The 72089-nt window shown below is 47.9% G+C and overlaps 1 pseudogene; it reads left to right on the top strand.

Moving 5' to 3' along the window:
• Positions 1-26793: 26793 nt before the first annotated feature.
• Positions 26794-53914, top strand: LOC136505426 (beta-galactosidase 15-like; annotated as a pseudogene).
• The last annotated feature ends 18175 nt before the right edge of the window (positions 53915-72089 follow it).

Here is a 72089-nt window from a genome sequence, read left to right as displayed (position 1 = left end):
GGATAGATGACCATAGTATTAAGAGGACCAAACTTGTTTACATATCAGTCATCTAGTGCCACTTGAGTGGTCTAACTTTGCATACGTCTTAGGATCGAGTGGCGTTGTGAAAAGAATGCTAATCCTTTGGGAAAAAGTTTGTGAAAAGCTAACACACATGCATAAAGGTGGTGTTCAGTTGGTGGTTGTAACAGAACCGACCAATTATACGAGATTAAGTAAGAAAATCTTCCACCGAAGCAGATAATTTAACGAACTTAAGCCCGTATAACCCGGTAGTTCGTGAAACCACGAAGGATTTCAAACCAATCGACATACAAACCAAGATCGTACAAGTTTAGCAAATACCATCACACGTTACATAAAGTTCACAACGACAGTGGATACATCAGAGTTTAGAACATAAAGTTATTACAAACCAAGTTCAACTGAAATAGCGGAAGTAAATAGTTTTAAAGCCACACACACACTTTTAGTTCAGATACAGTGCCAGTAGGTAGTCATCTCCAACAAAAGCATCAGATGAGAGATACGGAGTGACCACTTGCCCTTGGTCCTAGTTATCACCCATCGCCGGGTACAGGTAGTTAATGCAATAGCCGTAGTACATTTGACCATCTGCAACAACAATGGGAACAACGCCCTGAGTACGAGAAGGTACTCAACTAGACTTACCCGCCTTAAACCAAAATAAAACGACACCAAGGATTATGCAAGGCTTTCTTTAGTGGACTAGCTGACTTGTTTGCGAAAAGCATAATCTATCCTGAAAACATCATTTTAAATACTTTGCATCCTCTTTTATTATAACCTATTCTTCTAGGTAAGCACCTGTACTATAGCACTCACATGATTAACCATTAACATCCAGTACCAATTTAGCTTTAGCATGTCTATGCCATCCAGATAACCATCATTGTTCCAGAATAATTACTACGATGCCGTAGCTCGAGTCAAGTGCTCACTATCCAGGAGCGATGGCGATTCGAATCAATTCCTAACCAGCTGGTGATTTATTCCTCACACAAACCACACTCATCGATCAAGTGAGCTACAGATCACCAATGACACTTTCCAGGTAGCCGCGGGACAATCTGGAGCCGCAGTACCCAGGGACCGCCCGACTGCCAGGAATTAGGTCGCACCTGCCCTTGGGCTCACTCTTCGTGCCCCTGTCATACCCCCATCAGCACCAATACGCGCACTCGTGTAGATCCTGGCCCGAAATGTGCCACTAGCTTCACGGTTGAAAGGTACTTTATTCGGCCAGCTAAATGTGAGGCATGCGTTCAAAATGACAAGAGGGATGAGCAACGATCGGTCCTTAATCGACACAGACGGAACTAATAGCACCCCAGAACCCTGTCTGGTTGCCTCCAACTTTTCCGTCTAGTCTCCAGTTTTCCATCACATATGGTTAATTCCAGGATATCATTCTTTCCATAGCCAATTTCCTCCAGTAACCACCTATAATGTAGGTGATCGGGTATCACCGATCGCTACCGGTCTAAGCAAGGCTAAGCAGTTATTCGATCCTGACCTAACAGGGAAAGGGTAATAAGGTGGGCAAGGATAGTAAGGAATGCATCAACGGTTTCAATCAACTCCTACAACTTAATGCAACAATATATAAACTCATATATATATATATATATAGAAAGAATTGCTTTCGTAAAGTAGGAGACTTAGTGTCGGTGTTTTGGAACCGGGGGTCCCTCAACCAACGAGTGAATTTGTGCTGCGTGCCCCTAATCCCGGATGGTGATGCAAAGAGACACAAGGTTTATACTGGTTCAGGCAATCGAGGCCCTACGTCCAGTCTGAGAGATCGATCTTGTATTCCTTGCACCGGAGTGCTCGTAGTAGGGGGTTACAAGCTAGGTGAGAGAGGGAGCTAGCCCCAGGTCTCGGCGAGGGTGGCGCGGGCTGCTTGAGGCGTTGTTCCCAAGCAGCGTAGAAGTGTGTAGTTCTATCGGTGTGTTCGTCTTTCTGCTTGTTCTTTTTTCCCCCCCAGAAATGGCCCCGGTCCCTCCCTTTTATACTCTAAGGGAGAATCGGGAACGTACATATGTTGCTACATAGCGCTTCTATAAATGGGGGTGGCGTGTCCGAGTCCTGTAGCCAGCACTGTTGTGGTATGGTCGGTGGAGTGGCCCTGTCCTTGTCGTGCAGAAGTGACGCGCCGGTCATACTTGATCTTATGCGTCGTGGGGCTCCAGTATAGCTTGATGCAGGACACGGCGGGCGACGTGCTGGTCACCGTGCGATGACGTCGTAGGGAGCTGTGGCTCTGCAGATGCCGAGGCCGAGCCATTGCGGGGGGCTTGGCGGACATGGATCCTCAGGCTGCCGAGCCCCTAAAGCCAACTGCCGAGGCCTTGGAGGGAATTATTGGTCCTGGGTACTGATTCCGAGGCCACAGTAGCCCAGACGTGGCTCCCCACGCTGCGTTGTCCTCGGAGCAGGAGTTGGCAGCACAGTGAGGCATGGGCATCAACCATGTGCATGGTGGTTAGTACAGTGGCGGGTAACCCCTGCCCAGTCCGGGCGACATGCAGGTCATCGTGTGATGATGTCGTAGGGAGCTGCGGCTCTGCAGGTGCCGAGGCCGAGCCATCGCGGGGGTGTTGACACCATTTTTTGCACGTGTCAAAATAATCGGAGTGGACTAATCGGCAAGGGGAAAGTTATTGAATACTTTGATAGCCGATGAAAGCCAGCTTGTAAAGATGGTTGCCGATAGCTGGTGATGGTCGATGGAAAGGTTGATTTGGACTCGGGCGTTGCCGATGAGGTTGGAGGTGTTGTTGTCGATGCCGATGAAGGGAGGCTTGAAGACTACTGCCGATAAAACAGGGAGTATGCCGATGAAGGAAGACTTGAAGACTACTGCCGATAAAACAGGGAGTATGCCGATGAAGGAAGACTTGAAGACTACTGCCGATGAAATAGGGAGTATGCCGATGGGAAGGAGGACGGTGAGATTTCCATCGTAATTGAGGCGGACAGGGAAATAGATAGAAGTTGATTTCCTTTTCTATATTAGTTAGAGTATGATTCATGTAAGAGTCACGTGTTTCCTTAGATATGGGATTGGTGTCCTAGTTGTGTTTGGTTGTGTCTCTTTAGATCAGGGTATAAATATGGAGTAAGGGGCAATGTAATAGAGATATATCAATCAATATCAAAACCAATTTTTACTCCTATTTGCATCTACTTACTTTTTGGCGACTTCGTCAATTTGCATATTTTTTTCCCTTTTTACGAGTTCTCATTGATTCGGCGAGCTGCATCGTTTCAGTACGATCTTCGGCGATTCTCAAGTTCCGCATGAACACCTCTTGGCCGTGACTTCCGGGCGTATCGCTGTTGTCAGGACCAAAGTGTTCGTATCTTCATCCTTGTCGATTAGCAGGTCAAATCGACTGGCACGCTTTGGATATCGATTCGGGTATTAGCCCTTTGTGTTTGCAGATCCACTTTTGCATCAACACATCTTTTGGCACGCCCGGTGGGACCAATCAATCAATATGTTCAATCCCGAGATCGATTCAGGGAACATTATCGCAGTATCAGAAGAAGATCTCAAGGAAGAACAGAGGCAGGCTATGGAAAAGGCTGTAGAAGAATACAAGCAGCTTTGTCTGAGATCGTTTAGCTGAACAAGAGTGGACAAGTCATCCAGAAGCAAGATTTGCCGTTGCCTCGGCAGGTTACCTTTGACTCCAATCCTGGTAAACTTCAAGAGATGGTTAATTCTGCAGTAAATCATGCTTTGATTAATCATTCCAATGTGCTGTCCAATACTGTTCATAATGCTGTGGTTCGAACTCTCAAAGAAGGACAAGCGGCACCACATTACGTTGGGCCTGCCTATCATCAACCAGAGCCGGCATCTGTCAAAACTCCATCGGCTCCTTCGGCCGTTGTGGGTACAGAAGTTACTTCCCCTCCAGTATTGGCAGGCTCACCTAATATTCAATCTACACCGATACAATCAGATCAGGTACTACTAGGAGGGCGAGTTCAGCTTAATACAGATCTATCGGCATCAGCTATGTCAGGCCCTGTGTCTCAGAATAGCCAGATTCCTACTAATTGGTGGGGATATGGCATGCCTCCGGAGTCATCTGCTTTCAATCCTAGATTACCTCAAGGGTTTGATGCAGTAGGAAGAGCGCCTATACCATCGGCCGTTTCGCCGATGGCTCAAGTGCCTCAATATGCCGCAACTACTTCTGTGCAACCAACTCCAGGAGGTTTCCAGATGCCTATGGTTCAAACATTCAATTCAAGTCCATCGGCGAGCTTACTGCCGATGCAGCAGAAAGCCCCTGCTATGAGTCAAACTGGGGTTCAGTTCATGCCTCAAACCGGTTTTAATTATCCAACAATATCAGCAAATTACCAGCCATCGGTAAGTTTTGTACCGATGAGTTCTAATAATGATTGGTCAGGACAGTTACCTGTTCAACATACAGTTCAGCGAAATCAGCAGGTTGCAGGGATTCAACAAGGTCATATGCAAGCTGGTTTCCAGAATCAAGCATCGGCAGCCCAGCCGATGAATCCTTTCCAACAGGCTAATGGACCACAAGTAACGGCAAATATGCCGATTGCTGGAGATCGTGGGCCACAAAGATATGTGGAGGGATGTCAGCAGGCACCTGTAGAAATTCAACCGGTTCGTCAGCAGGAGGCTGATGCTTTTTGGGCCGATAAGATAGCAGAAATTATGAAGGATCAGTTTGGGATAAAGCCCAAGGTCAATACTTATTCTTATCGGACTCCATACCCTCCTGCATACGATTTAATTCCTCTCCCAAATCGGTACAAGGTACCGGATTTCACTAAATTCTCTGGGCAAGATGATACATCAACAATGGAACATGTCAATCGCTTCATTATTCAATGTGGAGAAGCAGCTAACAGAGATGAATTAAGAGTTCGATTATTTTCATCATCTTTGTCTGGATCAGCATTTACATGGTTCATTTCATTACCACCAAATTCTATTATTACTTGGGTTGATCTAGAAAAACAATTCCATAAGTATTTCTTTGCTGGAATCCATGAAAAGAAGCTTACCGATTTAGTAAAATTGAGACAGCGTAATGATGAATCGGTAGAGAGCTTTGTGCAAAGGCTACGAGATGTAAAAAATAAGTGCTACAGCCTGGTGCTGGATGATCGGCAGCTTGCCGATCTGGCTTTCCAAGGGTTATTGCCACATCTTAAAGACAGATATGCTTCTCAGGAGTTTGAAAGCCTCAGTCATCTTGTGCAAAGGATCTCTGATCAAGATACTAGGGTTTTTGAACCTAAAAAGAATTGGAGTAAAAAGGTATCATTTGTTGAAGAAGTAGGAGATTCTGACTCTGATGAAGAACCAGTTATCGGCTTAGCTGAGTGGGTTAAGAATAAAAAGCCGATATCATGTCCCTTTGGTCAAAAAGAGCCAGAAAAGTTTACCTTTGATATCACCAAGGCCGATAAAATATTTGATCTTTTGCTTCAAGAGGGCCAAATTAAGCTGTCACCTAATCATGTGATCCCATCGGCAGAAGAGTTGAAGAAGATCTTGTACTGCAAATGGCACAATGCAACTTCACACAGTACAAATGAGTGCAAGGTATTCAGGCAACAGTTACAATCGGCTATTGAATCTGGGAGAATTAAGTTTGGTACTTCCAAGGCCCAGAAGCCGATGAAAATTGATCAACACCCTTTTCCAGCAAATATGTTGGATGCCAAAGGAAAGACCAAGGTATTGACGTCAGAGGCTGCTGAGAAAAACGTGTCAGTGGACCCCCAACATCGGATAACTACCGATGATGCAAAAAATAAGGGTTTGCTAGGAGAAAGCAGTAGTTCCAAAAATCCTCCTCGACCTGGCATTGTGATTACTCATCGAAGGCAGCAGGAGGGTTGGCGTCAACGTAATGACCGATATCGACAACAGCAAGAAGTGAGACGTCAGGAAGAATGGAATCGACATAAAGATCATTGGAGATGTCCGTTTTTCATCCATTGCTGGGAAGAAGGTATTAAATTGCCAACTGTTGAAAATTGCCCTGAGTGTAATGGTTATTACGGGGTCAATCGCTCAGAAAGGAGGTTTCAACTTGGTAATCAGGGTTTGTCTATCAATGAGCCGATCAGAGGCAGAGCATCAGTGCATGATCGGCTGGGGGGCAGACTTAGTGTACATGAGAGGCTTGGTAAACGCGCTGGATATTTTCCAAGGAATCAAGAGGAGCTTGAGGAGATGGCAAACGCAAGAGTTCCCGATGAGGAAATATTCTACAGGGACCCTAATATACGTCGTGTAGAACCAACTAGGACTTGTTATCAGCCGGTTTGGAAAACCAAGTTTCCTCGATGGTGCCCAGAGGGTCTGACAAAGACGCAGAGAAGGAGGATGCAACGTGAGCGTCAGGAGGATTTATACCAAGAGGAAAATTCCTCCAATGAAAGGCCTGGTCATCAGCAATGGCGGGTAAAACACAAAAATAAGGGTCCATCGGCAGATGTTAATATGGTATTCATGTTGCCGATGGAGTTTTTGGCACTATCTGATAATGAGGAAGAAGTTGTTCTCTCTGATCAAGTAGCTCAGTTAACACTAGATCCAATGATGGCTGTTTTTGAGAAACCTACCGATGACGAGAGACAGCATCTTAAGGCTTTATTTGTGAAGGGCAGAGTTGATGGGCAGCCTGTGTCTAAGGTACTTATTGATGGAGGGGCTGCGATTAATATTATGCCTTATGTGATGTATCGGAAACTTGGTAAGGGAGATCAAGACTTGACCAAAACCGATATGATGTTGAAAGATTTTGAAGGCAATGTGTCACCGGCTAAAGGGGCAGTGTGCGTTGAATTGACCATCGGCAGCAAAACCTTGCCAACGACGTTCTTTGTTATCAACGGCAAGGGTGCATATAATCTGCTTCTAGGGAGGGATTGGATTCATGCTAATTGTTGTGTTCCTTCTACAATGCATCAATGCCTCGTACAGTGGATTGGGGATAAGATTGAGGTCGTCCCTGGTGATTCTTCTTATATCATTGCATAGGCAGAATCAGATACTTATGAGCGAACTAAATGCATATCAGGAGAAGCTTGGGAAAAAGAGTTCCTTAGAGTTGCTGATTATGAAATTCCACCGATCCAAGCAGTCGGTTCTGAAGAGGAGTTTTAATGGATAGGTTTGCCGATGATGGAAAATTAGGTCAAGGGTTCACATCGGCAGATGATTTAGTAGAAGTAGATATTGGTGATGGAGATCTGGTCTGGAAATTGATTTTACCGATTGGGACTAAAAGTTCAAAGTTTGGAAAGTGGTCTCCTAATTGGGAAGGTCCATATCGGATAAATCAGTCTGTTCCTGGTAATGCATATATTTTAGAAACCCTCGAAGGGGTTGTGTTTCCCAGAGCGTTAAATGGAAAATATTTAAAGAAATATTACCCTAGTATCTGGATGGATGCGTAAAAGTATAAGTGCCGATAACAGTACTATCGGCTAGAATTATGCAAGAATGCCAATGTCTCATAAAGTGCCGATACAATAAATAAGATTACACGTTCAACAAGGATTGGATAGCTAATATCGCACGCAGGCGAATCTGGTCGGCTTCTTCCATTTCTTTGATATCGTCATCGGCAACACCCTCCACAGGCTTGAGTTTTTTCTTCATGGCCAAGGCTTTGCGAGCCTGGATGTCTCTTTCTTGCTGAAGGGCCTTGATGGCATCGGGTAGCTGGCTTTCTTCTTGTTGGGCATGAGTTAAGGCTGCCTCGACTTCTTTCAATTCAGCCAATAGAGCCATCTTCCTTGCTGATAAATCTAAGATTTTCTGCTTAAGTTCAGCGCCCGAATTCTGCAAGTTGCCAATGCCCTTGTGCTTCTCATCGGCAATCTGTTTCAGTCGTAGCATATCTTCCTTGAGTTGAGCCTGAGCTGCTCTATCGGCAATGCGCTGAGCAGCCCGTTGATATTGCAGTTAGCGGCTTTCTAAGTGAGCTGCTGGGAAAAGTACTTCTTCAACATTGGCAGGGACCTGGCCACGAATTGTTTTGAAAATTGCCTTTGCGGGGTCCGAGTCATCTACCAGTTGGGCGGTACCTTGTTGTAGCAAGTTCAGGAGGGTTTCCAACTTGGATTTAGTCTCTGCCGATATTGTTCCCAGTGCAAGGGAAGAACTTGTCTCCTCTCCATCGTCGTCAGAAATGTCAATGGCAAAGGAAAATAGGCTGTTCGGGGAATCTTGTTCCTGAGAGAGAGAATGCCAAGGATTGGAGGCTGAAGGTAGAAAATGAGGGTTCCGGAGAAATCTATTTATAAGCCGCCCGGAATAAGGGTATTTTGGACTTATCTCTATGTCGCGCGCATATAGGTCAAGGCGGTTCAGAGGGATATGGTAACTGTTCGCGCGATAATCAGGGGATTGTACAGATGAGTTGATGACCAGTAATCATGACTTGGAAGGGATATCGGTACAGGATATTTTAATTCTGAAAATGGCAGCATTATCATGTTAAGATCTTGCCGATGGGTTATTGTTTCGGTATCTTAACCATAATCAAGGCAAGAGTGGTTGGCGATTGTGCGATATTTACTGAAGTGCGTGAATCAAGATTAGATTTGATTGGATTTGATAACAAATCAAGTTTTGGCTTGGAGAATGAGTTACGGTAATCGGGCGAAGGCAAGCGTTATCTGGAGTAAATTTCGGAGCATTAATGGTTTTATACTCCGAAATTGGGGGGCATGTGTTGACACCGTTTTTTGCACGTGTCAAAATAATCGGAGTGGACTAATCGGCAAGGGGAAAGTTATTGAATACTTTGATAGCCGATGAAAGCCAGCTTGTAAAGATGGTTGCCGATAGCTGGTGATGGTCGATGGAAAGGTTGATTTGGACTCGGGCGTTGCCGATGAGGTTGGAGGTGTTGTTGTCGATGCCGATGAAGGGAGGCTTGAAGACTACTGCCGATAAAACAGGGAGTATGCCGATGAAGGAAGACTTGAAGACTACTGCCGATAAAACAGGGAGTATGCCGATGAAGGAAGACTTGAAGACTACTGCCGATGAAATAGGGAGTATGCCGATGGGAAGGAGGACGGTGAGATTTCCATCGTAATTGAGGCGGACAGGGAAATAGATAGAAGTTGATTTCCTTTTCTATATTAGTTAGAGTATGATTCATGTAAGAGTCACGTGTTTCCTTAGATATGGGATTGGTGTCCTAGTTGTGTTTGGTTGTGTCTCTTTAGATCAGGGTATAAATATGGAGTAAGGGGCAATGTAATAGAGATATATCAATCAATATCAAAACCAATTTTTACTCCTATTTGCATCTACTTACTTTTCGGCGACTTCGTCAATTTGCATATTTTTTTCCCTTTTTACGAGTTCTCATTGATTCGGCGAGCTGCATCGTTTCAGTACGATCTTCGGCGATTCTCGAGTTCCGCGTGGACACCTCTTGGCCATGACTTCCGGGCGTATCGCTGTTGTCAGGACCAAAGTGTTCGTATCTTCATCCTTGTCGATTAGCAGGTCAAATCGACTGGCACGCTTTGGATATCGATTCGGGTATTAGCCCTTTGTGTTTGCAGATCCACTTTTGCATCAACAGGGGGGCTTGGCGGACATGGATCCTCAGGCTGCCGAGCCCCTACAGCAAACTGCCGAGGCCCTAGAGGGAATTATTGGCCCTGGGTACTGATTCCGAGGCCATAGTAGCCCAGACGTGGCTCCCCACGCTGCGTTGTCCTCGGAGCAGGAGTTGGCAGCATAGTGAGGTACGGGCGTCAACCATGTGCATAGTGGTCAGCACAGTGGCGGGTAACCCCTGCCCAGTCCTGCCTCCCGTCCCGTCGGCCATTCCGCTGTACTATGTCGAGCATGCGGCCGATGTCAGGGGCAGCAGTTGGCTGAGTTAATGCGACACGACGTTTTGTCAGAGGGATGGGAGAAGGAAGAGGCAGCGGAGTGCTGCCGAGCCCGCCTCGCGCGAGACGGAGGGTCGGTGGCCCGGCCGAGGCCTTTGGTGGGGGATCGCTCGAGGTCATTGGTGAGGGGGCCTCGGGCGAGTCGGAGAATCGGCCGAGGCCAGCGATGTTTAGCTGGTTTCGATTTTTACGAAGTCTAAGTAGTCGTTTTTTAGGTCTTGCTTAGGGTACCCCTTCTCACGGTATCCAACAGTAGCCCCCGAGCCTTGGGGGGAGTGGAGGCACTCCCCCTGAGGTTCTGACGAGAATTGGCTCTTGATAGTTCCTGTCGGGATGGTGTTTTGTACTCGAGGTTTCGGTGGGTGCGCGCGAGCGCACCCACCGGGTATAGCCCCCGAGGCCCTGGAGGAGTGATTTCACTTCTTTAGGGGCTTTTTTCTCTTTCGAGTGAGGCGTTTTCATTGTGTTTGCTGGGCCCGTGGGTGCGAGTTCGGATCGCAGGGCCTCGACGATGCTGCGGAAAGAGCCCCTTAGCCTCCGTCTGGAGCGAGAGGGCCGTCAGGGGTTCCCCCGGCTTTTTGTACGACCCTCGTGCTTCCTTTTCGCTCGGAAGGAGGGGTGGATGATGCCCTGCTACCCTCGGTGGGCACGAGCGACGGCATTTTCGGTGAGCTGTTATCGGGTAAGTCCGAGTGGAGGCCCGTACCCCGTTCGCTGGGGGTCGGCTAGCGGTCCGGAGATGCGCTCCAAGAGTACCGGCGGGTTTCTCTAGTGGGTGCCGAGGCCGTTCGTTGGGCCTCGGTGGCTCGGTGCCTCCCTATGGTGGGATCCCATTCGGAGACCTTCCTACCGGTCTCGGACACGACACAGGGCGCGCCCGTACAGGCTCGCCCGTAGTCGTCCTTGACTCTTTTGCCCTGGGGCAGCTGTCGAAACCCCTGGGGACCCAGCCTTCGAACCCCTGGACCGTAACAGGCTTGGGTCGCTCTATCTTTATCTTGGGTGCAGGAAGAGCCCCCGAGCCTCTGCACGGAGCGAGAGGGCGGTCAGGGGTCCTCCCGACTTTTTTGTCCGTCCCCCGCACGTCCTTTTCGCTCGGACGGGGGGCTGTTTGCCGAGCCCACTCGTGTGCGAGCTTGAGCCGCTGGGTCTTGGCAAAGTTGCAGGAGGAGCCCCCGAGTCTCTCGCACGGAGCGAGAGAGTGGTCAGAGGTCCCCCTAGCTTTTGGTTCGCCCCTCGCGCGTGAGGGTCTGTCTGCCGAGCCCCCCTCGGGTGCGAGCCTAGGTCGCGGGGTCTCGGCGTCTTTTGCAGAAGGAGCTCCCTAGCCTCTGCATGGAGCAAGAGGACCGTCAGGAGTTCTTCTGGCTTTTTGAATGACCCTCGCGCTTCCTTTTCGCTCGGAAGGAGGGTTTGTTTTGCCGAGCCCCCTCGTGTGCGAGCCTAAGTCGCTGGGCCTCGGCAATGTTTTGTAGAAAGAGTCCCTTAGCCTCTGCGTGGGGCAAGAGGGCCGTTAGGGATTCTTCTGACTTTTTATTCGACCCTCGCGCTTCCTTTTCGCTCGAAAGGAGGGGTGGAATGTGCCACGCTACCCTCGGTGGGCGCGAGCGATGGCATTTCCGGTGAGCTGTTATCGGGTAAGTCCGAGTGGAGGCCCGTACCCCGTTCGCTGGGGGTCGGCTAGCGGTCCAGAGACGCGCTCCAAGAGTACCGGAGGGTTTCTCTAGTGGGTGCCGAGGCCGTTCGCTGGGCCTCGGTGGCTCGGTGCCTCCCTACGGTGGGATCCCATTCAGAGACCTCCCTGCCGGTCTCGGACACGACACAGGGCGTCCCAAGCGTTTCGCTTGCTTGGGCCTCGGCCTCGTATAGGCTCGCCCATAGTCGCCCCTGACTCTGTTGCCCTGGGGCGGCTGTCGAAACCCCTAAGGGCCCAGCCTTCGAACCCCGAGACCATAGCGGGCTCGGTGCCCAGTTCCTTTGCCTAAAAGGAATCGGGGGGGGGGGTTATTTCTCTCCCTACGGCTAATAACGGCAGGCGCGTCTTTTGAGGCGGCTTTTTTGGGGAGGCGAAACGGCGCCTGCTGCTGCTGCGGTTGGACGCGACGTGGCGTCAGCCGACGGGGCGTATCTGCACGCGCGATTTAATGAGGAGGGAGCGGGCGCGTGGGCGATAAGACCGGATCTAGATAACCGCGCCGGATTTTTTGGGGGAAACTTCCCCGATTTCGTCGCCCGGTGGTTTTGACTCGTCCCTGCATAAATACGCAAACAGCCTCGCCCTCCCCCTCCTTACCTTTTCCGCGTTCGCTTTCGCTGCCTCCGTGCCATCGTTGAGAGCATAGAGCGGGGAGGAGAAGGGCGAGAGAGAGAGACCGAACGAAAGAGAGAGAGAGAGATTACCACCGTAGCAGCATCCTCCACCGCACAATGGCAGGTGGTCCCATCATCCTCCCGGTGGATCCCTAGGAGCAGTCTGATGTCACCGAGGAGAAGCTGCAGTCGCTCGTGGAGGCCGGTCTTCTTTGCCCGATCACCGACCCTGACGAGCCGGAGTGGATTGCTCTGGGGAACGAGTCGGAGCCGAGGCCGTGCGACGGCTACGTGGTGAGCTTCGTCGTCTTCCACGAGCGAGGCCTTGGGTCGCCGGTGGATAACCTCATGTAGGCGCTCCCGCACTACTATGGCGTGGAGCTCCACAATTTCAGCCCCAACTCCATTGCGCAGGCGGCCATCTTCGTCGCCGTCTGTGAGGGGTACTTGGGGATCGCTCCCCACTGGGAGTTGTGGCTCCACTTGTTCTGGGCGACGTTCACCACCAAGCCGGGGGGGACGAGGGGGGGCCGGAAGGTGCAGAGGGTCGGCGGCTGCACCCTTCACGTGCGCCAAGACCGGCAGTCCCTCTACATCCCGGCCCAGCTGTCATCGTCCAACCGTCGTTGGTACGATGGCTGGTTCTACCTCCGCAATGACGACGGAGGACTTCCTCCTTATACCGGGCGGGTTGTAGAGAGTCAACCAGAGAAATGGGGATACGGCGTTATCAAGGCTGATCAGCCTAGGTTGGAGCCACTCTTGCGGGCCTTGGGGAAGCTGCGTGACCGCGGCCTTTCGGCGGCCGTGGTCATGGCGGCCTTTCACCGCCGGAGGGTGTTGCCGCTGATGGCCCGGCGGCGGCGGCTGTTCGAGATGACCCCGAGCGACCCGATTGCCGGTATCAAGATGTCCGCCTTCCCCCTTACCGACGACGAGACCCTGCGTCGGGTGAGAGAGGCGGTAGACGGGAAGCCGAAGATCGACGATTTGATGCCGTTCCCGATGCGCCCGTCGCAGGGGCACATTTCACTGGTGAGTTGGATGTTGCCGAGGCTTTCGCGGCCTTCTTGTTTTTCGCCTTTTTTGTCTGTTGTCTTACTTCGTCATTCCCACAGGGGATAAGAGACGTGCGAGGCTCCCCGCCGCCCGTTCCCGAGGACGCCCGGCGGCGATCCATGAACAGGGCGCGCGCCGAGGAGGAGAAGAAGAAGAAAGATGCCAAGGAGGCGAAGCGCACGAAGAAGCTCCTTGCGCGCGAAAAGCTGGACGCCCGTCGCCGGCGTCAGAAGCTCGACGGTCTCCCATTGGAGCCGTCTCCCTCGTCGTCGGTGTCAGATTCTTCGGGCGACGACGGCGGGCGCGAGGTGGGGACGGCCTGCCTGGAACACCTCCCCGACATTAGGGAGATGGTGCCCGGGGCACCGGCAAGGAGCCTGACGCTCCTAGGAGGAGGAGGTGTCCTGGGGCCGGTGGCGGCCCGTCCCGGGGCCGAGGCCGACGCGCCCGAGGCGCGGGTGTCGGAGGAGCGTGCCGTCAGCCCGATGGGTTCGACGGTGGAGGTGGAGCGAGCGACGGTGGGGGCGACCCCATTGTCTCCGCGAAGGGTCGAGGAGGTGCCGGGGTCCGACGGAGGCCAGCTGGCACCGGTGGACACCGAGGCCGTGCTGCTGCCACCACCGCCGCCATTGCAGAGGAGGCTGGCGGTGTCGAAGCGGCTGCATCCCCGTTCGTGGTAAACGTCTTTTCTGGTGGAGTCCGTAGTACTTCTTGTTTGCCCCTTGGTCGCAAGCTGACCTTGGGAGTGTCTTAGCTTCCAGCCAGACGCATCTGGTGGAAGATCCTGCCTTGGCGCCCCGTAAGGCGCTCAAGGTGAACGTTAGCTCCTCCGCCCATCAGGCAGCGGAGGCGTAGGCTGGCGTGCAGCGTGGCGCGGCGTCGGGCGGGGCCGTTTCGGAGGAGGCGGCTGCCCAGGAAAAGGGTGCCGAGGCGGCCGCGGAGCGAGTGGAGGAGGAGGAGCCCACGCCTCGCGATGTCGCGGGCCTTGGGGCGAAGGAGGCTGGGGCGTCCACCATTACTGAGGCCATTGAGGGTGAGGCCGGAGCCCCCAAGACCTCCGAAGTCAGGGCGGTGGACGCCGGGGCCACCGAGGGAGAGGTGGCGGAGGCCAGAGCCCCCGAGTCTGTCGAGGCCAAGGCGATGGAGGTGGAGACGGAGCAGGTTTTGGCACCGCCCCTGGTTCAGACAATCTCGTCTGATGATTCCTCCCGAGGGAAGGAGGCGGCGGACATCGAGGCGGCCAGTACCGCGGAGCAGCCAGTCGCAGATCCCGCCGAGGGGAGTTCGGCCCTTGCCCGGCTACAGCCCGAGCCCCGTGGGTGGAACTTCCCACGTGTTTTCTGGCGGAACCAGGCTGATCCCGAGGGGGAGCCTGTGTTCGCCCTTGAAGATATCGCAGAGGGGGGGGCGATGGGATACCCTCGAGCAGTACCGCCAACTGGCAGTGCGGTCGCTGCAGACAGCGATGACTATTATGGGACGGGACTTGCCCGGTGTCACCCAGGTACGTACTTTCCTCTCTCGTGCCGCGTTGTTTTCTCTCCGAGCCCCCTCGCAGTGTTTGACGTGCGTTTTTTGTTTTGCCTCTTTAGGAGCTCGAGACCCGATCCCTTGGGAAATCGGTATTCCTACGAAGGGAGAGGGATATCTGGGACCAGCTCTGGTGGCAGAAGGGCCTACTCGCCGATGCCCAGGGGCTTTTGTCGGCGCGGAGTGCGGAAGTGGAGGACCTCCGCCTTCGTTGTGCTAACATTCAGGCCGAGTTGGCCATGACTAAAGAGCAGTCTGCCCCTCTGGTGGCGAAGATCAAGGAACTAGAGGAGGAGCGAGACTCCTTCAGGTCTCGGGCCCAAGAAGTGACGACCTCTGCGAAGGCCACAGCTGGGCAGCTGGGTGCGGAGCAGAGCGAGCATCAGGCGATGAAAGTCGCCTTGGCAGAGGCTACCAAGGCGGCCGAGGCCTCTCGGGTCGAGGTCTTAGCCTGGAAGAGCAAGGCTGAGGGTAAGTTCCGCTAAACCGTGTTCCTTGTTTCATTTGTTCCGGTTCGCGTTTGACTCCTGACCCCTCGTTGCGACGTAGATCTGGAGAAAGAGGCTTCCCAGGCGGCTGAGGCCTCCGTCGCAGTGCAAGCGGCGCTGGATGTTGAGGTCCGGGAGCACGAGGCGCTGCGCAGCGCTGTCCGTACCGCCTGCGAGGCCCTAGACGTCGAGGAGGTCCAATCAGCCAGCTCCCTTGGGAGCCGCCTGATTGCGTTGAGCGGCCGCATCCACGAGAGGCTCCGGGGGGCGTTGCACACGGGTGTCAAGCGCGCCCTGGCCATCGTCTCCTCGCACTACGCCATCAACCTCGAGGCTGTCAGCGACGGCTACGTGTTGCCAGAAGTTGACGAGGAGGCTGATGCGGAGGTCGTGAAGCTGTTGGAGGCGGCCGAGGCACCTGGCACAGCGCTGGCTGGTCTATTTGAAGAAGAGGTGGTCCCTCCCACGCCGGCCGCCGATCCTTGAGCTTTGACCTGGGCCAAAAGGGGCCATGTAACCGGATTGAGTTAGTTGCCGTATCGTGACGTTTTTGTGGCCGTCGAGGCCTTTAAAGTATTCGCGTGCGTGGGTCTTTTAACCGTTTTCTGTTCTACTTCCGAGCCTGTGCCCTCTGTCTCATCTTGGGAACCCGCGAAGAAATCCCTCGGAACCTAAGCCGTCCTTCGGCGAAGGGTGGTGAGGGAGCTGCCGTAGCCCAGAGGCGTAGGCCGTTCTCACGACTCGACCGGTCCTTTGGCCTCCAGACAAGCTTTTGGTCTTTGGGTTTCTTGCGAAGGTCCCGTCGGAGCGCGAGGGAGTTTGGCGTAGAAATTTTTGAAAGACTATTAACAAACGGTGTTCAGGACTTAGGGGGTTCCCCTTTTTAGCCCCCGAGGGAGGCTCGGCTTTGCAGAGGCAGAGCCGAGTCTCCCTTATAGCGCTATTGTGATGTCGAGCCCCTATTGATAGACAAGCTCTCTGCACAGAACTTCCTTGGAGCCTACGCTGTCCTTTGGGTGAAAAGGTGGTGAGGGAGCTGCCGTAGCCCGGAGGCGTAGGCCGTTCTCACGGCTCGGCCGGCCTTTTCGCCTTTGAGACGATCGTACGGTCCTTAGGTTCTATACAATCGACTTGTCTATAGGGGGGTTCCTCGAAAGATTATAACAACTAAGAATGCTTCTTTATTGCATTTCGAGAAACAATGTAAACGTTTGGAAATTTAAGGGTAGAAACGACGTAGCTGTTCTATGTTCCAAGCGTTGGTGAAGATTTCGCCCTTCTCGTTGGCTAACTTGTAGGTCCCAGGCCTCAGCACTTGAGCGACGATGTACGGCCCTTCCCAGGGTGGGGTCAGCTTGTGGCGGCCCTTGTTGCTCTGCCTCAGTCTCAGCACCAGGTCGCCCACCTTCAGGTCTCGGCTTTGGACGCGCCAGGCTTGGTAGCGTCGTAGGGCTTGCTGGTACCTGGCTGAGTGTAGCAGCGCGACCTCTCGGGCTTCCTCCAGTTGGTCGAGGGCGTCTTCGTGGGCAGTGCGGTTGCTTTGCTCGTTGTACGCCTGTAGCCTTGGGGAACCGTATTCTAAGTCAGTGGGGAGGATGGCCTCGGCTCCATAGACCAGGAAGAACGGTGTGAATCCTGTGGCTTGGCTCGGGGTATTTCTTAGGCTCCAGATGACTAACGGGAGTTCGGTAAGCCATTTCTTGCCAAACTTCTTCAACTGGTTGAATATCCTTGGCTTAAGGCCTTGTAGGATCATGCCGTTGGCACGCTCTACTTGGCCATTCGTCCTTGGGTGTCCTACGGCCGACCAGGCCACTCGAATGTGGTGGTCATCGCAGAACGTTAGGAACTTGCGACCGGTGAATTGTGTCCCATTGTCAGTGATGATGGTGTTAGGAACCCCGAACCTGTGGATGATATCCGTAAAGAACAGCACCGCCTCTTCGCCCCAGGCGAAGTTGGTGGCGATGTCGAGGAGTGCGGCCGCTGTGGTTGGTACGTTCCGGCCCAATTCTCGGACCAGGTCTCGGTAGGAGGTGCCAGAGAGGAATGCTTGGACGATTTCCGAGTCACCGACGCGGGGCAACTCGGTGCATTTCTTAGAGAAGCGCCGGATGAAATCTCGAAGAGATTCGTCCAGCTTCTAGCGGCAACCTTTGAGGTCTCAGGAGTTCCCGGGGCGCACATAGGTGCCCTAGAAATTCCCGACGAAGACTCTCACCAAGTCGCGCCAGTCGTGGATCTGTGCGGGAGAAAGGTGTTCGAGCCAGGCTCGTGCTGAGTCTGACAAGAACAAAGGGAGGTTGCGGATGATGAGCAGGTCATCTTCCGCACCGCCTAGCTAACAAGCCAGGCGATAATCGGCTAGCCATAGCTCGGGGTTCGTCTCGCCGCTATACTTTGTGAGGCTGGCAGGTTGCCGGAACCGGGCTGGGAAGTGAGCGTTGCGAATGGCTCTACTAAAGACCCGAGGGCCAGGTGGCTCGGGAGAAGGACTGCGGTCCTCTTCACTGTCGTAGCGACCGCCTCGGTGTGGGTGGGAGCCCCGGGCGGCTCCGTCGCCACGGCGCCGTCGCCTGCCAACTACTTCGTGGTCGCCTTGTGCCTCGCGCTGGTCTCCAGGTCGATCGCGCACCGAGGGGGCCCCGTTGGCCGTCGGCGCGCGAGCGGGCTCGGGACGGACCGAGGCATCCTGGCCCCGGCGAGGTCGCGCCGTGGGTTGCTCCGAAGTGCCTCCGCGCCAGCAGGAGGCGGAACTTTCGGCCTGCTGTACCGCAGCGGTCTCGAGGAGGTCGCGGAGCTCTTCGCGGACCCGTCGCCCCTCGGTGGTGAGGGCTCGGGCATTGCTCGGACCAGCATCGCAGCCGCTGCGACATTCTGGCTAGCGCGATTAAAGATTGGGGGTGGCTCTCCCCCCTCGTTGTCGTTGATGCGGTGATGGACGTCGCGGGCCCTCCCTCGGGCTCCTCCGCCCTCACCGCGCCCTTGCTGCTCCTGCTCGAGAGTGTCCCGAAGCTGTTGTAGAAGGAGTCGGTCTTGTTCGACCTTGGCTTGAAGCTCGCGGAGCTGCTCCAGGTCTGGGCGTCGATGCCCCCCGCGGACGGGATTCTCGTTCCATGATGTCGGGGCTTCGAGACGCGGAGGTGTGGCATCACCCGCCCCTGCCCAGGGCGGGGAATGGTTGCCTGTCCTCTCTTCCTCTTTGCCCGCCCTTGGCATCCCAAGCCCGACGTGGAAGCACTCACGGGATGGATCGTAAGTCCCTTCGTCGTCGGAGTCGGAATAGCCGAGGTAGTAGTCGCTTGCGGCCAAGAATTGGCGCAAAGCCCCAGGGTTGTGGAGTTCGGAGAAATCCACCCCGGGCCATGCCTCGTCCTTGTCCGAGGGGTCGGAGTGGGTGCTCAGGTCAAGAGCGAAGCGCTGGCGGCGTTTCGAGGGGTGCTCGTGAGCGGCAGCGTAAGCGTAGGCATAAGAGGCGGCAGCATTTCTCAACCTAAAGGGGTATGGGGATGGTGCCGTCTCCATATTCTGCCCCGCCGGGGTCGGCTCTTCAGGGAGTGGTGGAGCGAAGCTAGATGACTGGGCATCGGCGCGAGCCACCGGCGATTTTCCTTCGTCCATGCTCAGGCCAGACAGGTCCCCAGCCAGGGACCCCGTACCAACAGCTGGTCGTAGGATATCGGCGGGGAGTGGCGTGCCGCCCCGGGCTCGCGTAGCGTCGGGGTGGCCTTGCTCGCGTCGTGCCTGGCGAGCGTGGCGAGAGCGGCCGCCCGGGCGCCGCCTGTGCCTGGGCTGCCGGGGCGTGACTTCATCGTCGGACGGTGAGGCTCGAGGAGTGAGGAGCACCATGTCGTACTCATGCCCTAGAGACATGAACTCTAGGCTCCCGAACCAAACTACGGTGCCGAGACGCAATGGTCGTATGTGGTCTGCCATCCAGAACTTGCTAGGATGACGAAGCTGACACGCAGAGGCCCCTACCTGGCGCGCCAACTGTCGGTGTTTTGGAACCGGGGGTCCCTCAACCAACGAGTGAATTTGTGCTGCGTGCCCCTAATCCCGGATGGTGATGCAAAGAGACACAAGGTTTATACTGGTTCAGGCAATCGAGGCCCTACGTCCAGTCTGAGAGATCGATCTTGTATTCCTTGCACCGGAGTGCTCGTAGTAGGGGGTTACAAGCTAGGTGAGAGAGGGAGCTAGCCCCAGGTCTCGACGAGGGTGGCGCGGGCTGCTTGAGGCGTTGTTCCCAAGCAGCGTAGAAGTGTGTAGTTCTATCGATGTGTTTGTCTTTCTGCTTGTTCTTTTTTCCCCCCTAGAAATGGCCCTGGTCCCTCCCTTTTATACTCTAAGGGAGAACCAGGAACGTACATATGTTGCTACATAGCGCTTCTATAAATGGGGGTGGCGTGTCCGAGTCCTGTAGCCGGCCACTGTTGTGGTATGGTCGGTGGAGTGGCCCTGTCCTTGTCGTGCAGAAGTGACGCGCCGGTCATACTTGATCTTATGCGTCGTGGGGCTCCAGTACAGCTTGATGCAGGACACGGCGGGCGACGTGCTGGTCACCGTGCGATGACGTCGTAGGGAGCTGTGGCTCTACAGATGCCGAGGCCGAGCCATCGCGGGGGGCTCGGCGGACATGGATCCTTAGGCTGCCGAGCCCCTGAAGCCAACTGCCGAGGCCTTGGAGGGAATTATTGGTCCTGGGTACTGATTCCGAGGCCACAGTAGCCCAGACGTGGCTCCCCATGCTGCGTTGTCCTCGGAGCAGGAGTTGGCAGCACAGTGAGGCATGGGTGTCAACCATGTGCATGGTGGTTAGTATAGTGGCGGGTAACCCCTGCCCAGTCCGGGCGACGTGCAGGTCATCGTGTGATGACGTCGTAGGGAGCTGCGGCTCTGCAGGTGCCGAGGCCGAGCCATCGCGGGGGGCTCGGCGGACATGGATCCTCAGGCTACCGAGCCCCTGCAGCAAACTGCCGAGGCCCTGGAGGGAATTATTGGCCCTGGGTACTGATTCCGAGGCCACAGTAGCCCAGACGTGGCTCCCCACGCTGCGATGTCCTCGGAGCAGGAGTTGGCAGCATAGTGAGGTACGGGCGTCAACCATGTGCATAGTGGTTAGCACAGTGGCGGGTAACCCCTGCCCAGTCCTGCCTCCTGTCCCGTCGGCCATTCCGCTGTACTGTGCCGAGCATGCGGCCGATGTCAGGGGCAACAGTTGGCTGAGTTAATGCGACACGACGTTTTGTCAGAGGGACGGGAGAAGGAAGAGGCAGCGGAGTGCTGCCGAGCCCGCCTCGCGCGAGACGGAGGGTCGGTGGCCCGGCCGAGGCCTTTGGTGGGGGATCGCTCGAGGTCAGTGGTGAGGGGGCCTCGGGCGAGTCGGAGAATCGGCCGAGGCCAGCGATGTTTAGCTGGTTTCGATTTTTACGAAGTCTAAGCAGTCGTTTTTTGGGTCTTGCTTAGGGTACCCCTTCTCACGGTATCCGACACTTAGAATGCTCCGAGGCTTGCCTCGTTCGAACGAACTAGGTTGGTGATCCACGCACTCCGGCAAGTCCTCTCCTTGCTCCTCTTCCTCTGGCACCTCCGGTGCCTAGACTTCTTGTGGATCGGTCCCGGTCTGCTCTTCCTAAACTGCTACTGGCAACTCCTCCTGCGATCCTGTATGATGCAGATGCATAAGTGCTAATGCAGAGGTGCATCGGAGAGATGACATGTAATGATTATGATGCATGAAATGTAGAGGAGCATGTATAGGTCGTAGCAAAGCTCTTCTACAAGGTAGTCAACATCATCCAAGAACATGTACTATTATCTACTATGACAACCACTGTACTAACATGCCAAATCACCACAGCAAATCAAGATGCTTCAAAGATACACCAAAGCGAACATTATTAACTAACTTGCATTAAAGAGGATTATTTTATTTCATTTTAAACTAGGGCTACAACAGCAACCTATATTTTTGGTGCTTATAAAAATCTAAGAAAATTATAGTAGCATAGTACTACTCTAAGTAGACTACCATAAAATTTTCATGGCATTTGGATAAGTAAAATAGTCTACACAAAAATGACAAGGCATAAATGCTTAAAAAGGCATAAATAGGAAACCTTAATTAAAAGTGTCAAGCAACAGATTTCTCATTTTTCCTAGTATCACTCTAGCATAAGAATAGCACTCACCAAATTTTACCTTTACTGGATCTATAGAAAAATTATGAAAATTCACATAAGTATTAATCAATGATAAAAGGAAAATCTATAACTCAAAAACCACACATGCACTAGCTCTGAAATTTTAACCAGAGCTTCTACTAAGCAACAATAGATTACCCACAAAATTTCATAATTTTTGGATCACAGAAACTCAAGATAAAATTTCAACAAGTTTGCATGCATCTAAAAACACATTTCAAAGTCCTATTTAATTCATCCAAAATTTCTAAAACCTATGCTCATATAATATTTTTATTAAATACTAGATATTACCAGGAACTCAACAAAATTGGAACCATAACATTTGGATCTACCAAACTTGATTTACACATTTTTGAATCGTGCACACAAATCTGTGAAAAACAAAATAAACAAAACAAAAAGGAAAACCTAATCAGCTACTGGGCCATCCCGAACGGATTAGGCGGCCCACGACTGCGCGCGCACACAGCCCAGAATGGCGCAGCCCAGTTCCGGCTCCCTCTCAGCAGCGGCGACTGACAAATGGGACCCGCGCGTCAGCGAGAGAAAACAGGGGACGGAGGAAGACGACAGCGCGGCAACTGCGAAATTCGCCGACGGCGGCTCCTCCGGCGAACCCGACGGCACCGGCGTGCTCCCCACAACGATGCGCACCCACCCATACCTTCACTTCAACCTCTACCGTACCCTAGCGATGATGGCGTCAGCAACGGCGGGCGGCAGCGAGGTCGCTGCGGCACTCCGGCGACGGCGAACCCCCATTGCCCCCAAACAAGCTTGGTACAAGCTTCACGAGACTACTACGGAGCTACCCAAGCAACTAGAAGAGGACGGAAGAGTTCCTAGCTACCCCGACCATGGTGGCCTCAACTCCGGTGAGGACACGCGCATGGCGGCGATGGTGGGAATGATCAATGCGCCCTTACCAAAGCTCAAACGGTGCAGCCAAGGGGTGGAGGAGGTAGAGGAGGACACGGCGGAGCCGCGCGCTAACTGGAGGTGGTCATTTCACGGCGGCGAGCGAGCTGGGCGACGATGGCTTGCTCGGCGGCGATGGCGGAGGCGCGCGCTCGGCTCTGAGTGGACTGACGAGGCGAGGGGACGCGGGCGAAACAAATAAGCGAGCTGATGGGCGCGTGGCGTCTTTGTGGCGGCGATGGCCTGACTGGTGGGGGTAGCGTCGACGTACGGCTTCCACTTGGCGCGCTCGGCCACAACGGCCTGAACCCGAAACACTGTAGCGTGATTCAGAGAACAAAGAGCTGACTGACAGCGCCAAATGGTGATGCTCTATCTCCTAATCCGTTGATCGTTAGCGAAAGAAATCAAAACAAAAGTTGTACACCTACATGCCAGCTACAAAACTCATTTAGAGATCAATGTCTAATTCGCAAAGGACAGAGAGTAAAATCATGCCAAAGTCGTGTTCAAGAAACTGAAAAGTGGAGTTGGTACTTAGAAAATTTCTAAGTGTTGAACCAAACCCAATTTCTGACTTGTAGGACCATTTAGAGCATGTTGTGCACATTTTCATGACTTGGTCACAAAATAACTTTTGTTCCTTATATAATTTGCTACAACTTTGTTTTAGGTTGCTCAGACATGCAAACATTCTAAGTGGTACTTTTTGAACAGTCAAACCAAAAAGTCCTAGGGTCAAAACAAGTCAAACCATGACTTGGAAACTTAATTAGGCAAAATGATCAACATGAACATTGTTCCTAATGACCTTCTAAGTATAGCTAAGTTGTTCAACAATATATTTAGCCATACCACACATTTGTCATACAAGAATCCAGCACTGAATGTACTGAAACGATGAAAAACAATTGAAATGATACTTTTGTTTCATAGTCATGTTTCACATGTTTCACGTGATATATGCTCTTGAATGGATGAATGATGCTCATGTTCATGGAATGTAAGTGTAATTAGGCAAGCCTAACACCAGGGGTGTTACAGTGGTGTTAGCACATTTGCAAAGGTGTTAGAAAAAGTGAAGAAGAGGAGGCGAAACCGGGCTCAAAGTGCTACCTGGGTGGCACCGCCACCCCTGGTCCGGTGGCACTGCCAGCTCTAGGGCGGTGCCCACCTGGAGGCCGAGAGGGAGGAGTTGGCTGGTGCCCTATGGGGTACCACCACTGCCTGTCCTGTGGCACCGCCACCTCTAGTGCGGTGCCCACCAAACCGAGGCCGAGAGTAGTAGTGGATGACTTGGTCATCGCCGTGTCCGGCGTGCACTGCTATGTGGAGAGTAGTGGCACCGCTAGGGGCTGTCCGGTGCACCACCCCTTTTCGGCCGAGAGCGAGGGAGCAGGGCTTGGTCACCGCCTGGACACCGCCGTGCCTAGGGCGGTGCACCACCCTATTTTTCCCAAGGGCAAGGATTTCGCGCAGTTGGCCAGGGGGGTCACCACCACCCCTATGGCAGTGCACTGCCCCTAGGTGTCTGGTGACCAATGGCTAATTTGGAATTTGACCGTTGGGAGAGGCACCGACGCATCCGGTGCCAGGCACCGCCATGTCCGGTGCCCTCGCAGAAACCAACAGCTTTGCTCCAACGACTCTATTTGGCTTGGGGCTATAAATAGATGTGGAGCTCAGGCTTGGACTCGTTGTTGAGCACCCTTAAGCCTTGGTGGCTTGTGTAGGTGTGCTTGGGAGCCCTCTAACTCACTTGTGCTTGCAAGAGTGTGATCCGATTGCGAGTGAGTGTGATTCTAGTGCATTGCATCGTGAGGCTACATCGAGTGGCACTAAGTGATCGAGTTGTAAGCCGGTAGTGCTTGTTACTCTTAGAGGTTGCCACCTCCTAGATGGCTTGGTGGCTTGTGACTCCGTTGAAGCATGCAAGAAGATTGTGCGGTGCTCCGGAGGAGGGTTTGTGAGGGGAATTGTGCTCACCCCGCGTGGATCGCGAAGAGCAACTCTAGTCGAGCGTGTCATTGAGCTACCCTCACTTGGCTTGTGAGGTTCTTGCAGTGTCCAACGTGTGGACGAGGTTCGTCCAACACCTCTTAGCTGCCGAACCACCACATGAGCGGTCGACACAACAGGGACATAGCTTGGTGGCAACCAAATGAACCTTAGGAGAAAATTATCGTGTCAACCTTGTCTTCCTGTTGGTTTGCATCCTCGTTACACAAGCTTGTATTTACTTTCACATACATTGTACTTATGTAGTTGCTCTTGTAATTAGTTGGCTTGTGTAGCTTGCTAGTTATCTTTTTGCTTATGTAGCATAGAAGTAGCTCTCTTGCATGACTAATTCAGTTTGAGTAACCTTATTAGTCACATTGTTTAGTTTGTATAGCTAAGTAATATGCGCTCTCTAATTTGGCATTAGTTGCCTTATTATTGAGCATTGCTAGTGAGTTTAGAAGCTTTGTGCTTTTGCTACTAGCATGTGTAGGAGCTCCCCGGTGCTTGAAGTACTAGCAATATAGGTTTGTGTGACCTTGCTCCTAGAATTGGTTAGGTGAGCTCTAGCTAGCCCGGCACCTTTGTTGTATAATTAGGATCTTTATAAGGTGCTTGAGAACTTAGATAGAGGTGTGTAGTCTTGGCTAGATCGATAGTTTTAATTCCACATTTGTTTCGGTTAGCTTGCGCGATTAATTTTAGAAAGGACTATTCACCCCCTCTAGTCCGCCATCTCGACCCTACACTCGCCCTCACGTGCGCCGCCGCCGCTGGCCTACCCTTGCCCTCGCTCTCGCTCGTCGCCGCCACCCAGTTTGTCGCTCCTCCCGGCGCCCCAGTCTGACGCGAGCAGCCCCTATGCCCCGCCTAGCGCGCAGGGGACCCTGTGACCCCACCCGCGCCGTCGTCGCAGCTGCCGCCTCCGTCCTACGTTGAGCGACATTCGGTAGGCGGTGAACGCGGTGGCAGGGCGTCGTCGAGGGAGCGACGAGGGACATTCGGTGGGCGCGGTCCGCGGTGGGGACGAGAGGCCCACTTCATCCTCCCTTGATTGAGATTAGCGGAGGGCGGCTGGCAAGGGTGGTTGGTGGGCGATGTGGCTGGTAGCGGGGCGTCGTTGGTGGGCGAGGCGAGCGGCGGATGGGGTAGAGGTGGAGTAGAAGTCGACGAGTCCTCCAATTCGGATTAGTGGAGAGGGGAGGGGAAGGCAGAGGTGGGCGGCGGGGCGAACGGTGGGGGAGTCGTTGGTCGGAGACGAGGGCGGTGGCGGAGGCCAGGGCGTGGGATGGAGTGACGACTCGATGCGAAGGAAGACGAGTAGGCAGAGTTATGGAGGGAGATAAAGAATCGCGTGTCCCAACGTTTACGGACGTGCGAGTATCCGTTAAGGGATATAGAAAAAAATAGGGAGGGAGGATGAGAAAGAGGATCTCCAGCATATTTTTTTATCACATTCCCCTCTATATGTCAGGTTTAGAAAAAGAGAATTGTTTTTATCAATCGTGAAATGTTCCAACCTCTAACTACCACCAATACATACAAGTGAATACGCTAGCACTGTTGAGGCCATCTCTAACAAGAGACCCAAACCTAAAATGAGTCTCCAACAGAATACTTATAGCCTCTAACAGAGTACCTATATGGAAGACTTATTTTGGGTGTCAAGAGAGGTATAACCCAAATCTAAGTATCATCTCTTCTGGAGACTCATTTACAGAAAGAGTTCTCTTTTTAGTTTTGCTATTGGAGAAAATAAAAATGAGTATTGATGGATACCCAAATATGTAATATGTCTTTTATTTTGGGTAGGAGCTCCTCTATCTCGTGCATGACGTCCATGGCAAACTGACAGATCAAGCCCCTGGTCTCTATCCATGACGTGGACCTTTGCTGCTCTCTGTGGATAATCCGCAGTGATTGTGCGTTGCGTTTGTTTTTTGAGCAAAATGATTGGGCGTTGCGTGGAGTATCATCCTGGCTCGTTTGGCGATTTTTTTAAAAGGTACTGTAGTACTTCAGTTGTTATTTGGTAATTAGTGTTCAATCATAGTTTAATTAGGTTTAAAAGATTCGTCTCGTGAATTTTGTCTAAACTGTGTAATTAGTTTTATTTTTATTTATATTTAATACTTCATGCATACATCCAAAGATCGGATGTGACGGAGACTCTTAAAAATTTTTACAAAATTTTAAGAACTAAACACCACCCTATCAAACAAACCCAACAAAGAAAGAAAAAACAAAAAAAAAAAACAAAAGAAAAAGCGGCCGGTCGGCGGTCCCATTTCCATCTCGCTAACTCCACCGCTCCTGATATTTCTCTTCCCCGTGCGCTTCCCAGTTTCCACTGTGCTCCCTTCTCTGTTCTCTCCGACTCCGCCATGGCCGCCTCGCCCTACCCGACGACGCCGTGGCTGCGGCCACCGCCTCTCATGGGACTCCTGGGTCTCCTCCTCCTCCTCCTTGTCTGCCTCTCCCCGTCGATTCCACTAGTGGAGGCGGGCGCGGAGGCGGCGGGGGTTCTGAGGCAAGTGGTTGGTGGGGACGACGACGGCGGGACCTTCTTCGAGCCGTTCAACGTGACCTACGACCACCGCGCGCTCATTCTTGGCGGGAAGCGCAGGATGCTCGTCTCTGCGGGGCTCCACTACCCGCGCGCCACGCCCGAGGTGAGCAGTGACGTTCTGTGGTGCTTCGTTCGCGGGCTCTGGCGCCGGCGCCGGCGCGGCGGGACGGGGCTCGGGAGCTCCGGAGGGGGAGTTGGCTCTAGCTGTGGCCGCCGCTTTAATAGCTGGATTTCTGTGGTCTCAGTTGTTGATTCGCGGGGACCGGCTGGGTTCAGCTGTTGCTGCGGTTGGTCGGGCGTTTCCAATTACTAGCGAATATGTTCCGTTCTACTCATAAGTCATAATGTTGCTGCGGTTGGCCGGGCGTTTCCACTTATGAGGAGCCTAAAAATTCTGTAGTTAGATGAGGGGCCTAAAGATTCTGTAACAGGGGTAGTTCCTAATTACATAATTTTCAGGCTCCTCATAATAATGCTGTTTTTGTTCTCCATGGAGTTCGTTGGCAAGTTTGTGTTTGTGGCATCTACATTCATGTTATTTGTAGCTTCCGATGAACTGACACAATTTGGGCTCCAGATGTGGCCAAGTTTGATTGCAAAGGCCAAGGAGGGTGGGGTGGATGTAATTGAGACATATGTCTTTTGGAATGGGCATGAGCCGGCCAAAGGCCAGGTACCTCGTTGACTCATTTGTTCACTTCAAATGACAGATATGATGTCCTCGAGTGTTAACTTTTTCTTCTTCTAATGTGCCTTGCCCAAGTATTACTTCGAAGGAAGATTTGATATTGTCAGGTTTGCTAAGCTGGTTGCTGCTGAAGGTCTATTTCTTTTTCTGCGTATCGGCCCATATGCTTGTGCTGAATGGAATTTCGGGTCTGTCTATATCCTGGCATTCAACTACTTGAATATACTCACAATATTATTTATTTCTGTCATATGTGAAAATTGGCCTGTTTTGACTCAATAGTGGGTGTGCATGTACACACACTAGAACATTAGGCGCCCTTCGGGTGCCTTGCCACACCATTTGAAACATATACACTAACGCTTTTTATCTGAGGTGGCGTTTTTCTTACATCTTTTTCTCAGATGTCCTTCCCTACAAACGTGACAGCTTCTTATATGCTTACAAGCTTTTATTGTATGATAAAATTTCAATCCTATTAGGAAACATTCGATTACAATTGTTCATCCTGTTTATTTTAATTTTGTTTTGTCATGCAATTATGTATTCTTATACTTTTCTCCAGATGCAATGTTACGAGCTCTCCTGCGTGTACTAAGAAAATAATCCCTTATATTCTCTTTTCATGTTCTCTGTATCTAACCCCACCAAACTGAACATTTCTGTCTCCCTTTAAGCCTACATGGTTTTATCCATGCCTTCAATTTTGAAAGACGTGAGTAGAATTGTTTTCTTTGTTTATTTATTTTATGTTGTTTTATCATACATTTCTGCAGTGGTTTCCCAGTTTGGCTGCGTGACATCCCTGGGATAGAATTCCGCACTGACAATGAACCCTACAAGGTAGAGGAGCTACTAAGCATAAGTTTCGTCTGAGAGTATGATGAGCATTCTTCATTCCTTTATTTTGATCCACTAATCCTTAGAATGTTCTTGCAGGCTGAAATGCAGAATTTTGTGACAAAAATCGTAGATATCATGAAAGAGGAGAAACTTTATTCTTGGCAAGGTGGTCCCATTATACTACAGCAGGTCTGAAAATGATTCTCAAAATTCACTTATTGGTGCTTTTTTTTTCTTGAACACGTAGGAGAATGTGTTGCCTTTGTATTAAAGAGAGAGAAGAATAAATGGCCCCTTAAATAAACCACTGTATCTTGTCAGGGAGACCAGATAGGTTCAGGTTTTGAGAAATACAGAAACCACCTAAAAAGAGGGGAACCCCCCCCCCCCCCCCCCCCCCCCCCCCGACCCAACCAAGGCTGGTTAAACTAACCCCTCAACAAGACCTAGCTCAAGTTGTTGAAGCTTACGTAATTCTACACAATGTTACATTACATTCTTTTCATTTCTATAACGAATCTTACAAAGTATTACCAATTACTTAAAATGTGCAAGAGGAGCTAACATCTTCTCCATGAAATGGCATCTTGTCAGTGCCTTATAACTACGGCAGTTCATTCTTGCTAGTGCCTTGACTTTCTAAGAAAAAGAACTATCTGATAATATTATTAATGTCGATGATGGTATTTAGAAAACGATAGTAATGGTTTGTTTGGAAAGCCGCTTTACCTCTCAGATTTGGAACTGGTCCTCGAGTTCATCAAGATGCTGCAGACCTGGATCGTTACTGCGTTTCGGATATTAGTCTCATTTAAAAAAAAAGATAGCTTAAGCTATTATCCATTAGTCAGTACACAGAGAGATTTGAAAAATATCGATGGCAGGTGGGTATTATGTTATTTGTGGCTTAAATAATTTTTAGTTGGTGTCGTTTGGTGACAACATTGCTTAGTATCTTTGATGTCTCATTTAATACATTGACATTTTAAACCCAGCAGTGGTTATTCCTTTGTTTAATAAAAAAAAGTTAGATGACGTTCTATATATGGATGGTGCTCATGATAGAGTTAAATGTTGAACCATAATGTGGTAAAGGATACAATGCTTAAGTATGTTATGTAGCCAAAAAGCTAGATGTTGGCTGTTTTACCTGCTGAAGTAGCAGAACTTCTGGTGTTTCCTCTGTGCTCTAGTTAATGCAGCACAAACACCTGAAGGTTGGTGGATGTAAGAGGTTCATATTAATAAAAACTCGACCAAAACTAGGAGGAACTTAGTTCGAGAAAATCTGGGAGGAACTAGGCATCTTTTAGTAAGAAGAAATAGGCACCAAAATTTGAGTTGGAAAGGACTTGGACATGAGTGATCAACCAAATGAGCAGGGCTCAGTTTCCTAAGAGGCTTATATTCATGCTTAATGTGTCAGTTGAATTATATATACACTAAAAATGTGTATAATCTTTTTCTCTGGAAAATGTTTGACAGATTGAAAATGAATACGGTAACATTCAAGGCCGGTATGGTCAAGCAGGGAAGAGATACATGCAATGGGCAGCTCAGATGGCACTTGCACTTGATACTGGTGTTCCTTGGGTAATGTGTAGGCAAACAGATGCTCCAGAACAAATTGTAGGTTACCTTAAAACTCTATTGAGATTGACTTTGTATTACATTAGAGATTATGTCAAATGTGCTAATTATAAAGTAATAGATTACTGTTTTGTCCTTTCTGGCAGCTTGATACGTGCAATGCCTTTTACTGCGATGGGTTCAAACCAAATTCCTACAACAAGCCAACAATATGGACTGAGGATTGGGATGGATGGTATGTGGTTCCTTGATTCATTTAGCTCTTGCTAAAGACTTTGCAGCAATGGATTCAATTATCTGGAAAATTTTAAGCGAGGATAGTATCTCCATTTTATATTTACTCTTTACTGTTGTACTGACTCACGTAGGGCCTATAATTAGTTTAATTTGCCTTAGATGTATATAATTTTAATTAGTTGTCTTTCCTTACAACTGGTTAAGGTTACTCATTTCACCCAGATGTTTAATACCCAATGATCGTGTGCATGTGTTTGACTTTTAGAAATGGTATGGGAACCTAATGTAGATTCAAATTTGTTCTCTGTGGTGATGCTATGTGCAAAAATGGATTGCTATTTCCCCAAAAAGAATGAGTGCAAATGAACTTTTGCAATATATTTGTTCTAAGCCTTATAAAGGTATTGGTTATAGTTGTGAGGAACAGGGGGCACAAAGTTAGTGACCCTAAAGGCCAGCATTTTGATGGCATCCTGGCTGATTATGGTGCCCAAATGAAAGAGCGGAGTTAAGATCCTTCTTATTTCTTTCTTGCTTAACTAAGGTGAATGTTGAGCTTTATATAACTATACCGCAGTCTGACCACAAATACAAGAACAATACATAGTACATCATTATAGCAGTTGACTGAAATCCATTAGGGGCCCCTAAGCATGCCCCAGATTCTTATCTAGGTCCATGAACTCTTGAATTGCAAATTCAGTCCCTTAAAGTGAATTGTCCATTGCTGGTCGGTACCCTTCAAAACACCCCTGGATGCATATGTGTTGAAATATTAAAGTGAATTGTCCACCTTCCCATTAGGTTAAGCTTTTGGGTTGAACTGGTTAGTGAATGAAATTTAATATGGTATTAGGATCAGAGGTCTTGAGTTCAAATCCTAGCTAGTGCAATTAAATAAAATGATTTTGCTCACTCCTATTACCCATCCGAGGCCTGAGGGAGCCTCCATGTGAGGGGTAGTGTTGAAATATAAAGTAGATTTGCTCGCCTTCCCCATTGGTTTAAGCTTTTTTTGGGTTGAGTTAGTCGGTGCATGCAACTCAATATGGTATCAGGGCTAGAGGTCTCGAATTCGAATCCTTGCTAGCGCAATTAAATAAAATGATTGTTACTTGTTCCTATTCCATGTCTGAGGCCTGACCGCTTGGAGGAGCCTCTACGTGAGGGAGAGTTTAGAAATATAAAGTGAATTGCATGCCCTCCCTATCAACTTAAGCTTTTGGGTTGAATTGGTCGTTGCTTGCAACTCAATAGAATGTTTAAGAGCTAATGATGGTAAGTTTAAAGGTCTGAGTCTGCAATTTTGAGAGTTCATGACCCTAGATGAGAATATGAAACAAGTCTAGGGGACCACCGATGGATTTCACTTCTTTTTTTTTTGGAAAAAAATTGGGTGAGGATGGTCCTCACCTAGCACCATGCGGACATTCAATCAAATCACGACACATGGATTTCTTAATCGACCGGCTTGGCCTCCCAGTGCTCTCACAATAGGAGTCCTCGACTCGCACTCACAGGCTCTGGCGGTGGCTCGCACTCACAAGCTCGTAACTCGTGGCGCCTTTGATTATAGATGGGAAAAGCGCCACAATTGCAGCGACGAGAGATGGCCGCTGCCATCACGCGGTAACCAGGTGTCCAGGTGGCACAGAGGTCGCCGGTGGTGGTGGTGCATCTGGATTCGAGGCAAAGGAGCTGGGCGCAGAGGAGATTGCTGGCGGTGGTGACGCAGGCAGAGGAAAAACCAGACATGGGCGGACGATCGAATCAGGCAACGGCACCAATTGCAGATGAGTTGTGAGCGCTTGGGGCGGATTAGCCGGCCAAGCCAATTAGCCAGATTGGAGCATATGGCCTCAATCGCGAGCCAGCCGAGCCAATTAGCCTATAAGTAGTAGAGTCGATTAAGTAGTCCACGCGTCGTGATTTGGTTGGATGTCCGCACGGTACCAGGTCAGGACCATCCGCACCGAATTTTTTTCCTTTTTTTTTTGGGTTGAATAGAGTACTGGGTCAAAGCGTAGATCTATGCTTTGAATTGATCCTGCTCTTAGAGATCAATGAATATATATGACAAAAGAAATCCAGAACTTATGCTGCACAAAGCAAAATCCATCCTTGTCTATGGGCAAAGAAATTATAAAATAAGAGCTGCTGCATTGCCATCCTAGAAACAGAACTAAGGACAGAAGTGCTGCAAATGGGTAGAGTCTATGTTGCCCAGATACGGGTATTGGGTGCGCTATTTTCAAAAACAGAGTGACACGGGGATATGCCTAGGATATTTTTTAATGATAATAATTACACATGATTTAATATGTGATAGATATGTACATTAGGAAAGTGTATATTAGGCAAGTCTATATTTAGTATGATTAGCACCTGCCATGTATTGCATGTAAGCTGCCATGTATTGGCTATATATATCAAGGTCACCCCCCACGTTGGGTGTGTGGTGTTTTCCCTTCTATCTCTGTTATTCTACATGGTATCACAGACCGAGATCAATTAGATCCCGGACCTTCTACTTCCGCCTCCTTCCTCCCCACCTCTCTCCTGGGCGCTCCTCCTCCCTGTGGCGAGATGTCTTCCAACGCCGATGCCTCGGCCGCAGCCGCTGCTGCACCACCACCGCAGGCCGTCGTCGTCCACCCCTACACCGCCGTGAACGTGAAGACTCACATTCCGGTTACCCTGGAGATGAAGAATCCCAACTTCACCAAGTGGGCTTCGTTCTTCAAGGCCTTGTGTGGGAAATTCAGCCTTCGCCCCCACATCGACGGGCCAGCTCCTCCGGCTGCTGATCCATCGTGGGACATTGCTGAGTGCACTGTCCGCGGCTGGATCCTCAACACCGTCGACGACTCGGTTCTTGATCTTGCCATCACCGACGAGAACCAGTCCGCCCGCGAGCTGTGGGTGGCGATTGAGGGCCTCTTCCGCTCCAACCGCGCGCCCCGGGCCGTCTTCCTGCTTGAGTTTCACTCCTTGAAACAGGGTGACTCGACGATTGACGAGTACTGCCAGCGCCTCAAGATCAAGGCCGCCGCTCTTCGGGACGTCGGCCACACCATCGAGGACTCCCAACTCGTCCTCAGCCTCCTACGCGGCCTCAACCCACGCTACACTGCCACTGCCGACGACATCGCCAACTCCCCCGAGCTGCCTTCCATCTCCAGGGCGCGAGAAATGGTCTCCCTCAAAGAGCTGCGCCTCACCAACGACGAGAAGACCACGGCTGCATCTGCCATGGTGGCCGCCTCTGGCTCCTGCACTTCTCCAGGGTGCCGCCCCTCCTCTGTGGCCACTGGCGCTGCTCCCAAGGGCTCTGGGGCCGGCAAGAAAGGCAAGGGCGGCAAGAAACAGGGCGGCTGGCGCGGCCAAGGCACCGGCGCTGGCTGGCAGCAGGGCAGCGGCAGTGGACAGCAAGGGGGCAACCGCCCCATGGGGCCCTGGTTCTGCTACAACCCATGGGCTTTCCAGGGCGGTGTTCCTCCAGGCAGCAGCTGGCAGCAGGGCAACAGCCCCGGCGGCTGGCCCCCTCACGGTGACCAGGGCGGGCGTGGCCAGGGCATCATGGGTGCCAGTCCGCAAGCCCACACCGTGTTCGCTCCCCCTCCGTCAGCTCCATCCGCTCCACTGTGGGATCAGGCCGGCCTCATCGCCGCCTTGAACCAGATGGCGCTCCAGAACTCCGGCTGGGTCATGGACTCCGGCGCCACCTCCCACATGCACAACTCGGATGGTATACTCCTCTCCCGTCAACTCTCTTCTATCCCATCCATCACTGTTGGCAGCGGCCATCATCTTCCTGTCTCTTGCTCCGGCAGCTCCACATTACCAGGCCACGCGTCTCCCTTCTCGCTTCGCAATGTTCTAGTTGTCCCCTCTCTAGTGCGCAACTTACTTTCAGTTCGTCAATTCACTCGTGACAACAATTGCACTATCGAATTTGACGCATTTGGTTTTTCTGTTAAGGACCTGCAGACCAGACGCGTGATTCTTCGCTCCAATAGCTCCGACGGCCTCTACACCGTCCCTGCCACGCCACAAGCCAACCTCGCCACCTCCACCGACCTATGGCATCATCGTCTTGGTCATCCAGGAGCTGCTGCCCTACATTTGCTTAGACAAAATAATTCCATTTCCTGTAATAAATCAGCTCATACTCTGTCACTCATGTCAACTTGGCAAGCATGTGCGGCTGCCTTTTGGCAATTCCAGTTCAGTTTCCTCTTTACCTTTTGAGCTTATACACTGTGATGTTTGGACATCCCCGGTCGCTAGTATTTCTGGTGCACAGTACTACCTTGTCATCCTCGATGACTTCACCCACTTTTGCTGGACCTTCCCCCTAGTCCACAAGTCCGAGGTAGCTACTCACATCACTCAGTTTTGCGCCTTCGTCCACACACAGTTCAGCCTTCCTGTCAAGGCTGTTCAGGCCGACAATGGCACTGAATTCGTCAACAATGCCCTCGCCACCTTTTTCGCCTCTAGCGGCATTCACTTACGCCTCTCCTGCCCTTACACCTCCCCTCAAAACGGCAAGGCTGAACGTATCATCCGTTCTCTGAACAACATATGTCGCACGCTGCTCATCCACGCCCACATGCCACCCAAATATTGGGCAGAGGCGCTAGCTACAGCCACATATCTCCTCAACAGGCGCCCCTGCTCAGCCATTCACCATAGAGTTCCCTATGAGCAACTCTTCAAGCAGTCCCCAGACTACACTATTCTTCGTGTCTTCGGTTGCCTCTGCTATCCCAACCTCACCGCCACTTCCAAACACAAGTTGGCCCCTCGCTCCACAGCCTGTGTCTTTCTCGGATACCCCTCCTCTCACAAGGGTTATCGGTGTCTCGACCTCACAACTAGACGGATTATCATCTCCCGTCATGTTGTCTTCGACGAGAATCATTTTCCGTTCAACACTGACCCCACCAGTGAGCCCACAAGCTCTCTGGATTTTCTTCCAGGTCCTGCTGCGCCGGTGCACCACACTGCCACCATGGTGCCCCCTGCGGTCGCTCCGTCGCCAGTCGCCGCTGAGCAGCCACGACGCCGAGCTCAACTGGAGGAGCTCGCTGAGGACCCCGCCATCCTACAGATTGGCCCGGTCCTTACTCCTGGCACGGCTGCTCCTGCTCCGACCGGTCCACCTCTATGGGTCTACGTTCGGCGGCGTGCTGGTGCTCCCGCACCGGCTGCTGAGCCGGCTCCTGCACCACTGTCTGCACCAGTCGTGGAGGTGCCCCCGCCGGCGCCCGCTGCTCCAGTTGTGGTAGCCTCTCCGCCACCTCCTACTTCGAGCCGACCTGTGACGCGCCTCCAGACAGGCTCGCTGAAGCCAGTTGATCGTTACGGCTTCCCATCGTCTGCTCACGTCGCCGCCGCCTCCACTGCCTCACCCATTCCCCGCGACTACAGAGGGGCCCTTGCCGACCCCCAGTGGCGCGCGGCCATGGCTGAGGAGTACAAGGCTCTCGTCGACAACGACACGTGGCGACTCGTTTCCCGGCCCCCAGGTGCCAACGTGGTGACAGGCAAGTGGATCTTCCGGCACAAGTTCCACTCCGATGGCACCCTGGCTCGTCACAAGGCTCGCTGGGTCGTTCGCGGCTTCACACAGCGCCACGGCATCGACTACGACAAGACGTTCAGCCCCGTCGTCAAGCCTGCCACCATTCGGGTCGTCCTCAGCATCGCCGCTTCTCGTCAGTGGCCCATCCACCAGCTGGACGTGAAGAATGCCTTTCTTCACGGTCACCTGCACGAGACGGTCTACTGTCAGCAGCCCCCCGGCTTCGTCGACCCGGCGCGTCCCGACGCCGTCTGTCTTCTTCAGCGCTCCCTCTACGGCCTCAAGCAGGCCCCGCGGGCGTGGCACCAGCGCTTCGCCACGTACGTTCGCCAGCTCGGCTTCGTCGCTTCTGCCACCGACACCTCCCTCTTCGTCTACACTGAGGGCGGCGCCAGTGCCTACTTGCTGCTGTACGTCGACGACATCGTCCTCACGGCTTCCTCGGATGCTCTGCTCTGCCGCATCATCGGTCGCCTTCACTCTGAGTTTGCCATGACGGACCTTGGGGAGCTCCATCACTTCCTGGGGATCTCCGTCACTCGCTCCTCCGACGGGCTCTTCCTCAGCCAAAGGCAGTACGCGGTGGATCTTCTTCAGAAGGCGGGCATGGCCGAATGTCACTCGACATCGACGCCTGTCGACTCTCGTGCCAAGCTCTCCTCTCGTGCCAAGCTCTCTGCCACGGAGGGCGTTCCCGTCGCTGACCCTGCCACGTACCGGAGTCTCGCCGGCTCACTTCAGTACTTGACGCTCACTCGCCCCGACCTGGCGTACACTGTGCAGCAGGTGTGCCTCTTCATGCATGATCCGCGCGAAGCTCACCTTGCTCTGATCAAGCGCATACTTCGATATGTGAAGGGCACACTGTCGGCTGGCCTCCACATCAGTACTGGGCCTATCGACAAGTTGATTGCCTACTCCGACGCTGACTGGGCAGGGTGCCCCGACTCCCGCCGCTCCACCTCAGGCTTCTGCGTCTTCCTCGGCGACAGCTTGGTGTCCTGGTCGTCCAAACGGCAAACCACGGTGTCCTGGTCCAGTGCGGAGGCCGAGTACCGGGCTGTTGCTCATGTGGTCGCAGAGTGCTGTTGGCTTCGACATCTTCTTCAGGAACTTCACGTTCCATTGAAGGTCGCCACAGTTGTCTACTGTGACAACGTCAGCGCTGTCTATATGACAGCCAACCCGGTCCACCACCGCCGTACCAAGCACATTGAGATCGACATCCATTTCGTCCGTGAGAAGGTGGCTCTCGGCGAGGTTCGCGTTCTCCATGTGCCGTCCAAGTATCAGTTCGCTGATCTCATGACAAAGGGGCTGCCGGTACAGCTCTTTGAGGATTTTCGGTCCAGTCTGTGCATCCGGAATCCTGACGCTTCGACTGAGGGCGGCTGATAGATATGTACATTAGGAAAGTGTATATTAGGCAAGTCTATATTTAGTATGATTAGCACCTGCCATGTATTGCATGTAAGCTGCCATGTATTGGCTATATATATCAAGGTCACCCCCCCCCCCCCCCCCCCCCCCCACGTTGGGTGTGTGGTGTTTTCCCTTCTATCTCTGTTATTCTACAATATGAAATGATATAGTACCAGACTACATTGCATGGATACGTGAGGTTGTCCATGTATCCCGTATCGGCTACCGCTACATATCCGCGAAGTATCAGTAAAAAAAAAATATAACAAAATTCCGATATGTGGACTGATACGTATCCAAGCTGTTTAGCGATACGTCCTAGCCCACACACCATGTGACTTGTGACCTCCGGTACCATAGGCGGATATGCCCCCACCTGGACGCACATCATCACAGCCGGCCGCCGGCCTAGACTCGCTGTTGCACACCCGTATGCGTGAGCGCGCCGAGGCGCCAACGCTGCCTGCCGTCCTGCACGAGGCACAATGCCTCCTGTCCGGACGCATGGCAGCATGAGCACCACCGCCCGACTCGCCAGTGCCTGCCTGCACTCGTGAGCGCCGACGATGCAGCCCACACGACGCCTCCTGCCTGGCTGCCCACCTGCCCCGGAGGCTGTGACGACCTGCAGCAAGTCCTGGTTGTGATTCAACAGCAACCTTTGGTGATTTCTCCTTCTTGATTTTGTTCTTCCCCTCCTGATCTAGTCACTAGTTCTTCCTCAATGGTGACCTCCAGTTTGTTTCTTGCCTTTTGTCTTCCCGTATGGAAACTGGAAAGGGGTGAGAACTGGGGGAACGAGCTGTGGAGAGCTGACTCTGACTTTAGGGTTTCAGTAGGATAAGTGGTGGACGTCAGAGAGCTGTGTCAGGGATAGCTCAATGCCCAATGTTTGTTATGCTACTAGTGAAGTAGCGACTAGAAGCTGTGAAGTAATTGGAGTAGTCTCCAGAGAGCATCCATACATACTGATTGGATGCCACTAATTTTAATGTACCTTATTATTTATTTTTGTAAAAAATAATAAAACGTATCCACATATTGTTTTTTTTTTCAAAAAATGGTGTATCCGTATCCGTCCGATACCGATACACGTATCTGTATCCATGCTGCATAGGTACCAGACTACTGGTAAATAAGTGATGTTCAGCAACTTAATAGACCACAACCACAACCATAGCAGCTTAATTGGAGCACGTTCATCACCCGGGACCATCTACTGTACTAACAAAGAACACAAAAGAACAAAACTAAATATCAAATCGGAGCACACACGGGGAGTACCACTGTAGTGGATGCACGGTGCACGTGAGAGGCTGAGAGTTCACGGTAGCAGCCTAGTAGGGAGGAGACGAGGAGCTTACTTTGTGATGAAGCCTGTTGGGGTCCTAGGGATGGAGCCGCCGGCTGATTCGGCGCTGAGGGATGCGCAAAGCAGGGGACCGGAGCCAGGAAGTGGCGCCACTCACCGGTGAGCCATTTTGTGTCGCCGGCAGATCCTCCTTGGGTCCGCAGCTTGTGGAAGTCGGACGTCGGGGGAAGCGAGTGCGGGAGTGCTGGCTGCTGTGCGGCTAGGTCATGAGTCATGACATACTGCACGGGTGTGTGTCCTCGGTATATGTGTCTGGTACACGTAAATACGTATCCAAAATCATGAGTACGGCCTGGATATGTATCCAGGAGTATCCGGGAATATCTGTATCCAATACAGACAGACCCCCTTGGAGTATCCGTGCATGAGAGAGTAGAGTGGCCAAAGGGGGACACAGCACAACATTGTGAAGTTGCAGCACCTAGGAGTGAGTGTAGTAGTCATGGATTTAGTTACCTAGGTCAAATGAGCTTGCTCCTAGACGTGGTTGGGTTGCAAACGATCATTCTTTGAAAACAGGGTTGTCTTTTCTGAAGCTGATCTGAACAAATGCCTTCTTTCACCATCATATTTAGTATAGCTATTACCTGTGAACTACGACCTTACAGCATTTCACTTGTATAGGTATGCCGACTGGGGTGAAGCGTTGCCACATAGGCCTGCTCAAGACAGTGCTTTTGCTGTTGCTCGGTTTTATCAACGTGGTGGAAGCTTCCAAAATTATTACATGGTAAGAGCTAAGATATCTCAAGACTTAAAGTTAGAGAGATCTCCCTAACTTGTCAATCCAATTACAAATACCTTAATTCTTTTCCCAGTATTCAGACTTGAGACATGCACTGGTTTATATGCAAGATTATTCAGTCATTAACTCAATTAGGGCTCATAGAAAAGCTTTATATGCAGCATGAACTGGTTGGGGAAAAAAACATGCTGAACCAATTCAGTCACAGACGACATATGTAAACTGAGGATCAAAACTAACTGTTACTCACTGTTCCTCTGTATTCTGCGTAGAATGGCTAGTTATATTCAGCTACTACCATCGCAGTAAAAGGAAAAAAATCTGCTGATTCAATAAAGCCACAGATGAGATGACCATATGTAAACTGAAGTTCAGAACTAACTGTTACTTGCACATGTATCCAACCACTTAGCATTGCTCAAAATGGTCATACTATGTAATCTTCCTGCTTTTAGTATCTATATTTAAGTTAATCTCATTATTTTATTTAAAATTTTGATATTATTTATTCTGAAGCCTGATTTTGATGTTTTTTTAATGTTTAGATCTGAGTGTACTTCATTTATTTGCAGTATTTTGGTGGAACAAATTTTGAGCGGACTGCTGGCGGTCCACTTCAGATAACTAGCTATGATTATGATGCACCAATTGATGAATATGGTATGTAGAAATCTGGAAAATCTCTGTGGTTTGGATGTATCAGATATATAAGAGATGCCTGCTATGTTCAGGTATCTTAAGGCAACCTAAGTGGGGGCATTTGAAAGACCTACATGCAGCTATTAAACTTTGTGAACCAGCTCTTACTGCAGTAGATGGCTCACCTCATTATGTAAAATTAGGGCCCATGCAAGAGGTATGTACTGATTTATAATGCAAACAACCTACAGTTTTTGTCCATCTACTTCAGTTTTGCATATACAATAATGGTTTTCATTTCTGTTCATGTTTTCTTTTTTAATTTTTTAACTAGGTATTGGCCCGTTCATTGATATATACACATAAAATTTGAACTAAATAATGTAATGCAGAACACCAGATAAAGAGATCACATTGAATACAATTTCAACAGATAATATAGGTCAAAGAGGCTGGAGATAAGGGGTATCCAACATGGCAAATGTCTTAAATTGAACTTCTGGTAAAATTTCCGGCAACACCTAGATAAGGGAATGCTGCAACAATTTGGCCTGTAATTCATTGAGGCCCACCAGCAGCCCACCATTGTGCTATGTGTTTTTGGCCTGCTTAAAGGCCCAGTGCAGCCGAGCATACGCCCAATTCAATCCACTTAAGTAGTCCAGTCTGCCAACCCAAATGCGTGGCTGTTTTCAGCTGTTGATCTCGGATGGATGGTCAGTAATCAACCGGTCCTAATGGTGCTCATATAAAAACCAGTTGATCATGGCAATCTTATTTGTTGGATTAGGATCTGACAAGGGGGACCATTACTTGTGTCCCAAATAGATCACGGGATTAGCTCGAGATCACCTTCCAACGTTCAGATGTATTCCATCCATGCACCATGAAAATACTGATGCATTGCTTACTCTTGTTTGATCCAGGCACATGTATATTCCAGTGAAAATGTCCACACAAATGGAAGCATTTCAGGAAATGCTCAGTTTTGCTCAGCTTTTCTTGCCAACATTGATGAACATAAGTATGCTTCAGTTTGGATTTTTGGAAAATCTTATAGTTTACCACCATGGTCTGTGAGCATACTACCAGACTGTGAAACTGTGGCTTTTAATACAGCCAGGGTGAGTGGTTTCTAACTGCACATCATATTTCTTATGAGGCCACAGCCTGTGAACAACTGAACTTCTTTACATACTGGTACGAATACAATGGACGATTGCATTGTAGGAGTGGAAACTGGAAAGTATTCCCATAGTTTTGTGCAAACTCAGAAACAGAATTTGATGAATTTGATTTCTGTGTACATGGAATTTTCTGTATTTTATCATAATTGTTGATAAATTTTGTTCTCGAAAAGTTTTGAAGTTTGTTTCTCCTGTGATCCACTTATCCGTCAGGTGAATATACCCTTTAATTCTGAATTGAAATTGAAAATATCAAATCATAAAGCAAAAACATAACTCAGTAGTTATGTTTACATTTGGGAACTGCTGCATAATTCCTGTTTCTGACGAGGGGAATTTTTAACCCCAACCTGAAATTCGCTCCCACGATGAGTTGAAACTAGACCTGAGGAGTGCTACTCATTACTCAAGCCATCTAACCAACTCACGCCAAAGCACAGGTCTAAGGCCCAGCCTCAGTCGTGGTCGTTCTTACATGGGCTACGGTTCCGCTATGTATGGGTGGGGTAGGAGTTTGGGGGGTTTTCTTGACCTGCGTGAGAAGGTCTTCTTAATGCAATGCCCGGGGGCTGTCTTAACCCCCAGATTGATTTTTTTTTAATTCCTGTTTCTGCCAATCTGATATTTCCTCTGTTCTATAGTCTCTGTCTTTTCAGCGTTCTTACAATTGAACTTTCTAACTTCCATCACTAATATACTTAATTTTTATGAAATGGTCAAATGTGTGTTTTGATAGTATTGTATTGAGTCAGCCTAGTTCTATTGTGGAATATTTCATTTGCTTGATTCCATATAAGCAACCTAATGTGTCAACCATTAGCTTACAAATTTTATGTGCTGGAATTGTTACAGTAGATTGGAACCTATTCTGAGTTTCTGACATTGAAGCCTTGAACGTTCTCCGGAACTGCCAGCTTATTATTTTCATGCCTTTTCAAGTTGATCATGAGTTGTATTAATAAAGAAACAAAAATGACTGGGTTGACATTTTTATCTAAATGTTCCACTTGAAGATGATAAACATGGGTATACACTTAACAGGAAACTGAACATGTAATAGGTGATCATTTTTTAATTGCTAGCTCATATCTTTTCAGGTTGGTACACAAACGTCGTTTTTTAATGTCGAATCTGGGTCCCCCAGTTATTCAAGTAGACATGAGCCTAGAATTCTATCCCTTGGTGGCTCCTATCTCTCAACTACTTGGTGGACTTCTAAAGAACCTGTTGGCATATGGGGTGAAGGCATCTTTACTGCTCAGGGGATATTAGAGCACTTAAACGTGACAAAAGACATCTCTGACTACCTTTCATATACTATCAGGTGAATATTAACCTACAAGCTGTTCAAGAAAGTTTGTTACCTCAGACCTGATTGAGAACCATGTTTGCATGTCTCCACTAACTAGATGATGATTAGTTGATTTGAAATTCCACACTTCGCTGCATGTTGCCATTATAGATCCATTTAAACTTTATGCTTTCTTGAATTCTGATAATAATTCTATTTGTATGAGTACAGAACATGCAAGAGGTATCATAATATGCCCACATGTCCAACCAACATACCAGGGGAATGATAATAATATCGTACACATGTCAAAGATGTTATGGTGATACATTAATTTGTAGCCGAAAACGATAATACTTAAATTCTATATGAACCCAAACACTCTTGGTCTTTTGCGCCTCCATGTAATAGTGAGTAGTGACCAAGCTCTAACAGTACAAGTCTTAGCTGAGTACCTTCAGCTTTGGGATCTTGTGGATGGCCTTGTTTTGCATCAGGGTGTTCCTGATCAGTACTGATGGAAGTTTACACAACCTGGTTCATACAGCAGTAAGTCAGCATATGCTGCTTCTTTTTGGGGACCATCAGGTTTGCTCCTTGGACAAGAATTTGGAAGAGCTGGGCTCCCTTGTGCTGCAAATTTTCAATTGGTTAGCCATCAACAATCGGTGCTAGTCAGCCAACTGTCTTGCCAAGCGAGGGTTGCATCATCTGTCTGCTTGCCCTTTTTGTGATCAGGCTGTGGAAACAATTCAGCGCGTCCTTATCTCTTGTGTTGCCTGGCAAGTATGGACGCTGATTTTTCAGAAGCTAAACCTGTCTGCTGTTGCTCCTTTGATCACGGCAACCCATTTCTCTAGCTGGTGGGTTAGCACCATCAGGAATGTCCCCAAGGAGATACGGAAAGGGCTCAATTCTCTAATCATCCTTGTGGCTTGGGAAGTTTGGAAGCATTGGAATGCTTGTGTTTTAGAGGGAGCGTTGCCAAACACTCAAGTTCTCCTTCAAACGTTGGTGGATGGGTGGGGTTTGTGTAGCATGGCGAGGGCTTCTAATCTCCACTTCCTTAGGTTGCCTTCCCCAGACTTCTATTCGCTGGGAGGCTGGCTGGTCTTTCTTTTGGTCATGGCTGTTTGTATTGCCATGCAAGCCTTGTTATTTCTGTTTCTAGTTGGGTGTGTTGTGTGTGCTTGGACAGAGCTGCTTTTTTTTTCTTCGCCCTCTGTACCTTTTTCTCTCCTAATGAAATGACATGCACCTCTCCTGCGTCGTTTGAGGAAGAAAAAACAATGACCAGGCTTCACATAATGCCCCCCTTCTACAATTTTTTAAAAAAGGGGCGTACCCAGTGCAGAGAGCTCCCGCTCTGTGCGGGGTCTAGGGGAGGGTGTTAGTGGCAAGCCTTACCCTCACCTGTGCAATGCGAGGAGACCGCGACTCGAACCCCCTTCTACAATTTTAAAGAATGAAAATGTGCACATTTGCTACCATGTGGTAAAAATGTGTTACTGCATATGTCCCGTTCACTTCATCTAAAATAGAAATGAAATTTGCATCCAAGAAAGAGAAACCCCTAGATTTGTAGCTTGGCTTTCTAAAGTACAGAGCAGGTCTTTAGGTTGCTAGATTGCTGACATAAAATGACACAATTGAACTAGCTTTGTTGGAGGATTTTTATTTTTTCATGTTTAAATGCTGCCTTCAATTGTTCGTGGGTTGTTGGCATCACAGTAAACTTACATTTGGATCCAACATTTAGAACCATTTATTTTTTGTGCACACCAAGTGATCTTTAAAAATTACTGGACTATTTAGTTGTTGCTTGTGGAAGTATTTCTCCTCTCTATGAAATTCAAAGTTAAACTAAGAGTAAAATTTTAGGAGAAGTTTGCTAAGTAATTTCGATCACTGCCAATTTTATTTTTACTGTTGGTTTATTCCTCCTATTTTTTGTTTCTTCTATGGTTCATTGGATTTTTGAATTGATTATTCATAGAAGCAGGCTAAATTGAGAAAAAACTCACTAAATTCTTTTGAAAAGAAGATTCATGTTGATTTGATACATGACCAAAGTCTTTTGTCTCACAAGCTATTGGTTTGCGACTAACTAGTGTTCATTTGTTTTCTCTTGCATTGTTGGCTCTACTGTTCTGCAGTTTGTGTATTTCACTTTCTGTTGTGTTGACAGTCCACTTATTTCGAAATGTAATTACTATACACATTGATTCAACAGGGTGAACATTTCTGATGAGGATGTTTTATATTGGAATTCAAAAGGTTTACTTCCATCGCTAACCATAAATCAAATTCGCGATGTAGCGCGCATATTTGTAAATGGGAAGCTTGCAGGTATTTATTTGCATTCACAGTCCTGTGAATTATGTTAATAATGTTCGTGAGAAAACATACTACCTGCACAGCAAGCTTTAAATTCCTCCATATCTTAATCTGTTCTGATATTACGGGCCATTTATTGTAAGTAAATTATTGTAGGGATTTCATATGATATAGTAGAGTTCGACACTCAGGGGCGGATCCAGCAATCTGGCAAGGTCTGGCAGCCGCCAGACCTCACTGCCGGCCAGACCCAGACCTACCCTTACGGAGGTGCACACGCTTCCATGCATGTTTGTGGCCAGCTGACAGAACACAAGTACGCGTGGTACGCGCACGTCGTATATTCATGCTGAGCGGCTGCAACAGGAAAGTCGTGAGCGCGTGTGGTGCCTGGCAACTTGCAAGTATAGGATACGGCTCACCGCTGTGCACTTTTCTCTCAATCAATGGATGCTATCGCTAATTGACCTTCATTTGTTCTTGGCCTTTACTAATCGATATGAATGCATGAGCCAAAAAACCAATGTTTGCACAAGTTAGGCTCTACTTGGTTCGCGTCCGCACGGCGCCGCACTGCGCTGCAACTTTGGCGCCCGTTTGATTAGCTGCCGCACTTGCGGCGTGCCGCGGCGCGACCACAACCCCATAGTTCATTTCAGCGCCACATTCTGCCAAATGTTGGACGAGCAAATCGAGCACCAATGTTTTGGCGTTGCCCGCGTTGCGGCTCGGCAGGCGGAGGCGTGAACCAAACAGCCCTTAGCATCTTGGATAGTAGTTGCTTGGTCATGCAAACTAGTAGAAAGTTCGCCATACGTGAATTTTTATCCTGGATCCGCCGATGTCGACACTAATCCAATTTTTCAATCGTTTGAGTTCCTGAGTCAGTCTCTTAATGTCAGTAATATGTTTTTCGTCTATAGCTAATGTCTAGATGAGAACTTGTATCAGCATGCAATTACTTACCTATATAATTTCTTGAAATAGAGTCTTGTGTGGCCTTGTATTATGTTTACTCATGTCCCATTTGTAAATGATTCAGTTATTTGATAATTTATCTTTCAATGTGAAGGTAGTAAAGTTGGTCACTGGGTTTCACTGAATCAACCACTTCAATTGGTTCAAGGACTTAATGAGTTGACATTGTTATCAGAGATTGTTGGCTTGCAGGTATGCTAGATATGAAAGTCTTGTTTATGCATATACACTAGTATAAACAGGTTTTTAGTTATTATTCAAATTAGTACTTAGGATAAATTATGCAGTGGATTGTGTGTTCGAGAAAAAATTATGCAGGGACCCCTATGTAGCACACATACGGATATGCCTATGAGCCTATCGGTGTCAGACCAATACAGATACGTGGATATGCCATTTTCCCAAAAGGAAAACTCAATATGTGGCTTGCAGGTATATATATATATATATATATATATATATATATATATATATATATATATATATATTATGGGACACAGTAAAATTTAACAGCAAATCCAAGCATATCCATAACTCCATTCTCCAATTTTCCAATTACTTGTAAAAGCCAAATAAGAATGTATACATCTTATATATTATATAAGATACAAAGTTACAAGTGATTTGTGTTTTAACTTTGGGGGAGGAAGTACACCTTTGTGGCTCAGATGTGATCCATTGATCTAGTTCATTACATGACACTCCCTCCGTTCTAAATATGTTCATTTTGGCTTTGTCCAAAATATATTAACATATACAAGTTCAAATAAATGCACTATGAAAACATATTTCATGGAGAATTTAATAATGAAACTAATTTGACATTGTAGATGTTACTGCATTTTCTATAAACTCGGTCAAAGTTAGACAAGTTTGACTTATGACAAAACTAAAGTGAACTATAATTTGGAACGGAGGGAGTAGTTGATACTTAGCCAGCTAGGCTAGGAACTGCAACCTTGCAACTCAGGTTTCTTCTTCACCCTCATGTGCTTGTGCTTAAGTGCTTTATCCCCAATGGTTGCTGCCATCTAGTCATGACCAGGAAAATCAAGGTATAAGAACACAAGATCACTTGTCAGTAGCACTAATTGATCATATTAACTTGCTAGCAACTACTTGATTCAGGGAAGGTCAAGGGTGGAGAGAGAAGAAACTAACTGATTGATCTTTTCTCAAGCTAGTAGGCCTCAATTTTTAGTTTCGTACAAGGCCTCGGATTTCCCCGGGACGGGCCTGGCGCACCCGTGGCGACACATCTGATCTGCAGCGAGCCAGCGGGTGCGCCAGCTGCAGATCAGATGTGTCGCCACGGGTGCGCCAGGCCCGTCCCGGGGAAATCCGAGGCCTTGTACGAAACTAAAAATTGAGGCCTACTAGCTTGAGAAAAGATCAAAACCCATTGTGAATGAATTGGATTAAATCCTCTATTCTTTGTTTCTTCTTACGCTTTTCCGAACCCGATTCAAATTTTCTAGACCTATTTGCAGACAAGACATGGCTTCAATATTTGAACACTATTGTAGTAGGCGTCTAGATGAAAAGAACAAAATTTAGAGATCGACCCACTACTCGCTATATAGTTTGCTGTGATTGTGAATGAATTGAAAAAAAATACGAATGATTACTATTTACCTTTAGGGCCTCAGCGCCTCGCCTCGCCTGGGTCTGGGTGCCTCGCCGCCGTCAGGTCAGTTCAGCACGCTCGACGCGATACGCGGCCGATAGGGCGTCAGGGCGATAGGAGGCGTCGAGTCGAGACTTGGGATCGCAGCAATCGGGAGACAAAACGACGTCCGTCCAGCGGCCAGGAAATCATTTTTCTATTGGGCTAATAGGCTTGTTAATGGGCGATGTTGCTATTGGGCCAAGGCTTCTGTGCTTACTGCTTAGCTATATGGGTAATGAACTATATATTTGGAGGCCTATGGGAATTGGAGGCCTTGCGCCGTCGCACATGCTGCACGCCCCCAGGGACGGCCCTGGGTGCGCACACTGTGGTTGCACGCGGATAGGTTTGTGGGTGGCGTGCGTCGCTGGCTTGCTGCCAGCTGTTCCTGAGGGCATTGAGGTGGAGCTGCAACTGTGAAACAAGTATGAACGGGAGATAATGGAACATGGAGGAAATAGGGAGGAAATGAACTCACCTGACTCTCACAATTGACTGTTAGCTATGTGCAAGAGTTTTGAGTCTGTGTAATTGCCTCACTCATTTTGGTCCCCGTATGAGTGAGGAGCCTGCTGAGGACCACCGCTTCTCTCTAATACATGAAACGCAGCTCTCCTGCGTTTTCACAAAAAAAAAGGTTCACCAGGGGCCACCTTTGCTGGAGGTGGCTGTACACCTGTGTGTGCTGCTGTGGTGGCTAGGCAGGTAATGACTTCAGCGAGTAGCAATGCCTCGAGTACCAATCTGATAACTTTGCTGGGCTGTGTCCAACAGAAATAGATGGGCTGATATATATTATCCCAAGTATCCAATATTCCTATATTTATTTTTATTCTCGAAACTCCAAGGATACGTATTGGGGCCATATCCTTATTGGATATGTATCTAATACGGGAGATGGAGATACCTACTCAGCATGGCCAAGTTCCACCATGTTCCTTTTTCTCGAAAATATGGGAGAGCTGTGTTTCTTTCTGTTTATAGATAGAAGAATGAAGTCACCTGAACGGTATCCCTAGAGGCAAGGTACAGCGGAAAGTACAAGAAGGAGCTTAAACACTGAATGACTGAAAAATAAAAAGAGAAAAAAGAGAAAAAAAGGAAAAACGAAAGGGTGGCAGAGAGCAGAATTCCAAGTGCCCAGTCCAATATGACGCCAACTCCGCCAAGCCCTTTTGCTCCTGCGGAATCCACGCCTGCCTGACAAACGCATGTCATATGGATGTGATAGATTGTTTCTTCAACTTGATCACACCCGTGATTGCACACTGTTTATCTTCTCTTATTATTCTTAAAATATTGTAGTTCTTTTGGTGAACCCTACACAGTAATTGTTGTTAGCTACTTGTTTGGTGTCAACACTGATCAATCTTACTTCAACTATCTCATTTGAATAATGTACGGATATATTACCCATATTTAATATGATATATCTTTTTCATTTTCTTCTGTCCGCATCATCAAGCATGAGATGAAAAATGTTGTTTCTTGTTTCATAATGATTGGTCATTCGCAAGAACTATGGTGCTTTCTTGGAGAAGGATGGTGCTGGATTTAGAGGTCAAGTAAAACTCACTGGCTTGTCAAATGGGGATATCGACCTTACTAATTCTCTTTGGACATATCAGGTATTGACTAGCTTTAGCATTGAAATTAAATTTTAGTTTCAACCTCTTCTATGTTGTTTGTTGTGATTTGATGCTATTGTTTTCAGTTCTGTTTATTCATGTATATTCATACTGTTATGTACCTACAAAGGTTTACATTAGAAGGATAAGATTGCTCAAATATTGTGCTTATGAGTTACGTTGTGGATAAAATGCAGATTGGATTGAATGGTGAGTTTTCAAGGATCTATTCTCCTGAGAAGCAAGGATCTGCTGAGTGGAGTAGCATGCAGAATGATGACACACTTTCACCCTTCACATGGTTCAAGGTAACTTATCTTTTCACCACATGAATTGCTAACTTGATGATATCATACTATATGTTCTATAGTATGATATTTTTTTTAATTTTTTTTTATTCCTAGCTTAATCAGGAAAATCAGCCTTCACTTATAATACCTCCATGCTCCATCTTGAAGTATACGGGATTTTGAGTCTGTCCTAAGTTTGACCAAGTTTGTATAGAAAAGTATTGTCATCTAACACATCAGAAAGGTGAATTATGAAAAATAATATTTCATAATGTATCTAATTGTGCTTATTTGATATCGTAAATATTATTGTTCTTTTTCTATAAATTTGGTCAAAAAGAAAAAAGATCTTACTGGGGTTTTTTTGCCGCACAGTTTCTGGTAAAAAAAGGTCAAACTTCTAAGTTTTGACTTGAACAAACTAATGGTTCAGGATGGAGGAAGTTTCATCTGTACTCCAAGGAAATTCAATCTACATCTTTTCTTTTTTTCACGTCTTCACAACTACTTTGTGTTGCAGACTATGTTTGATGCTCCAGAAGGTAGTGGTCCTGTTGCCATTGATCTTGGGAGCATGGGAAAGGGCCAGGCTTGGGTGAATGGGCATCTCATTGGGCGCTATTGGTCACTAGTTGCACCAGAGTCTGGGTGTCCATCCTCATGCAACTACGCAGGAACATACGGTGATAGCAAGTGCCGATCGAACTGTGGAATTGCTACACAAAGCTGGTATTAACAAAAAATAATTTATGGTTTAGCTGTTTAGTTAGTTGGCTTTTCCATGTCATGCTTTGCTGTCCTTAGTACTTATTACATGGCAACATATTACATGTAAACAAGTCAGGTTAGAATCTTTTTAGTTCTTATATGAGAGTCCACACAACTCCGCCTATGGTGGGGCGCCTTTGGTGTTCCAGCATAGCAGGTCCCAAGCCCTGGTAAAGGAGGAGGGTTGTGTTAGGCGTGGCGAGCCAATGTAAAAACTTAGCCACTTAAATGGAGATGAAACCCGAAACTCAACATAAGCTTTTGGTGGCAGATTTTCGTTTTCAGGTGCGTGCCCGTAGGGATAAACAAGCTAAGATTGAAAGAACAAAATGGTGGAAACTGAAAGGGGAGACGTCAGAGGTATTTAAGGAAAGGGTTATCAAAGAGGGCTCTTGGAAGGAAGAAGATGACATAAACAATATGTGGGACAAGATGGCAACCAACATTCGGAAGGTAGCCTCAGAGGTGTGTGGAGTAACCAAAGGAAGGGGACGCGAGGATAAAGATACTTGGTGGTGGAGCGAGGAAGTCCAAAGGGCTATTAAGGAGAAGAAAGAATGCTATAGACGCTTGTACCATGACAGGAGTGTGGACAACATAGAGAAGTATAAGGTGGCAAAGAAGACTGCAAAGCGAGCTGTAAGTGTGGCAAAGGGTAGAGCGTACGAGGATCTTTACTAATATTTGAGTACGAAGGAAGGAGAGAAGGATATTTATAGGATGGCTAGGGTTCGTGAAAGAAAGACACAGGACTTCAACCAAGTTAAGTGCATTAAGGATGAAAGGGAGCATCTCTTGGTAAAGGAGGATGAGATCCGACATCGATGGCAAGAGTATTTTGATAAATTGTTCAATGGTGAGAATATGGACACAACCTTTCAGTTAGATGACTCTTTTGATGACACCAATAGGCGCTTTGTGCGAAGAATCCAAGAATCTGAGGTCAGAGAGGCGTTGAAAAGGATGAAAGGAGGTAAGGCGATGGGACCGGATGGTATCCCAATCGAGGTGTGGAGATGCCTCGGGGACATAGCTGTAGTATGGTTAACTAAGCTGTTCAACCATATTTTTCGATCGAACAAGATGCTTGATGAGTGGAGGAGAAGCATATTGGTACCGATCTACAAGAATAAAGGGGATATTCAAAGTTGTACAAATTATCGGGGAATTAAGTTGATGAGCCATACTATGAAGCTATGGGAGAGAGTTATCGAGCATCGCTTGAGAGCAATAACGCGGGTCTCTATGAACCAATTTGGTTTCATGCCCGGAAGGTCAACCATGGAAGCCATTTTCTTAATAAGACAAGTTATGGAGCGGTATAGGGAGAAGAAGAAGGACCTACACATGGTTTTTATTGACTTGGAGAAGGCTTATGATAAAATACCAAGGAATGTTATGTGGTGGGCTTTGGACAAACATAAAGTCCCAACGAAGTACGTTGGGCTCATTAAGGACATGTACAGCAATGTTGTGACTAGAGTTCGAACAAGTGATGGAGACACGGATGACTTCCCGATTAGGATAGGACTACATCAAGGGTCAGCTTTGAGCCCTTATTTGTTTGCTTTAGTGATGGATGAGGTCACAAGGGACATACAAGGGGACATCCCTTGGTGTATGTTTTTCGCGGACGATGTAGTGCTAGTTGATGAAAGCCGGACAGGAGTGAATCAGAAACTGGAGTTATGGCGGGAGACTTTGGAGTCCAAATGTTTTAGACTTAGTAGAACTAAAACTGAGTATATGAGATGTGACTTCGGCACTACTACTCGGGAGGAGGAAGATGTTAGTTTGGAAGGTCAAGTAGTGCCTAGGAAGGATACCTTTCGATATTTAGGATCAATGCTACAGAGGGACGGGGATATTGATGAAGATGTTAGCCATAGAATCAAAGCAGGGTGGATGAAGTGGCGGCAAGCGTCTGGTGTCCTATGTGACAAAAGGGTACCACAGAAGCTAAAAGGCAAGTTTTATAGGACGGCGATTAGACCTGCTATGTTGTATGGTGCAGAATGTTGGCCTACGAAAAGACGACATATTCAACAGCTAAGTGTCGCGGAAATACGTATGTTGCGTTGGATTTGCGGTCATACAAAAAGGGATCGAGTTCGGAACGATGATATACGTGAGAGATTAGGGGTAGCGCCAATTGAAGAAAAGCTTGTCCAACACCGGTTGAGATGGTTTGGACATGTGCAACGGAGACCTCCAGATGCACCGGTGCGTAGTGGAATCCTAAGTCAGGATAGTAACGTGAAGAGAGGCAGAGGAAGACCGAAGTTGACTTGGGTAGAGACAATAAAAGGAGACTTGAAAGGATGGAATATACCCAAAGACTTAGCCTTAGATAGGAGTGCTTGGAAGACAGCTATTCACGTGCCTGAACCTTGATTGTCTCTATTGGGTTTTAACTCTAGCCTACCCCAACTTGTTTGGGACTTAAAGGCTTTGTTGTTGTTGTTGTATATGAGAGTCCACACCAAAGGATGTGATCATAGAGAATATTGGAGTAGCGAGCCAATCCTGGTATCTGCAGAATTAGAAAATTGGAGGGACCAAGTCAGGAAATTTGGTTATAGCATGTGTTCTTCTATATCTTATGAGATTTGAGTGAGGATCATTCTGTATCAGAATAGTCAGTTTGCACTCTTCCAGTTTGTAGATCACTGAGATGTTACGCACCTTGTCATTAAGTTAAATAATATTTCAATGCGCATGTGGAAATATAACCTCGTAAGTGCCTTGTTTCCTTTCAGGTACCACATACCACGCGAATGGTTGCAAGAGTCAGGCAATCTATTGGTACTCTTCGAGGAAACAGGGGGAGACCCTTCTCAGATATCTCTGGAGGTTCATTACACCAAAACAATCTGCTCAAAAATATCTGAGACTTACTATCCTCCCCTTTCTGCCTGGTCACGTGCTGCCAATGGTCGTCCCTCAGTAAATACGGTAGCACCAGAGCTTCGCTTGCAGTGCGATGAGGGGCATGTGATCTCAAAGATTACATTTGCGAGTTATGGGACCCCTACAGGAGATTGCCAGAACTTCTCTGTAGGGAATTGCCATGTGTCGACTACTCTAGACTTGGTGGCAGAGGTAAGTTGACAAGCACTAACATGCATCTTGTATATATATATATATATATATATCAGCAACTCGGCCTCTGTTATCTTTGCGCATGTTAAGCCTATATATACGTCCATGAAACGCAAATAAACTCATTCGAAAAAACCACCACATGCCAAACCTGTAATGGTAATACTCAATTTACTGTATTCGCAGGCGTGCGAGGGCAAGAACAGATGTGGGATCAGTGTTACCAACGATGTATTTGGCGATCCATGCCGAAAAGTCGTCAAGGATTTGGCAGTTGTGGCCGAGTGCTCCCCTCCATCAGCTAACACCTCGAGATGATATGTGATCATGGTACTGTAATGTGGTGCTCAAGTCCTAGAAGAGTCATGGTGGACGTTGCCGCAGCTTTGCAGGGTGAGCTGGGCCGTGCAGGCGTGCACAGTGGTCCTGCATCATTGTCTCTCCTTGACCTTTGCACCCATATTATACGTAGTAAAGACAGTACTATCCTACTACTACATGTTAAAAAAAAGAGTTTTTTTTGAAACCAGAATTTATTAAAAACCTCTATCCAGAGAGATCCCTGGACACTAAAACTGTAACAGCGTCTGGAACACGGTCCTGCCAGAACAAGGGACCGTTTGTACAACTTAAGCCCATGGCTGCTAGTGTGTGAGCTACAGAATAGCCCTTGGGCAGTGGGAAACAGAACATTCAGTAAAAGCGTAGATCATTTTTTATCTAATCTCCCTAAACATTGTGCCTAGAACTGATCTGTCAAAGGTTGTATCCTGCAGTGCAATAGCCACATTTATAGCATCAGTTTCAACAACAATGCGCTCCATTCCTAATGCTGCTGCCTGCTCAATGGCCTTCATACAGGCCACTGTTTCTGCATGTAGGGCACTCATCAGTATAGTTGGCCACCGTGCCGTGCCGACACGGCACGCGGCACGGCCGTGCTGGCACGGCACTGCGCCGTGCCGCGGCGTGCCGCCGTGCCGGCCGTGCCGTGCCTGGCCGTGCCATGGGCCAGGCCTTCGGCCCATGACACGGCACATGGGCCGTTTCTCCGTGCCGTGCCGCCCATGTGCCACGGCCATTTTGGCCGTGCCGTGCCGGCCCACGGCCCATCAACAGAAAACACTCAAAATCAACAGAAAATTCCAAAGTCTAAGTTTAAAACTTCAAATGATCACATGTCACAGAATTATAAAGTAGTAAAGAACAGAACAGCAGAAGATATAATGAAAATGATTATCAAAAGTCAAAAGAGCTGTTGTGCAATGCTGCCTCATTAAAAACCTTTCTAGGTAAAACTCACCCTTGTGAGAAACCCTAGAAAGGAAAAGAGTACAGCTAGCTCAAGTAGTCAAGTCTTAGTTCAAGCACAAGTCTAAGTAGTTCATCCTATTACAATAGCCAACATCAGTGGCAGACTGGCAACAGCCAGCAGCAAATGTTCTTCTATCCTATTACAAAAGCCCAACAGTGGCATTGTGGCAACAAGAAGCAGCAAATGTCCTTACTTCATCACTTCATGCTTCAAGCTTCATCATGGTGAATCAGCCTGACAGCCACTCCCAAAAGTGCAATCAACCTGCAAAAATGGATCATGATGGATTGATGGTCATGGACTTGAAGATGTAATGTAAACAAGCTAATGGAACAAGCTAATGGAACAAGTTTTAGAATTTCAGTGTACTCTACCTCTCCTTTTGTAGAGGTTCTCTTCTTCTTCTATCCAGCACCAGCACCAGCAGTACCGCCGCTGCCGCTGCCGCTTCCGCTTCCGCTTCCTTCGCCTTCATCCAGGTACAAGTTGTCGAACAGCTCCTCCAGTGCCGTGTCCTCAGGTGCATGCTGTTCCTTCCTTGCTGCTTGATCCCAGTCCTTGATGCAGGTGAGCATCTCCACATGCTCAGGCAACAAGCGCCGCCGCCGGTCTTCAAGTATCCTTGCTGTACAGCTGAAACAAGACTCGGAGGACACAGTAGATACAGGAACAGACATGGACTCTTTCACATCACCATAGTAAACACCATAAGGGGTACCAGTCTGTTTAGCAAGTAACTCAAGCACATTAAAGAAGCCTTTCATCTTAGCTCTTGGATCAAGAATGAATGCATAAGAATACAGCAATGGGATGTCCCCCCAGTACTTAAGGAACTTAAGTTTCATAGGAGATGCAATACTTCTAAATCCAGGATCAAGTTCAGCTTTATGCAAATGCTCAGCAAAGTCAAGGATATGATGCATTATAAGTGGAGCAGTTGGATAGTAAACACCAGACAAAGCAACAGTTGCATCATAAAACATCTCCAGGAACTTCATAATCTGATCAGCAGCATACCAGTGCTGGGGAGTCAACAGTTGCTCACCATAATTTGACTCAATCCACACAGAAAACACATCTCTATATGGCAGCAAGTGTTTAAGCATCAAATAGGTGGAATTCCACCTAACATCCATATCCAATCCAAACTTTCTAGGTCTGACACCCCTAGCAATGCAATAGTTCTTAAACAATGCAATTCTTTGATTAGATGAATTCAAAAAGTTGATTGCAGTCCTAAAAGCTTCAAGATAAGGACTGAACCTCTTCAAGCCAGACTTAACAATCAGGTTAATGATATGGCATGCACAGCGCTGATGCACAAGCAAGTACTTGACTTTGTGAGGATCTTCCTTAGTAGGTGTTGGGTAAGAGCCCAGGTAACCAAACAACATAGGTTGCAAGATATCAAAAGCCTTAGAATTAGCAGAAGCATTATCAAGACTCACAGCAAAGACCTTATCAATCAAACCAAACTCCTCAACCACACTACAAATTTTCTCAGCAATGTTGTCACCAGTATGTGCTGCCTCAATCAGCCTAAACCCTATAACCTTTTTATGCAACTCCCAATCAGCACCAACATAATGAGCAACAACAGAGACATAATCTTCCTTAGCATTACCAGACCAGATATCAGATGTTATGGAAACAGATGAACAGGCAGGCAACAAAGAATGCATAAGCAAAGCACGCTCTTCAGCAAACAACTTATGCATGTCCCTAGTAGTGGTCTGCCTAGAAACCTTCTGGAAAGCAGGATTATGAGCATTCTGAATGTAATCTTCCCAGGCCTGTGTGTCACCAACACCTAATGGAAGATCCAGCCTAGCAATCAACCGGCACAGCTCATTACGAGCACGAGCAACATCATAAACCCAGTTATGCAACCCATTAGCATTCATAGAAAGCCTAGACTGAACCCTACGATCATTGTCATGCTTCTTCCTACATGTTGCCATGTGCCTATTCAAGGATCCAGTGCCAATATTGGCCCTAGCAACAAATTTCTTACCACACCGTTTACAGATGGCATGAGTTCTAATCTTTCCTGACTCGTCAAAGATCGGGACGAAGTCCTCCCAACAAGCAGCAGTGAGCTTACCAGATGAGGCACCATTGGTGTCCTGAGACTGAGAGGTGTCCACCCCACCATCGCTCGGGTGCTCGCCGTCACCCATATTGATGCCGAACAGCGCAGCTGCGCCTTCGGTGATGTCGTCGTCGTTCTCAATCTCCAACTCCTCCACGGCCTCCTCGGCCTCGGGGTGCTCGCCGTCGGCACGGTGGTTGTACTCATCCGCAGGCACTGGCATCGTCACCGAGGCCATAGGAGGTTGGGGTTGGGGAGGCTGGTTCCGGCCCCTAGCCGCAGCTCCAGCACCGTTCCTCGACGGTGGGCAGGGGCGCTTCAAACCGGACGGCTTTGCCATCGAGCCTCCAGAGGAGGAGGACAAAGCGTCAGGCACCAACCTGCGAAGCACATGAGCACAAGAAGAAGAAGAGCATTAGAACACAACACAAGAACTCAGGAAGATGCAGAGAAGAAGAAGATGAAGAACAACTGAACAAGAACATGAACATGCTAGGGTTAGGGTTTTGACTGACCTACGCCACCGGAGCCCAGTGCCGGAGAAGAAGCCAAGGAGCCAGCATCCAAGCAGAGAACGACGAGACAAGCACCCACCGTTAGACCGACGGCGTCACGGCGAGTGGCGGCGGAAGAATATACAGCTCAACGACTCACATGGTACACCGGAGGAGGAGGAGGAGGACTGGAGGAGGTACGAGAGGGAGAAGGAGGGCCTGCGAGGTCAAGTCGAAGTGTCGAACGGCGGCGGCGGATCGGATCGGATCGAGTTCGTCTCGACTTCGAATCGAGACTCGAGAGCGAGAGCGGAGGGAGAGCTGCGGCCTGCGGCTGCGCGGAGGGAGGAGAAGAAGTGGCCGGCGAGGTGAGGTGTCGAGGTCACCGGAGCAGGGCCGGCGAGCTCAAGGCGAACGACGGCGGCGGATCGAGTTCGAGAGGTCAGAGCGAGGCTGGCTGCGGCTGCGCGGAGGCGGAGGGGGGCAAAAGAATTAGGGTTAGGGATTTGGGGGGGGGGGGGGCTGCGGGCTGCGGCCGCGCGGCTTATATATGGCGCGGGGTGTGGGCGTGGGCCGCTGGGCCAAAAGAGGCCGTTGGCCTGGCGGCCGTGCCGGCCACCGTGCCGTCCCTCTGGCTGTGCCGTGCCCGTGCCGTGTCATGGGCCAGGCCTGCGGCCCATGCACTGCACGGGCCTCCGTGCCGTGCCGGCACGGGCACGGTGGCAGCCGTGCCGTGCGGCCCATGGGTCGTGCCAAAAGGCCGTGCCGCGTGCCGTGCCACCGGCCCATGGGCCGCCTGGCCATATATACTCATCAGAAAATCAGTTGCACCTGCTCCTGCAGCCATCACCTGACCAAAGTGATCACGAATAATGAATCCCCATCCTCCTTGGCTAGTCTCTGGCAAAAAGGCCCCATCATAATTTATCTTATAAAATCCGTCAGGAGGAACCTTCCACCTTGAAATGGTAGATTGTTTGTGTATTGGATCATTCTTGTTGTGCGCTAAATTCCATGCGTTCAGATGATAAAACACATCATTAACAACTTCTTGGGTGCTCTTCCTTCGTTCCCCAGCGTTCACTTTGTTGCGTGCAGACCACCAGCACCATAATAGTAGAAAATCATATGTTGCTTATGACAATCCAAATCCCAAATTTTCTCTAATATTTCTCTGATTGAACATAAAGACAATAATTTACCCCTCACTTCGTCCAAATTCAGCAGCAACCAACATAGCCTCATTTGCTTGCATTTGAAAAACAAGTGGCCAATATCCTCATCGAATCTCTGACATAGGACAGAGGGTATCCAACTTGACTCCTCGCCTTGCAATATTTCGCTTAACCGGCAAAGAGTTGTGGGCAAATTGCCATACAAAGACCTTCACCTTATTTGCCATATTCATTTTCCAAATCTTCTTCCAATCAAAACTGCATGTAGCTGCAGAGGAGGTCACCACAGGTGTTTGTCACCAGTTAACCAATGGGTTTGAGCTCAAACATGACATGTTAAGTGGTGATGAAGGTGTCAAGATCAAATCTACAAGAGTGAGCTTCAACTTAAACTTGGACAACACACCTTTGCTTACATGTGGACCCTTGTTAAGTTTATGCAAGAGTAAGGTTAAACATGCTCATTCCATGTACATTACGTCATTATGCATCCATCTAGACTAGTGGAAAAGTTTCATGAAGTTTGGAATCAAGAAGTCACATGAAATGATAAGTTATAATCTTTCTTAGATTGCTTTATTAAGTGAATGGAATTATAGGTCATCAACCAAACCTTGCTACCTTTCCCAAACGACTCTAATTGATCTCTACAACAATAGTCATGAAGGGTTCATGTTGGGCACATGTCAAGAAAAGGCCTCAATTGGTCGAAAATCCTAATTCCAGGGTTAACGAGATGCTGCGTTGACCAAGATGATGAATTGGTTCATGTACCAGATATGAAGTTTGACCTTTAATAAAAGTTGAAGTTTGAGTGGAGTAGAACAAACTTTGTTTTTGGACCGAGAGCTAGATCAGCTTGTAGCAAGTCAAACCGAGGCTCAAACTTTGAATCAGCAGCTGTTTTCAGTACTTGAAATTATTCTAAGTCTGAGATTAGTGGCAAGAATGGTTGACATCCCGCGTTCTCCAAATTTTGCTAAGCAACTAGTCTTGATCCAAAAATATAAGTTGGAGCTAATTCATTGGAGAAGAGCATACAAAAATCTGGATTGCGTTTGACCGAGTTTTGACCTCCGAAAGCGAGTTTCCATGACCATTATCAACGTGTTGGTGCTATCATCTTAGAGATTAATTACCCATTGATCTATTGCTCAAATGACCTGAGTGCTTTAATGAAAAATGTAGAGCAGGCCGAGGTGAACAAACTTCGTTTTTGGACCAATGTCTGATTCGGCCCAGAAGCGGCCCAAATTGGCTTCCCACCATGTCCACTCCGGCGCCCGCCACCTGCTCGACCGAAGGCCGACGCGTCGACCATGCAGCAGTGCGCGCCCCACTATTGCTGTCGCGCGTCCCACCTCTGCACCATGCGTCCCTGCTGCTCCCTCTCATGTTTGAAGAAGCCCGACGCCCTCCACGCTCGCTCAGCGCTCTCCCTCACCCGCCCCTTCTGCTCTCTCACACTGTAACGCTGGGCGCGGCCGCCTCCGCCATGGCCAGCTGACCAAGCTCGCCGCTGTCGTGTCCCCACCGCCCCGAGCTCCCTCGTGTCCCTCTGCCTGTGCCACCGGCTCCACCAACCTCTCCTTGTTCTCGCGCGCTCCTTCGTCGAGCCAACCCAGGCCAAGAGGCCGAAGGACCACCACCGTCGCCGTTGCATGCCGCCGACATGCGTGGCTAGGGTGCCACGGCCCATCTCCCGATCATCCGCGGTAATATGAGGGTGAACGTGGACCCCCTGGTGCTCCCCCGCAACTTCACCGATGCCGTCGACGACCATAGCCGCCGGAGCCGCGAGCCGGCCAACCCCTCCGTGCTGTCGTCGAGAGGAAGAAGAAGCGGGACCACATGCATGAATATGATGTTTCCTAGGGGGTTAAGTGAAGAATCAGTGACTCGTTTGAGTAGTGCTGAAAAGGACCGGTCCGCTAGCGTTTAATTTGTGTTTTCTGCAGGGACCCCAATGCATGATTTACATTTCTTTGCTTTGATTTTTGCAGATTTTAATGATCAACTTTGAAAATTCATAGTAATTAGTAGAAAAATTGCAAAATAGTAAATGAGGAATTTTTGGAATCCTTGTGAAATTATCTATGCAGTAGATCTATAATATGACATGCTTTAGTTTAAAGTTTTTGCTGTAAAAATCAGTTTATGCAGTTAGATTTTTAATACTAGTTGTGTCTTGTCTTTTTTATAACTGCAGTTGTTGTACTCAAATAAAGGTGAAAATTTGATGGAGTGCTAATAAGGTGATGTTTGATGTCTGGTTAAAAGTTCAGGAGTTTAGGTTTGATGGTTTAAGAGTTATAAAAATAACAAATGTCCTGTGTTGCTTTGCTCCTATTCTGAATAGGCCTCCATGTTTGAATTAATTGGCTCAGTTAAATTATGAATCATGACTTTATGACAATACATGAGTTGTATTACTTTTCTTAAGCTTTCCAAAAAGCTAAAGGGCATAATTTTTTGTTAAGTATATTTTTAGTTATAGTTGCTTAAATTTCTGTGACTGTTTCTGCCCAAACCCAGATAGGGTTGCCTTGTTGGTACTGTGGGTACTTTTTAATAGTTGAATTATCTTGAGGTGTTTATAACAAAGTTGTTTAGAATTTCCTAAGCTTTCTAAAAAGTCTAGAAACACATTTATTAGACATGTAGAACTCAAGTTATAGCTGTTTAAAGTGGCATGTTAGATTCTGTCCATGTTTTGGACAGAGATGCATTCATTGGATTAATTGACCTTGTTAGCTATAGAATCATCTCAAGATGATAATAAAAAAGTTGTAGGTAAGTTCATAATATTTTCAAAAAAGTTATGATTCATGATTGTTGGAGGTCTAGAACTCCAGTTATGCTTCTCTGAAGTTCCTATCAGTTTTTTGTAACACTGTTGTTTGGGATGCATGTGCAATTTTGCTTGTGCAATTATTTTCGTGGTGTAAATGATGTTTTCTGTGGTTTTGGTGAATACCAAAGTTGTAGGTAACCTCATAATCTATCGTGTGTTAAATTTTCATGACCATATGCCTGATAATTTAGGAGCTATAGATTTTATAATTTCCCGGTCAGGTTTTGCATGCTCTCTGTATAGATCTAAATGATTGTGTTGTTTGACCCAACTAAGCTTTGAATCATGTCTAGGAGATAATAGAAGAAGTGTATTGCTTTTTCATGAGCTTTCTAAATTGTTAAATATCACTCCTTTTGGTGGTCTAAATCTCTAGTTATAAGCTTGTGAAGTTGCATGGTTGAATCTATCAAAGTCTGGATAGATGTGCTCAATTGTGCTTGATTGACCTTGTTACTTGTGGAATCACCTTGTGATGATATTAATAATGTTAGATAATTTAATAAGTTTTCTAGAAAGTTAAGGTTCATGCTTGTTTAATGTCTGTAACTCCAGTTATGCCTTTTTAAAACTACTACTACTTTTCTGTCCTAGTTCTGTGTAGATCTAAAACATTGGTATATTTGACCTAGTTAGCCTTGGAATAAGCTTTTGGTGATAATAAAATATTGTTGGCAATTTCATTAGATTTACATAAAGTCTAGGGTCACCCTTGTTGGATGCTTATGTCTCTAATTATGGTTAAAACAAATGACTGTTGTGCTACTATTTAGATTTCTAAACTTGTGCTAGGTGATTGTTTTAGCTTGCTCTTGTTGTGACTAAACATGTTGGTTAGTTCTTGATCGATGCATAGGTGAAATATCTGAACTTAAGTTCACTTGTGTGCCATGCCTAATATGCTAGCTATCCCTTTATAATAGGTTATGTGATGTTTAGTTAAATAACTCTAGGTGCCTATGTCTTGCATGACCTTATGGTTGCCTTGAATGCTATTATGTGATGCATCTCATATTACCATTCTTCATATTCATACATTTGTGTCTTGCATCTCATCTAAGTATGCTAGATGAACCACGTGAAGGACATGATGATGGAGCCAAACCCGAAGACGGTGTGTGGTGGACCTATCCCGAAGATGGAAGGACTAGACAAGTGCTAGGATGGGAGATAGTCACCAAGCGAGTGTCACCTAGCAAACACTAACCTAGTGTTGGATTCCAGGCAAGGCCCAGAGCATTCTAAGTCTCCCAGTGTTTTATAAAATATTACTTGAGTCCTTTATGGTTGATGCATTAGGTTATAAGAGTTAACTAGAAACACTTGATGCATAGAACTACCTTGTCTAGATACATATACCTTTAACCCTGTGTAGGTTCAGGATCGAATATATGCTTAGCCATGCTTAGACCGGTAGAAGTCGGGTGATTTCCTGTCACCTGCGAGATATAGGTGGATACCGAAGCACGGTTGGCTATATTTGATATCGTGGAAAAGAACCATGGGGTAATGTAAATGGAGACCGGCCTGTCTGTATAGATTAAGGACCGTACCGTTGTTAGCACTTCTAACAAGATTGAACGCATGCCTATCACTTAGCTGGCTAGATAACTCGTTCTGACCACGAAGCTGAGTAGCTCAACTCAGGCCGGGCCCCACTCTGTAAGAGTGCACACTCTGGATGGTAGTAAGGATGTGTGGGGAGCGAATCAATAGACCATGGGCAAGCATGACCTGAGCGACCTAGTCTGGGACCGTAGGTAGGCATGGCTTGAGTGACCTAGCTACCGTCAGTCCCTGATTGTGCGGCGCTAGGTGAACCCGCAAAATGTGAACCTGAGTTGTACCAAAGGTGACCTAAGGTGACTAATGATCTGGTTTGTGTTAGGAATAAATTCTCAGCTGGTTGAAATCGATTCGAATCACCGTCTCTCCTAGATAGTGAGAAACTTGTCTAGCTCCAACATCGTAGTAATTGTATTATGGAATGTGATGGTTCGGATAAACATGGAATTACTACATATGCTATGGTTACTATTGTACGCTATTAAATGATATACCACATGTTTGGCACATGTTAGTTGCTAATCTAGAGATGAATAGTTATAATTAGCTTGGTTACTGAATTATAAAAATGTATAGCTCAACTCTTGGCTTTTTATGCAAAATGTTGTCAAGCTAGCTCCACCTATAAAGCCTTGCATACTCCTTGGTGTTACTTTATTTCTGGTTTATGACGGGTAAGTCTAGTTGAGTACATTCAAGTACTCAGGGTTTATCCCACCATGTTGCAGGTGAAGTTCTCGGTCTACTGAAGATGGTGGCTAACCACCGGTGGGCTCAGTGACTATCTTTATTTCTCATCTATATGCTTTTATCAGAGGATATCACTTATGCTAGCAATGTATTTGGAACTTATATTAATGTAATCATTTGAAAGCTATGTTGTTTTCACTAATCGGTTTTGAAACCCAAACTTGTACTATTATTTGTGAACTCATTTGTAATATTATTTTTGTTGCAACTCGATGCATTTGATGTGTATTTGCTTAATCACGTGATCTTGGTTGTGATGTTGATTTACCGAGGTCCTTCGGGACACTCGGTGGACTACCGGGTTTATAAAAGTGAAAGTATGCGCGTGTCAACGTGTTAGCGGGGACAACCGTACTTGATCTTGTATAAATTGGGCGGTTCTGTCACAATATGGTTGACTATGATGAGGTTGGTTATTTTTGTGGTAAATATGAAATCGTATTTTGTTTATTTTGCTAAGACATATATGATATAATTTTTCATTTGAATAGAGCACTAGGAAATGCAGGTGGGAATGTTATGATGGTCAAGCTAAGTTCCTGGATGAACTGAAGGGGAGGCAAGTAATTGCACGGAAGAGATGATATGGACCTGACTACGCCAACCTATTCGTTAAACATCACAAAAACAAGATGCGTGAGTTTGCTATACAGCGCGGTATTCGTAACCCGATCGATGTTGGGCTTGACAAATGGGGATTGGAGAGACGGAGGGTGTTAGAGGAGGAGAGGGCAAGGAAGGAGGCAAGGGAGGAGGAAAGAGTACAGATGTAGGTCTAGAACGACCATGTTGTTGCATTATGTGCCAGTGAGTCATTAGAAGCCTTGTTATTTTCATTGCCTGATTTTAAATATAATATAACCGCATTGCTAACTTGTTGTATTTTATACATGAAGGGATTGGATGTAGCGAGAACCATGCCGCAGAGGTGGCCCATGCAAGATTTAAGGAAAAGAAGTTACATGAGCACAGAACACGAGCTGGTCGCACCGTTCAATCTCTGATTGTGTTATCTGATGTGGGGGACGAGGATAAGAATGACACTGCCAGGTTGAGCGATCTCATCGCTCTTACTGAGGCGGGCTTGCAAGCGGAGGACGCTGAGGACGACACTGACAGACTAAGCGAGCTCATCGCTCTAGCAGAGGTGGGCGGAGGCTAAGGACGACACTGGTAGACTGAGCGAGCTCATCGCTCTAGCAGAGGTGGGCTTGCAGGTGGAGGAGGATGATGACGCGTTCTTTACTCAGGCCATAGAGGCCGTAGATGAAGCAGAGGCCACTTACTACAGGCGACAGACAAATCAAGGCAATGCAGGTGAGTCTAGCCACAAGAGCCAGACAGAGGAGGACGCGTTCTTGACTCAGGTCGCATAGGCCGTAGGTGAAGCGGAGGTAGCTTACTATAGGCGACATGCAGATCAGGGCAATGCCGGTGAGCCTAGCCACAGCAACAAGGTTGTGTTAGAGGACTAGTACTCGGATGATGAGTTGCTTACTCATATGTTTCAGACTGAGGATTGATATAGGTGTGCTAGTTCAATGTTTTAGATTTGGTATTTCTATCGTAGTAGAACTTTTTCGGTGCTACATTGTGTTTCATTTGAACTATTTATGTATTGTACCTATGTAACAAACACTGTTTAATTTTTGTAACGGACATTGTGTTATATCATTAAACTTTTGCCATGAAAAATGGTATTACAATGCTACTGCTGAGCATGGCGCGCCCAGCATGGCACGGCGGTCAAAGCGGCAGCAAAAGGAACAAGACACTTCTGTTATGTCATCATGTCGATTTAACAAATAGGTCAATATGAAGGATAAGTGCATGACACAATCAATACACAAGTTCAACAATACTAACTTATATACGTCCCATGTTCATCACAAGTTCAACAATACCACTGTTCGACATAAGTTCAGCAAGTCATAACTATGAAACAAGTTCATCAATACATAAGTTCGACATTACTCGACATACTACATGTTCCATCAGTATATGGGTGTCTGAGTACAAGTGCATCCTAAAGAACTCCTACGACCCAGGAGTATATGGTGACCATGGACGTCGTTGCCTCTTCGGACATGAAGGCGGCACGTTAGGAGTGAATCCAACGTCGGTACGGTCTCACTGGTAGTACACCTAGTGGTACTGCTGAGTGTAACTAGGACCCTGCAATTATAATATAGGCATCGTTACTTACAATGTTTAAGTAATTGTGACGTATATGGCGAAGGGTTGTTTCAAGTACCTATGCATTGAACTGTGTAGGAAATGGTGCATCACCAAGTTGAGACATCCTAATCTCATCATAGTCCTCCTCATCCTCATCCTCCTCAACGTCGTGCTCCGCAGGACCCTTGCCGTGATTGTCGGGAGTACGAACATAAGACGTCCCACCAGCCGTCGTGTCAGAGGAACCTGCTCGTGTCGGCATAGTGCTCGAGCGTAAGGAACTAGATAGGTCCGGGTCATAGGGCATCTCCCACAGAGTATCCATGGAGTTGAGCTTCTATGCCAGCTTCTCGCAACTCCTCCTCACTTTCTGCAAAAAAAGAAAACACGGATGAATGAGTCATGGGAACCATTTAACCACTATCATGTGTCTGAGAATAGAATGTACATCGATGAAGACGTGTAGAATGCCGTGCGGCTCCCCTCTGGTCTCGTGAAGTCGCATGGCTGCTTCGTTGGATAGACTTGTCAACTATGATGCCTGCATACACAAGAGAGCTAAGTTTGTATCACTATAATTCATAGGAACACCAACGTGCAGTTGTATTGAAATTCACAATTCTTACCACATATCTCTGTAGCGGGGCTCTCTGAAGCTGTGTCTCCATCTTTGTTGCCTCGTCGTACGCATCATCGATGTCATCCTCGTCTTGTTAGTGTAGGGGGCCTACATATGTGTGCGGGTATTCATATGCAACCATTGGAGGTAGCGGTCGAAGTTGCGTTGGTCGTGTGGCAGTATCTCAGCGATCAGGACCCTTTGCCGACTGTCCCATTCATTGATGAATGGGGCATGCGTCACGGCCCAATTCTTCTCCTTGTACCTATTCCTTCGATTGTACCTACAAGTTTAACGTAAGTTAGTGGTTGTATGTATGAACATGACTGCTAAATTATTATGTTTTAGTTGTTGCACCTATGTAACTTTCTGTTGGTTGTGTACTGCGGCGGTGGGCATGGCTGCAATCTTCTGAACTGCGTATACACCCTTATAGGGTAGTGCATCTCGACCACGTGGAAGAAAATTAGTGGCCCATTAAACAGCCACCTGTCCGACTCTTCCTCAGTGCAAGGACTTAGGTACCCCTCTAGCTTGAATCTAGACCACGGACACCAATTCACCTAAAAGTTAGGTAACTACAATTAGGTTTTTGGAATAACAAAAAAGCAACAACACCAACTAGCAGTATCAAAGTGGTCGTTACCTGGTGCTATGTCAGGACGTCTACCGTTTCCGAGTACTGCCTGTACCGACACTTCAGGTTCCCTCTAACTACCTCCGCTTCTTGCCAGACGTACAGAGCAGTCGATCCTACGTCCACGTGATTCCATGCCTGCATTAAATAGGATAGTCAGTCACAAGTGCGACATCAAGTTTGAGGAAAATAAAAAATCGATGCACTTACAGGTAAACCGTGAACAATAGGCCTCCCAACTGGCCATCGCTCCCAACACCACACCTGTAGTAGGTGGGAACAACCTCCTAGGTGGGCACCTCCTGTACTACGTCGGCAGGCAACGCAGACCTGACGATAGATCCATGCTAGGACCACGCTGCTCCAGCTGTATGCTCCTATATTCTCCCATGGCTGGCTCAGTATGTTGAGGAAGGCCCAGCTGATGGTGTTACCCGACACATCGGGGAATAGGAAGGCACCTAAGAAGTGCCACAACCACACCCTAGCATACCTCTCAATCTCCTACTCTGGAGCGTCTGGGTGCAACGACGCCCTGAAGTTTTCTGTTATCTAGACCGAACTGACACCAGATGTTTTCCTGCAATTTTTGAAGGACAGTTACATGAGAGCTGAGGGATAAAAAATAAACATTAAATTAGGCAAAGACAATATGAATCATAAAAGTTATGTACTAAACCCTCCATTTAAATAGCAAAATAATTTGCAGAATATGTAGACCAATGATAGACTTAGACCATAACATATATTTGTGATATAAGAGACCAACCAAAGACTTGCATGTGCTGGTATCAAAATGGTAAATGTTTGGAACATAGAAATTCTTACTTTGCTCTCTTAGCATCATCGTCCTCGGGTGGTCTTCTGCCACAGAACTGCTCCACCAAGTCCATCTAGTGATCATTATCAAGGATCCTAGTCACTAGAAGACAACCCAACCGCAAACACAGAATCATCTTCACGTCTTGCATTGTGATAGTCATCTCACCGCAAGGAAGGTGGAAGGTGTGGGTCTTTGGCCTCCACCTATGGGTTTTTAATTCAATACAAGAAGTTTTTTAATTCAAACAATGAGACAAATCAATGCTTTGTACTGTCACAAACATGTATCAAATCATACCTATCGACAGCAGTAGTGAGAAGTGCAAGGTTGAGGATTGGTAGCCCAGTGTTGAAGATGCGAACGATCTCAAGGAACCCGACACGCTGTATGTATGGCCGGTATCATTTGTCCCAGCGATGCGGCTGGTGCGTGCGTAGTCTAAGAGGTACCAAGTCCTCCTGAAGCTCTGATAGGCGCTTGGCTCGGTGGTCCTTGTCGTAGTGCACCTCAAGAATGGGGTACTGTGGATGATGATCCCCCATCCTGGTTCAAATTTCAAATGTATATGTTTGACACATGTTAGTTGCACTTATGAAAGGAGAACTCAACAATTTTAGACACAGGCAACAAATATTTTGTCAAGAGGTGAAAACTTGCGCAGAGGAATATAGCTGAGAGGGGCATTTTGGAAAGGTCGGAGCAGAACATTTGAAGTAGGCCGAGGAATTGGCCAAGCAGCACACCGCCAACCCATATGGACCCCGCCGCCATATCTTTAGTGTATGGGGCAAGGGTGGAACAAACTTGGGCGGCGAACGTTATGGTGGATGAAACTACTGAGTGGATCTTGAAAAAGTAGAGTGCAGTTGCAACATCCCTCAGATCATGCATGCCCCTTGCTCTCATATGATCATGGCCTGTAGGGTTCACGGGTATAACTATGAAGATCTACCATATATGTCACCCTTGTATCTCCGTTCAAACACCATTAGTATTTGGGAGACGAGCTTCGAGCCATACCTTGACCCGATACAGTGGCCACCTTATCATGGTTATGACTACATGCTGCATCTAGATCTAATGAAGGTAGGCAAGGGTAGGAGGAAGAAGAAGCAACTCAAGGGGGACATGGATGCTATGAGAGGGTACGACGAAGACATGTACGGAGGGGGAGACTTTAATGAGACCCATGGCAGGAATCTTTGCTTCATTTGTAAAGAACCTGGTCACAAGGCTAGCAGGCATAGAAGGCAAGGGCAGCAGGTGCATATAGCATACATTTTATTATATTAATGTTAATTATTTGCTATGCTATTTAAAACTACTATGTTAGTACATTAGAACTTTGGAGCTATGTTTATTATGATATATGTTTATTCTATAATTTTGCATAATAGTTTATTTCTTTTATATTTACTTTGTTTTTATGCACTAATATTCCATCAAATTATAGTACTCTTAATATTTGTTCTAACATATACATGAAATTTGAACCAGGATGGGGGATCATCATCCACAGTACCCCATTCTTGAGGTGCACTACGACAAGGACCACCGAGCCAAGCGCCTATCGGAGCTTTAGGAGGACTTGGTACCTCTTAGACTACGCACGCACCAGCCGCACCACTAGGATGAGCGATACCAGCCGTACATACAGCATGTCGGCTTCCTTGAGATCGTTCGCATCTTCAACACTGGGCTACCGATCCTCGACCCTACACTTCTCACTGCTGCTATCGATAGGTATGATTTGATACACGTTTGCGACAGTACAAAGCATTCATTTGTCTTATTGTTTGAATTAAAAAACTTCTTGTATTGAATTAAAAACCCATAGGTGGAGGCTAGAGACCCACACCTTCCAACTTACTTGCAGCGAGATGACTATCACGATGCAGGACGTGAAGATAATTTTGTGTCTATGGTTGGGGGTCTTCCAGTGACTGGGGTCCTTGATAACGATCACTGGATGGACTTGGTGGAGCAGTTCTGTGGCAGAAGACCACCCGAGGACGAGGATGCTAAGAGAGCAAAGTAAGAATTTCTACATTCCAAACATTTACCATTTTGACACTAGCACATGCAAGTCTTTGGTTGGTCTCTTATATCACAAATATATGTTATGGTCTAAGTCTGTCATTGGTCTACATATTCTACAAATTATTTTGCTATTTAAATGGAGGGTGAAAGGATCAAGATGCCCAAGAGCGGGGTGAATTAGGTTAATTCTAAAATTCTTTGCAATAATTAAACCCTACACTTAGCCCACTTCACCCCTTGGGCCTAGAATGTGTTCCTATTGTTCTACCGCACAAAAGTTTTACACCCTAGGTTCTAATCCTACTCTAGTATGGCAATTTTAAGAATATAAAGACAAGAAATGAATTGCTCAAATATAAATGCTTAAAGTAAAGAGAGGAGAAGGAACACGGTGATGTTTTACCGAGGTATCGGAGAGTCGCCACTCCCCACTAGTCCTCGTTGGAGCACCTGCGCAAGGGTGTAGCTCCCCATTGATCCACGCAAGGATCAAGTGCTCTCAATGGGCTAATTCTTCAACACTCTGTCGCAGTGATTCACCCACAACCGCTCATAACTTGAGTTGGGTCATCCACAAGCTCCACCGGATGATCACCAAACTCCCAATCACCACCAAGCCATCTAGGTGATGGCGATCATCAAGAGTAACAAGCACAAACTCTCACTTGACCATGACAAGCCTAATGAGAAGGGTGGATGCACACTTGCTACTCTCCTTGCACTAATGAGGCCTTAATCTTGGATTCTCAAATCTCAATCACCTCACTAGGCTCTTGCTATCCTTTGCACTCTCAAGGGTGTTTCTTAGCTGAACAAATGGGCAAGAGACCTCCCTTAGATGAGAGGAGTAAGTATTTATACCCCCCTCATTCAAAACATAATGTTTATAGGTTGAGTCATCACTATGCGGGGTGACAGGACGCTTCGGTTAGGGTGACCGGACGCTCCGGTCAGTTATCCCCGCCACTGTGTCAGAAAAAGCCATTAAGTTGTGACCGGACGCGTCTGGTCATAAAAACTGCTCTCTAGAACCTTACTGATGTTGATCGGAGACTGGCACCTAGAGTTCGGTCGCTACGCTGTTCAGCGTCCAGTCAGTTACCGGATCCTGACCAGCGTTCGGTCAGCACTGACCAAACACGTCCGATCAAGAATCTCCCTCTCTAGAATCTCTTTGGAGTTGATCGAACTCTGGCACCCAGTGTCTGGTCACTTTTCAGTCAGCGTCCGGTCGCAACCAGACGACTCCAGTTGATCAAATGAACTAAGCGGACTCACCCTTCAGCGTCCGGTCACAACCAGACTAACGTCCGGTCAGTCATTTGACCCTCCATTCACTTCCACTTCAAAATCATATGTGAATGAAGTTTACTCCAATTGATCTTAGGGCTACTCCGGAGCTACCTAATGCTAGATTTGACAAGTGTGCACCACACCTAACTCACTAGACTCACCTAGGTCAAGCTACTAGTCCATACCCCCCTTAATAGTACGGCCAAAGGAAAAACAAAGTCCTAAACTACTCTAAGTGTCTCTTCAACACCAAACGATACTTAGAACTAGTCCATCCTTAACCTTGTTGTCCATCCTTTGAAAACCAAAATGATTTCCATCGTAGGGGCATGACAACCATGATTGCCCAATCAATTGTCATTACCATGACCTAACTTAAATTGCCTTTGCAAAACACACGTTAGTCATGGTAATCTCGTATTGTCACTAATCACCGAAACCCAACTAGAGGCCTAGATGCTTTCGATCTTCACCTTTTTGGTGATTGATGACAATACAACCTCGAGTATGTAAAAGAGATGAGGTTTTCAACATGCTTGGTTCATATAAGCTTTTGACAATAAGAGCAAAGGAGTTAAACATGCTTATATGACCCAAGCCAACATGGTGTACTCAATAGATATGAAATAAGCATGAGTATAAGAAATAAAGCTCATTTGAATCAAAGTAAAACGTGGAATCAAAGGAAATGAGCATAACCAAGTGACATGACATATATATAAATCAAAGTAGAGAGCACAGATGTCACATAAGTATCACAATCACACATAAGTATCACAATCACATGTATATAGTTCAATGCATGAAAGTAAACGTGAATGCATAATGTATCA

The sequence above is a fragment of the Miscanthus floridulus genome, chromosome 14 (genome assembly GCF_019320115.1).
Source record: "Miscanthus floridulus cultivar M001 chromosome 14, ASM1932011v1, whole genome shotgun sequence".
NCBI lineage: Eukaryota > Viridiplantae > Streptophyta > Magnoliopsida > Poales > Poaceae > Miscanthus > Miscanthus floridulus.
Note: the sequence above shows the minus strand (reverse complement) of the source record. Positions and strands in the feature narration are given on the sequence as shown.